Source organism: Mixophyes fleayi, chromosome 6, assembly GCF_038048845.1.
Source record: "Mixophyes fleayi isolate aMixFle1 chromosome 6, aMixFle1.hap1, whole genome shotgun sequence".
Lineage (NCBI taxonomy): Eukaryota > Metazoa > Chordata > Amphibia > Anura > Limnodynastidae > Mixophyes > Mixophyes fleayi.
Window position 1 is genome coordinate 10,536,518 of NC_134407.1, and position 72,089 is coordinate 10,608,606.

Sequence of the window (72,089 nt, forward strand, 5' to 3'; positions counted from 1 at the left end):
ACGTAAATGGACTTATGTGGAAACATGAATCAGGCTCGATAAAAGGGAAAGTTCTAGAACACTTGGCTTCAGCATTCCACAGCTTGATGATAAGAATGTGTAGAATCAAAACAGTTTACACTGTAACAAATGCCGCTGTTATCCAGATGTGGCAGCAAATGGACAGGAATTAGCAAATCAGCTTTATTACCTAATACGCCGTATCAGTGATTACAGTCGCTCTTATCATTTGAGATTGTCACATGTCATGGAATTAGGTCAGCAGGAACAACGTAGCAGAAAAGGTAACATATATTTTTCGAATTGCTCAATATTTCAGATAGACGAGACCCCATAAATTCTGTTTAAGCCAAATCAGGTGCAAATTTGTGAATCTCATGGTTTGCGGTTTCTACCTCAACGTTTGCCATTTGCTCCAATTCGGTGTTCAGAATGGCTTAATTATAATTTACCGTACCCAGTTTTTGCAATTCAAGGGATTTTGCATGGCTAAAAAATTTCTTTCCATACCTTTATCTTAGTAACCTCACTCTGCAAAACATGATGGTGGTAATCAGGGTACAGCTACTACTTTCAATGAGCCACCTTCTGCATCATCTAGATGCAAATTCATATGGGAAGTGCAATAAAATGTGAAAATAATCCACTTTATTCCAAAGTCCACTATTTATGTTAAAAAGTAAAGGCCTGATTCATTAAGGAAAGTAAGGCAAAAAAAGGAGTAAGTTTTCTCCTGGACAAACCATGGTACAATGCAAAGGGTGAAAATTAGTTTATTATTTTACACATAAGTTAAATACTGGCTTTTTTTTTATGTTGCACACAAATACGTGCTAGCTTTATTTTTACAGTGAAATTTAAAGTTGATCTAGGACCTGGACTACCACAACTATAAATCTGTCTTCACATTTTAAATTTATCTCCCCCTCCAATGCAACAGGGTTTTGCCCAGGTGCAAAGTTACTCATTTTTTTGCTTTACTTTCCTTAATGAATCAGGCCCTAAATGTTTAGTTTGCAATCATGTGTGAGGGCAAAATGTTACTTCTTTTGCTGCAAAGAACTGGGTGCATTAGGGGGCAAATTAAGGGCCAGGAATAAGTCCACTAAGCATTTGCATATCAAAAGGATATTTAGATGATATTTAGATGAGGTTCAGGAAGTGTAGATTGTGTAATTAAGGCGTGTTTCCAGTTTAACGGGTGGATTCTGTCTATACCCTCAAAACAACCTGACGCTTTTAGATGGCAAAAGCTGGCATCACACCAGGGCCGTCTCTTCCATAGGGCACGATGGGCAGGTGCCCGGGGGCCCTGCAGCCCAGGGGGCCCGTCAGAGGCAGCTAAAAAACCAAAAAGTTCCTAAAAAAAAAAGAAGAAAATACTTACCTTGCTCTCAGCTGGCGATCCAGCTCCCTCCCTGGTCTCCTCCTCCGTGCGGCGCTCGCAGTGCATGTTGGGCGTGACGTCATCACGCCCGCCCGACATCCATTGCGGAGCGCAGCACGGAGGAGGAGACCAGGGAGGGAGCCGGATCGCCAGCTGAGAGCAAGGTAAGTATTTTCTTCTTTTTTTTTTCAGGAACTTTTTTCTCTCGCTGCCTCTGATGGGCCCCCTGGGCTGCAGGGCCCATATATATAATCTTTTTTTTTTTTTTATATATATATATAGGGGTCCGGTGCACTGCTTTGCCCGGGGGCCCCAAATGCTGTTAAGAGGGCCCTGCATCACACTATACGTTCAATAGGTTGACAAATAACATTGTAATGAAAATATTTTCCTTCCTTATTTATTTAAGATATAAAAGACTTCATCAAGCAGTATACTACAAGTGATTTAAAATTAATCAAATAGTGAAACTTATAGTAGGCAGGATTTACCCATCTTAACTAGAGATGCTCACTGACCCCCGTGACCTGGTTTTGGATATGGATTAGCTTCGTGATTTGGGTTTGGCAAAACCGCCCTGGTGTGTTTTGGTTTTGGTTTTAGATTTTTTAGAAAAAAATCTTAAAATATGCCAAAAGCACATCATTTTTCTCTTTTTTTCGTTCCTACATTATTATTAACCTCAATAATACTAATTTCAAGTATTTTGCAGTCAATTTTGACCACCTCACAGATCACAATATTATTTTCGTACACTCTCGGACAAATACTGCAGCGACCTGGCTGGATGGTAAGCGACAGAGCAATGACACAAACACACGGCAGTTCCTAGCACATCTAGGACACAGTGGCACACAGCGGTGGTAGAAAAGAAAAATGTGGATCCGACCTACCTCCCACCCACCGTTATGTTGGGTCTTAAAAAGGAATCCAAAACTCGTGAGATCCGAGATCCGACGATGTAACTATGACGTTTTGGTTTGTTTTCGATTCTGAAAAAGAGCGAAAGTACCGAGCCGACTTGGATCACCTAAGTTCGGGTGTGCTCGGTTCTCGAGTAACTGAGCCTGAGCATCTCTATTCTTAACCCACATGTTAATCAAAGTTCATCTACAGGGTGTAGGCACGAGGGTGAGCTGTCTCCTTTGTTACTCGCACAATTGTATTTACACTTAATTACATGCACTGACCATCCTCAGATTTTCCACTTAGTTAATATCAGTGAGAATGCAGCCAGGGCAGACCACAAGGTATGAAGTTATACATTTTTACCTTCTTACAACCTTCTTTTACATCTGGGCAACCTGTTTGGCAACTGCTGGGCGGGTCAGAGAATGATCTGTACAGCCATACACAATATATTTCACTTTGAAAGTTCCCTTTGGCCAAACTAAACAGAAATGTGTTGAATTTTGTCCAGTGGCATATTAAAAAGCATTTTTTCAGTCCTGGAGACACTGACGTAATACACACATTCAGACATACATAAATTATAATGTAATTCCCAGCATGCACACCATCACACTGCCTTCGGGACTTGCCTTCTTCCCATAGCGCAGCCTGGCGCCACCTCTTCCCCAGGTAAATGACGCACACGCACCTGGCTGTCCACATAATGTGAAAGAAAACCTGATACATCGGACCAGGCCTCCTTCTTCCGTTGATCCATGGCACAGATCTGCTGCTCTTGTGCCCATTGTAGGTGGACAGGGGTCAGCATGGGCACTGTCTGCAGCTACACAACCTATGGTATGTGCATGCATACCTTAAAGCAAACTGCGTTCTTTACTTATACTGATAAGCATTATGAACTCCTTTATCATGTTTAATTCTACAACTTACCCACTGCAAAATTTGAAAGATAAGCATTGAACTATCATTCATAAATATTAAAAAAGCTCCACACGAATAGCAGTTCCAATAAACTGCTGTTCCTGTGTAGTACAAAACTCACTTTACACTTGTCTCTTCTGCAATGTGATGCTGAGTGTGATCATGTCTCCTCCTTTCAATCCCTGTGCGCATGCGCTGACCGAAAACCTTGGGCATGAGCACAGAAATCCTGGATTGCAAGAAGGTGAGTCATGTGACAGGGAGGGATCACATGATCTCTCCACACATGCGCTGTCCAGCTCTGCTCTTCGGAGCAGAGCTTAACATAGCTGACAAGTATAAAAAAACGTTAATGTACACCGGCCTGAGATGGCGTACATTAACGTGAATAAGTTTTGAAAATTAGCCACTTAGTAAATTGCCTTAGGGAGCAGTCCCCATACACTGTTATAGGGACTGCAGTGCAAAACTCAGATGAATGCAATGCACCCTCATGTATTCTATATTGTCCTATAGGTGTAAGCTTGTGAGCAGCACCCTCTTTCCTCTCTGTTTATAGTCATTTTATTACTATGCGTGTTCCCAATTGTTAAGCACTACGAAATATAAGTTAATACAAATTAGGTGAAAGTAGCTGGTCCTCCTAGGATGATAATGGCCAGGGGGAGCCTAAAATACGTCACAAGTGACATAATGTCACCTATCGAGTGGTTTTAATGCTCCCTCATTGCCCACACATGGAGCTTACAGCTTCAGACCTATGAAGGCGTTGGCTACACCTCCTCAATGTCAGTGATATAGTGGGAGTGTGGTGCTTGGCTGCTGTGCCTCAGTCATGTGCCAGTCTCCCGCTCTGACAGCAGAGGAACCTCCGGCCTACTATGGTATGAAGCAGCAGGTACGGGTCACTTACCAGGGGGCAGCCCCTACAATCATACTGTACAACTGTTTGTGGTGCTTGTGTACTCAAATCCACCTTAATTTGATGGCAGACGCACGTTCATCTACCCACAACTTGTATAAGTCAGGTCCTGTCAAGTTAATCTATGTCCCATTGTCCCCTCCCCCTCTTCAAATAAACCTTATCATAGTATGTAATGTACACTGCTCTTTCAACGTTGACTCTTTCAATATATGGAGCTTAGGAAAAAACTTTGTGTGTTTTATTCAAATGTCACAAACATATGAAACTGAATTGATTTTCTGCTGCATTTGTTTCTCATATGGCAGAAACAACCCCATTTGTACTATGTGCGTAAATGAACACAGTGTTTCAGCACATCTCAAAGTTTCTACAAAATTCAATATTTTAGAGCCAGTGAATCAGTTTCCAAATGTCACCCTGAAATAATATTTCAGAATTCTTATATTTTAGAATGTAGCTTTCAAACTAAATTTTCTTCTAAAATGTCATAATTTACTAAATATTCTGCAAATAAAAAAGAACATTCTTGCACCATATTCACAATTTTGTGTCAGAATGACAGAAGCCTGTGCTGTAGGAGTACCCTGCTCCTTCCACTATATAACTCTGTGGCTTCCTGCTGCCTCAATTCCCTTCCTCCCATCATGTCACTGCCCCTGTCACATGCAGCCCTTTCCTGACTAACACATCACTCATCTCCTGATATACTCTGTGCTGCTGGGGACCCTGCTCCTTCCACTATATAACTCTCAGTCTGTGGCTTCCTGCTGCCTCAATTGCCTTCCTCCCATCACGTCACTGCCCCTGCCACATGCAGTCCTGTCCTCACTAACACATCACTCATCTCCTGATGTAATCTGTGCTGCTGGGGGACCCTGCTCCTTCCACTATATAACTCTCAGTCTGTGGCTTCCTGCTGCCTCCATTCCCCTCCTCCCATCATGTCACTGCCCCTGCCACATGCAGCCCTGTCCTCACTAACACAATTACACAACAGATCACTGCTTCCTACAAGATTACCACACTCATCTCTTGAAATACCCTTTTGACTCTGAATGACTACAGGTTGATCGGTACAAACATGAGATGAGAAATAATAACAAAAAGTTGCTAAAGACATAAAACCATAACAGCAAACTGAACACCTGAACATTACAAACAATGTTTTATAGCCTAAAAATATACTTTTAAATAACTTTTTTGTTGATACCAAACTAATAAAAGGTTTGGGAACAACCTATTCATCCGTGTATGTATTGAGTAGAGATGCTCACTGACCCCCCTGAACTGGTTTTGGTTTTGGTCTTGGATGTGGATTAGCTTCGTGTTTTGGTTTTGGCAAAACTGCCCTTGTGTGTTTTGGTTTTGGTTTTGGTTTTTTATTTTTTTAGAAAAAATACTAAAATATGCTAAAATCTCATAATCTTGCTCTTTTTTTTGTTCCTACATTATTATTAACCTCAATAACAATGATTTTAAGTCATTTGCAGTCAATTTTGGCCACCTCACAGATCACAATATTATTTTCATACACTTTCGGACAAATACTGCAGCGACCTGGCTGGATGGTAAGCGACAGAGCAATGACACAAACACACGGCAGTTCCTAGCACATCTAGGACACATTGGCACACAGCAGTGGCAGAAAAGAAAAATGTGGATCCGCACTCCCTCCCACCCCCAGTGATGTTGGATCTTAAAAAGGTATCCAAAAATCGCGAGATCCCAGATCTGACGACGTAACGATGACGTTTTGGCTCGTTTTGATTCCGAGAAAGCGCGAAAGTACCGAGCCAACTCGGTACTCAGATCCCCTAAGTTCAAGTTCAAGTGTGTTTGGTTGTCAAGTAACCGAGCCTGAGCATCTCTAATCTTAACCCACAATTCAATCAAAGGTCATCTACAGGTTGTAGGCACGAGGGTGAGCAGTCTCCTTTGTTACTCGCACAGTTGTATTTACACTTAATTATATGCACTGACCATCCTCAGATTTTCCAGATTTTCCAGATTTTCGAGATCCGAGATCCGACGACGTAATGATGACGTTTTGCCTCGTTTTCAATTCCGAGGGCGTGCGAAAGTAGTGAGCCGGCGCGGCTCGGTACTCGGATCCCCTAAGTACGGGGTGTGTTCGGCTCTCAAGGAACCGAGCCTGAGCATCTCTAGTATTGACGTGATTCCTGGTGGTAAATACAGAGCACTGTAATGGACAAAATGTAGACAATATACATGGAAAAACTGATAGTAAAGTTTGGGTCCACGGGAGATAAACTCAGTAAATTCCTGTAATTGCTCAGTGCTGCAGGTTGTGTAGACGCTATATAAAGGACACAACACTTAAGAAATATCTTAACTTAGTTCCTTAGTTCCACCAACACTTGTGTTAACATTTTGCTGCTGGGCAGGTACCAGTAAACCAGTCATGCTTTGTGCAGTGTCAGCGGACTTTGGTGTATTTCATTCACAAACATGACCTCTTAATTCAACATGGTTATTGTATTTGCTCTGTGTTAGTCTCCAAATTATTATTATTATTAATAATAAATATTAAATATTAATTATTATTAATAGTAGTAATAATAATAATAATAATAATAATAATAATAATAATAATACCCACTATATACAAAACAGAACAATTTATGCAGTACAGTTTTCCAAAGAAAAAAGAAAAAAGGACAACTGCGCATAGGGAACAGGCTTAGAGGCTTAGTCATCTATATATGCCCATCCGCTATATTTCTCCAACTGTAGTGGAAGGTCAATAGCCTCTGGTTGGCAGGGCACATTGAGACTTGTAGTTGCACAACAGTTGACGAGGGATAGGTTGGCTGCATCTGATACGAGATGACAGACAGGGCAGGGCTGGGATGCTCATGTAATGTCCCATGTCAGGTATGGCTGAGATTACAGTGTAACTTGTCACAGGAACGGACACTCTTATCAGTAGACGGAGGGAGTGACACAGTGTCATCTGAGTGTTATATAGACTGCAGCCAGTTCCTGGATGGGTGGAAATAGGTGTCAGAGAAGACAGGTTAAAGGCTGCTAGTTAGAGAAACTGAAAGAGACAGTCCAGCAAGAATTCAAGTGAGTCAGAGACAGTGAGCGAAGGCAGCAGGGAAATTCCAGGTAATCATTCTGTTCTTTAGGGAATCTTTACAAGAACTGAATCACAACAGACAAAGGAGTAGTTCAGAACAGGATCCTAACAGAACAGGACTATAATCTGACAAGGACCTCGTAGGAGCCATGCTGGATAATACAGAGAAATGAAACACTTGGGAATATGAAGCTTTCCTTAGACAATAAACGGAACCTGGCACCGGGACAGGCGGGAGAGTAAGACGACTGCCAAATTCCACATTCATAAACACAAGGCGGGAACAGCAAAAGACGAAAATCATTACTCTACAGTTTGGTAAGTGATTTGTGATTTCTACTAGAGGAGTGGGATTAACTCACTGCATACAGCAGAGCTGGTACAGACATGCACAGTTAGATTGTAAGCTCTGTGGGAAAGGAACATCAATACTGATGCTTTTACCTCTTATTGCATTTTGTTCAGAATTTAAAGGAACTGTGTACACTGCGGAGACATATAACTAAACGTAAGCATACAATAAACCATTTATAGAACATTTAGGGCCTAATTCATTGCGGAAAGTAAAGCAAAAATAAATGAGTAACTTTAAAACGTGAGGGCAGATTTATAATTGGGGTAGGGCATGTCCTAGATCAGCTTTAAATTTCAGTGTACAAATAAAGCTATCAAGCATTTGTGTGCTACATGACAGAACAGCCAGTATTTAATTTATGTGCAAAATAAAAAAAAAAATAATTTGCACCCCTTGCATTGTAACATGGTTTTGTCCAGGAGAAAACTTAAACAATTTTTTGCCTTACTGTCCTTAATGAAACAGGCCCGTAGACTTTGAGGGCTCCTTCACACAAGTGCTGAAGCGTTTGTTAGAAATGTAGACAAAACCTACTTTGTCCTTGCTTTTAATCTAGCATTAGAGTTTCGCAAATTCTTCCTGCCGCTTAGTGTACTAATGAGCATTGCCAGAGAACCGTATCATGTTGTACCAAGATTGAATGGAATGTTATGAGCAACATTGAAATTGCTGTAGAGTAAAGTGATTTGTCATAATGTGTGTGTGTGTGTGTGTGTGTGTGTGTGTGTGTGTGTATGTATGTGTATGTGTGTGTATGTATGTATGTATGTATGTATGTATGTATGTGTGTGTGTATGTATGTATGTATGTATGTATGTATGTATGTATGTATGTATGTGTATGTGTGTGTGTGTATGTGTGTGTATGTAAGTATGTGTATGTGTGTGTATGTGTGTGTATGTAAGTATGTGTATGTGTGTGTGTGTGTGTGTAGGTCCATTTGTTTACATTATATTTTGTATTTCAGCATTAAAGCGCTTATACCAGGCATTAAGAATGTACTTTAAGCACATAACATAAACGTCTGTGTGTACGAGCTAAAGAAGAGCTTGTTCGGCAAATCCATTGAAGTGTTTTATTTTATTGAACGTTCTGTAAATGCTTATATAAGAAAATAAACTGAAGTTAAGTTTAATTACAGCTCATATGCTTTGGTATAGATTAACGTATGTATAATTATAGTTTTAATTGACACCAAGTATATCTCATATTTGGCTTCACTTAGACTTAGGAGCAAAACAAAAAAGGAGCAAATCTGATCCTGGACAAAACCATGTTGGTGGGGAAGGGGGATACTGGATATCTCTGCATGTAGCAGCTTTATTTTTACACTGTAGTTTAGAGTTGAGCTAGGACACGGCCCCTCACTACTCTTTTTGACTCCTCTGCAGGGGATGTGGTTTTCCTAATTAAATACCCAGAACTATATGGGTAATTGCAGTAGAAATTAGTTGAAACTATCTGAAAATATATTTGAAAGCCCAAAGTGCCCCAGTTACCAGGGGGTACTCACCAACAATAATTTTGTGAAGTGTAAGCATTAAAGGTCATTTCTGGTGAAGTGACTCCAACTTTCTTCTACGGCTATTGGATTTCATTGGCACTACAGGAGTGAAGGGAATTTACGGCATACTTGCCTACTTTTGGCAAGTTGTATCCGGGAGAGGGCGTGTCTAGAGAGCGGGGGGGGGGCGGCCAAATGCGTCATTTGGGCCCCACCCCCCATGACAAATATGCCGTTTTGTAGCAGGGTGCGGGTCCAAAATGACGTGATTCACTGCGAATCGCGTCATTTCAGCCCCGCAATTGCGGGATGTGGGAGACTTGCCAGCTCTCCCAGGAGTCCGTGAGACCGACCCGAATTTCGGGAGTCTCCCGGACATTCCGGGAGAGTTGGCAAGTATGATTTACGGTATGCAGTCACTTAAGCTGCCTTACAGTTGATGCCCTCCACTCTCTTTTCCACCCAAATTTTTACCAACCCGTGACGTTAATTCCAGTAACGAGAGAGAGATATATACAAGGTCAACTTTCATTAGTGTAATGGAGTGATCAGGAAAAGTATCATCATCATCATCAACATCTATTCATGTAGCGGCAGCAAATTCTGTAGCTCTTTACTATTCAAATAGTATTTATCATGTTCTCATCGCTCGTTATGTCAGTGATGACTGTAATTAAGTGACAGAAGGACCATCACATTCTATACATTGTAAACACAGTTATCCTGGTGTAAACAAGTGTCAGCATTTATACAGGTATTTGAGACAACTTAGCTACCTACTTTCCTGATTTAGTAGGGACTTTCCTGATTCTGGGGGACCGACCCATCGTCCCAACAGTCAGGGCAGTTGTCCTGACTACTGTTAATGTGGAGGTGTGTCACACTCACTGCTGTGAGGCCACAGGTGTGTGGGACAGTGCAAGGGTGTTTTCGGGAGAGGGAAGTGGGTTGGGACGTGACCTAGAAGGTCACTGTGGAACCATGCCAGTTGTGACGCAGTCACGCCCTTGCTGCATGCTTCAGTCCTGGGGCCTGATTCATTAAGGATCTTAACTTCTTATTTCAGTCTCCTGGACAAAACCATGTTACAATGCAAGGGGTGCAAATTAGTATTCTGTTTTGCACATAAGTTAAATACTGACTGTTTTTTCATGTAGCACACAAATATCAACTTTAAATTTCAGTGTACAAATAAGCTATCAAGTATTTGTGTAAGATTGGCGCATCCTTACTGTACATTGACTTCCCAGTCACCCAGTCATCTCCTCGTTCCGCTCATGAAATCGTAGGCTGTGGTAAGGGTGGCTTGCGCTAGAAGCTGAATTGAACATAGCTGCGTTCTGTGGCGTATCCTCCGGTCCTGGCCCTTTACGTCGCTTGATGAATCCGGCCCATTGTGCGTAATGTAGCACTTAAAACAAACAAACAAACAAACACTTTTAGTCCATAATGCATAATGGAGATGTACAACACAAAATTACATTCCAAACGATGCATGAATTAAAAATAATATATATATATATATATATATATATATATATATATATATCCATTGTAGTCCATGCAAGTCCCCTTGAATCCGTGGGACGACTGGACAGTCCACTCAAATCGGGACTATCCTGCCTATTGCGGTGATAGAAAATCACCTAACGCCGTAATGTATCTTCATAATCTCACTGAGGAAGCTGAGCAGTACTTGGTTATACTAGCCCAGAGTGAAGATTGTTAAATAGATTTGGGAATTAAATAGCAATTGGGAAGCTGTTGCAGGCAAAGCCGGGCGATCTTTCCGTCGGGTATTACCCCTTGACATATAGGGCTTTTCTCCCTTTAATAACTAGACCCCTGTGTCATGTTATGTAGCTCAGTCTGGTTAATTCATTGCCACAATCTCAACAAAACCTTCTGTAAATAAATAACGAAACAGTTACATAAAGTGGTCCCAGACCGAGATAGTTATAGGAGGCTACACCTAGATAGTTCTAGTTGTGCTCACGGAATCTTACACAAACAACTTTGGACAACATTCCCCAACCATTGACATGACAGAGGAGGCCTAAAGGTATTTAAGGACAAGCATTGACCAATCTGATGAGCTGGCAGAAACTTGTGATTTGGTAAAACCAATAGACTGAAAAACAACAGCTTCCAATAAACCGTTCAGATTACTTTATTGTATGGAATAAGTCCTCCTATAACCTTTATTAGCTATACGTATAGTGTATTTTTCTGGCTTCTGTGTTTTAGCCATGTGTTTATACCATCTAGGCAGATCTGTTTATTATACCCCTGGATCTGACAAGTCTACCCCACTGAACAATGTACTTATAAGAGTCTGATAGCTACATGCAAGTGTCTGAGCATGATCTGAAAGCAGAAAACCCTTTAAGCCCATTTTCAACCTCTAATTATTTTCATTTTAGTTAATTTCCTCCTTCCTTTTGTAACATCCCCAATCCCATCCCATTCCTTCTTGTTTCCTACCCTGCTTGTGCACATTATCCTGTGTTATTCTTCAGGTCATTTTTCCTATTTATCCTGTTATCCACCTACTTGCCCACTCTCCCGGAATGTCCTTGAGGCTACGGAATTCTAGGTATTTGTCCCAGAGTCGCAGGAGAGCAGGAATATCTCATAAAGAAGTAGGCGGGAATGGGAGGCTCGATGAAGCGATTTGCCGCAAATTACCTCATTTTTGCCCCACCCCCACAGTGAAATCATCATCATCATCATCATCATCGTCATTTGTTTATATAGTGCCAGCAAATTGTATAGCACTTTACAATTGGAAACAAACATTAATGAGACAATACTGGGTAATACATACAGACAGAGAGGTAAGAGAACCCTGCTCTCAAGCTTACAATCTATGGGACAATGGGAGTTTGAAACACAAGGGCATGTGCTACATCATATTGCACACTGGACCAGAATGCAAAAGGAAAAGTATTGAGTGGGCTGTGTGTGTACCAATGTTGGTCAGAGGGTTGTTGTCTTGTGTTAGCTGTGTAGAGGGTGGTAATAGGGGAGATTAAGATGTGGTTGAGGAATATTATAAGCTTGTCTGAAGAGGTGGGTTTTCAGAGAATGCTTGAAGGTTTGGAGACTAGAGGAAAGTCTTACTTACTGTGAAATAACATGATTGTGTCATTTCACTGCAGCGGTGGGTCAAAATGATCCAATTCAAAGTGCCCCCACTGCCAATTCTCCTCTCCTCTGAGATCTCCATTGATCATTACAAAATGCAATTTGTATTATTGTAAATTGCATTTTTCAACTGTTCTATGTCATCTTTATTGTATCTTTGTTGTTCATGATACTTAATGCTACTTGTGTTAGTTTTACCTTTGTTCTTCTGCCGCTCTGTACAAAGCTGCCAAATGTTTGTGGTGGTCTACAAATAAACAGTAATAATGATAATAAAAGTGGATTTTTCTTACAAAATATTTACTTAACCACTTAACAGTAATGACAACACTATAAACCTGTTGTCCGTCATATTCTGGTCCATATGAATAAATACATATAAAATAGTACAACTGCTTTTCCTGTTCTGCTCTAAACAAATTTATGGAGGATCTCTGTAGAGCTGGAGCCACATGAAAGTCTTGGAGGGCTGCGTGTTGGACAGGTCTCTGATATTGACCCACACTTGTACTTGATACAATGGAACACCTTAGCACCCTATAGTGTGAAATACCATGAACGTGCTGTTCTGCAGACAGCAGCTAATAATAAGGCTCAGTAGCTCCCCTTTTGGCCAGATGGAATTATGCAATAACTGTGTTTTAATTTATTAACAGCACAGAACATTTTTCTAATCTTACAAGATTCCATTTTTTCTTGATTTTGGCTTTAACATATACTTAAAAAGTTTCTAATATTAGATGTTTCCTGTTAGTAGCAAACTAAAGTTGTAGTATTATTATGCCAAAAACATACTGTAGGCCAGATAAATTAATTTGATCCTAATTAGCCATTAGCCTTATGGTTTTATAAAAGTGGATGTACATCATAGTATGATCTTCAATTTATTGTTCTTTTCTTCAGTTGCTCCTACGGATTCTGCCATGGCATACCATGATATAAGGAAGGGAGTACACCGCACCGTGATGACCCTTGGCATGGCCTTTCTACTTATCGGTGTGGTTATGCTGACCGTATCCAGCCAAGTCTTCATCCTAGGGGTTTGCTTCCTGGGCATTGGCGCTCTGGGTGTCCTCAGCTTCCTTATGGTGACCGTATCAGCGTGTGTTAAAAAATCAATGAGGTCGGAGGACGAGGAAAACCAAACGCAGACAAATGCCAGAAACACAGCACGTCAACCTGAAGTGTAAGTGCTTAACGCCTTTTCTATCTCTCTTTAAATCTCATGTCTCCTGCACCATAGAGAGGGTCTTGCTTATAAAACTCAGAACTATTGAAACTTATACCTGAATCAACAAAACAGTACTGTGCATAACATTTAACAATACAAAACAAACAAAAAGCACCGAAGAAACGACAATGAATAATTTGAAGCAGAGATATTTATCAATTTTGAACTAACATAGAAGTGAGTGGAACTGTTCTGCTTAAGATTTGCCACATTCATGGCAGCAAAATTTCACACGTTTCTCCATAAGAATCTCACCACAATGAATTGATCGCAGTCATCAAAGCTTAATTCATAGAATATAATTTCTGCAAAATGCGAATTTGCAAATAGTAGGGAATAGCAAAGCCAAATTAGGACTCAAACTTGTATTTTTGGAACTTCGCAGTTTTGCAAAATGGTCTGTACTTTGTTCATCACTGGAACAAAGGGTTGGTCTTTGATCATTGCAATTTTAGGTATTGAGGTCATCAAACAGATCACTGATCAGACAAACAAGCTAACATCTCTTATAGAATCAAATCAATCAAGAAAATTTCCATGTGCTAAAACGCCAGTTTTAATGCAGCCTATTAAGAGAAAGTGTGCAAAAATAGCTCATATGACACCTTTGCTAATTAGTATATTTTGGGTGTGTGCATCTAAAGTAATGATGGTAAGAAGGACACATATTATTATAGAGTAATTAAGGCCAACTAATCTTGTAGGTGGCTCTCACTTTGCCTCTCAAAGTATTTTGCGTTTACCAATTAAATCAATTTGTTTATTATAGCAACAGCAGTAACAGAAAACACAAAACAAAGGAGTAAAACTAATTTATTGGGCTGTGGCACACAAGTGGCTCCTCAAATCTTCACTAGATCCAGCTAGATCCAGCTGATGCTATCCAGGAGTGGTTACAGAAAGCAGAAGCAGTGTTAGAAAATAACAGGTTCTACCGGTAGTATCTGGATGTATTAGGTCATGCTGATCTTTCACAACACCGTCCAACACATTAAATGGCCAAAAAGGGACACTTATTATTAAAACGAGCAGGTGCTCTCCATCTTTTAATGATGCCCATATATATATATATTCTAATATATAAATGCTTAGTGGCGTCTGTCTGTCTGTGTGTGTGTGTGTGGAAAAAAAAAACCAAGTTGCAGCGCCACCTGCTGGGCAGAGTTATACACTGACCTACTAAATTCTTAGTGTGTGTGGGAAAAAAAATTCAAAAAGGGCTGAAATTTGGTAGGGCTCAAACTCATTTCCGTGAGGTAATTTTACCTCATGAACACACATGTGTAGTTAGTGTGTGTGTGTGTGTGTGTGTGTGTGTGTGTGGAAAAAACTATTTTCTCAGAAAGGGCTCATCCAATTGACCTGAAATTTGGTATACTGACATTATTTGACAAAAAAATTAGAATAGTCAAGTCAGTTAACTTCCATCATCCCCCCTTCCCCCCCGTGGGAGGGGTAGTAAAGGCTAAATTTACGAGTTGAGGGGTCAAACTCATTTTCGTGAGGTAATTTTACCTCATGAAAACACATTAAAAAGGGCGCTTGCGTCGGGAAGTAACGATCTTCCCCTGAGGAGGCCTGGGCTAGGCCCAAATGCATGACAAGAACCTTTTTAAGACCTTAAGTATCTTGATTTGACTAGAATGCATGAGTATCATGCACGGGTTAACTTGTATATATATATATATATATATATATATATATATATATATATATATATATATATATATAAATATAAGACAACCAAATAGGGATTCAAATCAGCACCATTGGTCCCTCATCAATGAGAAACAAACTAAATATAAATAATAGTAAAAAATATTATTATGTATCAAACAGTCTACTAAGGTATATACCTAACACCTTCATCTGTATCCTATCTACCGATGCAGATATTCCAATCTCTATTAGTGATATCAGTCACATGAAAAAAAAAAATCTAGTGCAATATGTCTGATATAAAAAGCACTTTGATATAATAAAAAAAATAGATAATTTAAAATACTGACTGACTGAATAATGAATGACAGATATCTACAAGCGGTGCCAATCCTTGGGGTGAATGGGGATGCTTGATATTTCAACAAAAGTACCTGCTATGTGAACAAAGGGAACATATACTTTATAAATTCACATTTTCTTGAAAACATTTTCCTGTTATCACTAATAGAGATTGGACAACTGCATCGTTAGATACACATAGGATACAGATGAAGGTGTTACATATATACCTTAATAGCAGGCGCGGGCTGGCAGGTTTCAGCCTGGGGGATGCACTAAGAAGTGGGCTGGAAGCGGGAGAATGGATCTCCTGGAATTTCCGGGAGAGTGGAACAGGATGTATATATGGATTTGAGCAGGAAGGATACATTTGGTGGATTTAAAGTTCTAACTTAAACCAATGGAGGAATTCCACCCAGGCTAGACTGAAAGATCACTCTTCTTAACTGTAGCTCACCAGCGGCGAAAACCACTCTTTAAAATACACCTGTCACCTATATACAGTGGAGGCAGACATTTTGGAAATGCATTTCTTTCAATTCACTAGGAACCAGTCGTGCCACTTGGTACTTCCGGTCTCAAGTGGTCACTGGTGTCTAGAAAAATGATGGACTGTGCAGTTGATGGTTCCTTGTGAAGTCACAAAATGATAGACAGTAGAAGTTTTTCGGGTGTGTGGTGTGACAGAAGCTCTTGAGGTGTCTACATGCTTTAGCTAAGCTGATTTTGCTACAATGGATAATAATTGTAATTCTACAGATCCACACCTCTGGTGCTCTCATCCTCATAGATACGTCCTGTCTGACAACTATCTCTATCTAGTGGTTGTCAGCACATACAAGAAAGAGTTGTAGAAAAATGTATGTCAGGATCTGAAGAATATAAAGTGTTCGAGATACGTATGTTGCTGTGTTCGCCTCAAAACCATAAATCAGTTCAGTATTTCTTCTTGTCAGTGGGGGATTCTGGGTTAATGAAATCCCTCTTTAAATGACCTGTGTAAGCTTCTATTCATCAGTTTCCTTTCTTCTCCCACAGCGATGTCACACAGTTTGAAGCCCCTCGCTATGAGGATGTCATGCTTTGCGGTACAGCCACAGTGTGGACGGTGACCCTCGGCCCACCTTCAGATGTTGAGCCTCCTCCGTACCACAGCTCCCTGGCCGCAAGAAGAGGGGTTTTCGGGGAGTTTCAGCTCTCCAACCCCACCTTGCTTCGTATCAGCTCTGACATTCATGATCTCAAGAGATCTGGTTTTATCCCGGAGGAAAGATGGCCGGAGCCTTTGACACCCCCGCCAACATATAATGAGTCTATGACCCAATGGGAGGATGTGTTTGAGCCATCACACGAAGAAGGCTGATGTAAATCTGTACAGAACACTAGTATCATGAGGAAGTATCAGGGAAAAACTATTTACCCACTATCTGAATACCATGCACTAGAACATTCCATTCAGGTGTCTGTGGATGAAAGGAAACAATGTATCACAGTATATAAGAATTGCACAATATTTAAACCATTCTACAGCTCTTAGAAACAGTTTTATAGCTCTTATAGCGAAAGACTCTATGCTCCTTCTAAGCTGCATTATTCAACCAGCTTACGCCGGACATTCTGAAATGACGGAAGTGCTGGCAAAACGCGTTGATCAAACTTTAAAATGTGAGCTCGCTGGAGATTGAAAAGACCTATAAGACAATGAAGGCATAGGTAAGGCATTGAATGCCTCTTGATGAGGTTTCAGTGTCACAGTGGACTTTGTGCTAAGTATTTTTTTTTATATTTATTAATGCTATAATGTGTTATTTATATGTCAATGTCAGCTATGTTGTAGAGTTTGCTATGCAAAAAATGTAAATAGTGAAATACTGTACTGTACATTTACAAAGTTGTCTTTCTCAGTGTGTGTTCAGGTGAATGTCAGAAAAAAAATACGTACAGGTGAATTCCTGAGTATTTTGCATTTGAGGTAATTTTCAGATGCTACCTCTGTGCTCCGCCAATATTCCCATAGCGCCCCCCTGACTTCCCCCTCTTGCTTCGGTGTCGGAGTGTTGCTTGGCTATGCAGAATGCTCTGCAATCACGGCTACAATCTGCAGGCAGAAACAGGCTAAGGCAGTACTGGTGTCATATGTTACACGTTCTGCTACATCTTTTAACATGCCACCTGAGGCAAGGAACCCGCCTAGCACAGCATTGATGCAGCCTTGAGTGCAATTAGCAAAAATCTGTTGAAAACTATGGTCACCAATCAGACATTAACTTTGACCAGTCTAGTGCAAATTATACAAACAAAAGCTATATGTAACTAGATTGCTTTTTTAAGGTTACAGGATATATGTTCTTATTTTGCTTAGTCATACCACTGAATGCCATTCCACCCGACGGTTTCAAACTCCACGTTTTGCTGCATTTCTGCATATAGAGCTGTAACAAATTGAAAGGTGAATTAAATGTAGAACATTTATGCACATATTTCAACAGACAGTTGGCAACTATTCAATTATTTGTATTATTCCAGCATTCTTTTACATAAGCTTTACGGTCATGGTCTACGTGGGCTTTAATTCAGTGCTGTTAACGTGTACCCATTGCGTGAACGCCACACGCAGTATTTATTCTGTGGGCTCAACCAATATATATGAAATGTCAATCTATCATTTCACTAGGAACCAGGGGCATTACTGAGGCTGGAGGATAGTTAAAGGGGGCCAGTAATTTGCTAGGCTAAATTCTTACAAATATTGATTCAGTGGAAAAATGTCAACTTAGTTCTAATTATATGAGAAAATATAATACGTATTCCTCGTAGTATAAAATACACAGTGCTGGTAAGACAAATTACTATTACAGTAATTTTCAAGTGATTTGAAACAATTTTACTGATATGCTTCTCAGACCATTCATAAACGGCAATTAGGGGGTTAATGTATCAAGCTGAGAGTTTTCCAGCGGGTTTGAAAAGTGGAGATGTTGCCTATAGCAACCAATCAAATTCTAGCTATTATTTTGTAGAATGTACTAAATAAATAATAGCTAGAATCTGATTGGTTTTTCAAACCCGCGGAAAACTCTCAGCTTGATACATTTGCCCCTAGTTGTTAAATTACCTAGTATTTTTTATTTTCATAATTCTAAGAATAAAAACATATATTCATTAACATAGAAAAACTAGTACTAGTAATACAGGCCTGTGTAGTGGTTTTCCATCACATTACATTATGCTCTATTTATTAATTATGCCTGTAAGACTCATCAGCAACGTTGCAGCAACTGTACTCTCAGCCTTGAGAACAGGTTGGACCGGGTAAAGGGTTAGATCATTAGATCATTTCAGAGCTTTGAAGTAGGGCAGAGAAGAAACACACCCTGGCAGAGGGAACACAAGACTGCCTGTGTGAATGGGCACTGACCCGAAGAGGTGTGGAGCAAAATGGCAAACAAAAGGAATGAAACTCAATGGGGTTAATTATAAAAACTGGCGCATAAGAAAATAAAACAAAAATACTGTACCCCATAGTAGCCAATTATTCTGCTTTTTTTTACAGTGCCGTTTAGAAAATGAAATGTTGGATTGGTTACTGTGATAGCACAGCCCTTTCCTTTGCACCAGTCTTTACAAAATGTCATCAGATATTTTGTCTTGAAAAACAGTGAGGGCAGAACTCAAAGATCCCCCTTCACCTTGCATGGATCAAAGTCTTTGCACAGTACCTACTGCATATTAGGTTGCCCATCTATTGCCAAACCGAAAACTTGACCAATGTCTGTAGTTTAACTTAGATTCTTGACCAACCAGAAGTCTTCATTTAAATACCAGAACCGCCCACAGGTTTTTAATGGCAGCCACGGGTGTCCACTTGTTTGTATACCTACCACAAATACCCTTGTGATTGAACAGTATACCAGTCACATATCCTTATAGGGTGCCCACATGAAGGAACGCTAGCCCTAGGTACCCATATGATTGAATAGTGTATCAGTCAGAGGTTTCCCCATGTAAATAAGTTGATGTGCCTGGTAGGGTGTAGGCTCAGCAGTTGCTGTCTTGGAGGGGTGATAGAATGCAGAGCAGGGGCTGTTTTTCTCGCAATTCGCAAACAACTAGTGACATCAATAGGCTCAGGCACTTTAGGGATGCTCAGTGATGTCACTAGTGATCTGATAGGCTTAGTGGTTAGCACTTCTGCCTCTGAGCACTGGGGTCATGAGTTCAATTCCCAACCATGGCCTTATTTGTATGTTCTTCCCGTGTTTGCGTGGGTTTCCTCCGGGTACTCCGGTTTCCCTCCATACTCCAAAAAACATACTGGTAGGTTAATTGGCTGTTAACAAATTGACCCAAGTCTATTTGTGTGTGTGTGTGTTAGGGAATTTAGATAGTAAGCTCCAATGGGGCAGGGACTGATGTGGGTGAGTTCTCTGTACAGCGCTGTGGAATTAGTGGCGCTATATAAATAAATGGTGATGATGATGATTCTCATGTATATTGGTTCAGTCTTAGGGCTAGATTTACTAAGCTGCGGGTTCGAAAAAGTGGGGATGTTGCCTATAGCAACCAATCAGATTCTAGCTATCATTTTGTAGAAGGTACTAAATAAATAAAAGCTAGAATCTGATTGGTTGCTATAGGCAACATCTCCACTTTTTCAAACCCACAGCTTAGTAAATCTAGCCCTTAGTCACCAAAGCTTGGGGGAGGGCAACAAAATACAGAGGCTTATTTATTAATTGGCAAAAAACCTTATTGCTGGCGAGAGCTGGACTTTACTTACATGCGACAGGGTTATTGCCAGAGAACACACTGCTATCGCCAGTGGTAACCCCCAACAACATTTAACTATATATATATATAAAATTATTATTATTATTATTATTATTTTTAAGCATAGCGGATGTACTTGAACTGCTGCAATACCTGTTTTGTTATGGCTATCTCAAGACAGAGATGGCTGATTAAACAACAGGGCGGCCGCTACCGTGTTTAGCCAATATTATTAAGCTGCATTACCTGGAGTTGGTAAATCACTGTGCACTCATTTTGAACCACTGTCTCTGTGATTATGTTACAATTTTGTATCAATTGCAATTGTAATGGGCAAGAACAAACATAGATTGTAAGCTTCTGAGCAGGATCTTCTTACCTCTCTGTCTGTCTGTATTACCCAGGATCACTTTATTACTGTTTGCTCCCAATTGTAAAGAGCTATGGAATTTGTATAAATTATATAAATATATAAATTTAAATAAATAAATGTTGATGATGATGATGATTGAGAGCAAGATGGGTGAATTATTTGAAAATAAATACACATAGATGAGATGATAGGAAGTGGATGGGACTGGACCACATTGTAACCAATCAGAGCACTGGAATGTTCACAGCAGCACAAGGCTTTTCAGCTCAGCCAACTCCTGTGTGTCTATGTGTAGGTCAGGATAAAGTGGGAGGGGTAAGGCCAACATGCAGCCAATCAGAGCATCCAAATGCTCCAAAAACACCACCTGACCTCCACCACCTGTAGTGGAGGATTTTGTTGCACATATGTAGAGTTCAGTTGCTCAGTGCTTCTCAGTGCTGAGATGGCTGATTGATCTTCTGCTGGGATTGGTGTCTTCTGGTTTATAAGACTGTCTGCACCATTGACTCATTGTCTCTTATAGACTTTGCACACTTAGGCATAGTGCTCTGTACCAGTTTGAAGTCTGCACATGTTTGACCCTACTTGTTTTGACTATTCTATGTCTGCATCCCGCCCTGACCTTGGTTTGTGACCTCAATGAGCCTGTTAGCTGCCTGCCCTGACTTTTCGGTTGATTCTCACTATTCTTGCTATTTATATTACTGGTTCCTTTGTTTGCTGACCTGATATTTTCCTAGTCTCTACTATTCTGTCTGTATGCACCGGCTCTGAATATAAACCTATATTATTGCACATAATACCTGGAGGCAACTGAGTACCATTTAGGACATAGTGTACAATGGGAAATAGGGACTGTTATAGGTGAAGACCTGATTCTATAGGTCTATGTGGGAAGCTGGGGGCATTCATTACACACTTAAACACAGCGGTGTACGTAAGTATGTTTCATACATGTCTGACAACAACCTGGCGCATGTGAGTGTGTCTTTATTTTCAGATGCATTTTATGTCTGTGTTTTTAATGTAAAATTCGTCCAAATCTAAATGAGGCCCTCAATGACTATTTTCCCAAAATTCAGACCCCTGATACAGGCACACTGACCAGATATGTGGAACTATGTTCCTACAACATTTGTATTCCTTACTCGGCACCCCTATGTGGTAAGGGGAGGATCTTTATGCCCTGAACAAATTTTTAGGCCACATCAGTGTTGTGTTTCCAAGCAAATCATGTTACATTTTATTCATTCTTTGACACTTATGACAGCCACGTTGTGTCAGGAGTCACAAGTTTGACTGCAGTGAAAATACCACAGCAATCTGATGTAAACAAGCCCTCAAGGGTATCTATAACAGAGCAGTGTTTTATAGATCTCTAGAGTGATTTACAACAATGTTCAGTAGATCTGTTGAGTGATTTAGGGCAATGTTCTGTAGATCTATCGAATGATTTACAACAATGTCCCGCAGATCTCTAAAGTGATTTAAGGCAATGTTCTGTAGATCTCTAAAGCAATTTAGGGCAATTATCTGTAGATCTCTAGAGTGATTTAGGGCAATGTTCTGTAGATCTCTAGACTGATTTAGATATTTTGAGCTTTCTGTAGATAAAGATAAAGTTATCTAATACATTCAGAATGTATCAATTACAGAACTGGAGGCCACACACAATTTGATTTTGACTTAAATCAAATGACAATTTATAATAAAATGGTGACAATAGGCTTTAATCTGTATTTATTAAAAATGAGTTCAGTAAAGATCCTTAGTAGATGGGCCCCTCCATTAACCTTTATTGTCTCTAAAATATTTGTAACCTTTTGCTAACTTCTAGCTCATGACAGAGAGCATTAAGACATACATAAAAACCTTCAGTTTTATTTTGACAGCAAATATCCTGTTTGTTATGTATTAGCTGTGTTTCCCTGTCAGTACTACACTTCGTATAAAAAGATTATGTGTATTGTATGTAAATACCTTGTGAAAAGTGTCACTATCTACAATTATACAACAGTGAATCACAGTGTTGGGGGAAGAGCATTCAGTTTAAGCCGTTACTTCCGTGTTATGAACTCTATGCTAAATATTCTTTGAAGATGCAGATCAGTACTAAAGGGAGAAGTCTCTTTACAGATGCACATTACAGGAAGGTGTGTCCTACAATTGTGCAACACATTGTGACTCACATATTCAGAGGTCACTCTGTGACTCAGCATCTCTCGGACTAATGATTACCAGGGCTTTGTATTATGGAATGTAAAGCAGATGACAGGAAGCTGAATACAAACATGTACATGTTGCAATAAAATAACTTCACGTATTCTTGATAACTTAAGATAACTCTTGAAAAATTCTTCATCTTTGTATTTTCTTCCTCAAAGTTTGGAACAATATAAAATAAAATCTGTTGTACCAAATAATTTCAATATTAGAGACTAACCCAGTGGATTCCAAACTTTTTCAGTTCAAGGCACCCCATAGGGTCTCCATAATTTTTTCAAGGCACCCCTAAGCCAAAATAATTACCAAGTAGTCCTCCGTCTTGCTTATCACTGGACCTGGCCAAGGCACCCCTGCGAGATCGCCGAGGCACCCCAAGGAGCCTAGGCGCACAGTTTGGGAACCACAGGACTAACCCATTCAATTTGCATTGTATATAACACATTTTATTTGTGTATACCATCATCACTGTATAAAATCACTCTGGCATGTGTTAAAAAGACAGGAATGTCGGTACGTGCAGTTTCATTCTTCTCCTACAAGGTACAAAGCCAGCAGAGCGTTCAGTCTCCTGAAACGAGAAAAACCTGCTTAATCTGTCTCTTCTGCCTCGTTTACAAAGATACTCACTGGTACTTAGAGAGGAGGAGGGTGGTAGAGAGTGAGAAAGAGGAGAATTGATAAAGAGGTGAAGCACACTTACCAATTTTTAAAGATCCTGGAGGGGAGGTCAAGTTTCAAGAGCAGGGGTGTGTGATGTACCAAATCATGCAATTTTGGCCCCTGTGATGTCATGACGTGGCTGCGGCATTTTGACGTTGGGGGGCAGGGCCAAAATTAAGCAAACTGCGGCATTGAAGTCGCCATCTCACCCACGTCACAAGAAAGTGGGTGGGATCCACGAGAAAGACTAGCTTTCCTAGGAGACCTACATGAAATTCGGGAGACTCAGGACATTCTGGGAGGGTATGTATGCATGACGTGATGGTCGTATAAATTGAGTGTCCCTGGTACAGAGGATGAGCATGGTATATATATATATATAGTATTGAGCTTAAAGATGAATTGGAGGTTGCTGCGTTCACTGACATATAGACCGGTTCTGCGCGTTTATTCTACACAAAATTCGGCACATATCGGCATTTACGTTCCTTGATGTATCAGGCCCATAATGTAAAGTACTTCAAGTCACCAGAGCTAAATACATAACTTTATTTGTTGGTGCAATGTATACCAAATATATATATATATATATATATATATATATATATATATATATATATATAGGGCCTAAGTCATTAAAGAAAAAAAAAAGGAGTAAAGGGGTGCAAATAAGTTTACTATATAAAAATTCTGGCTGCTTTTTCATGTAGCACTCAAATACTTGAGAGCTTTATTTGTTCACTGAAATGTAAAGTTAATCTAGGACATGCCCTACCCAACTATAAATCTGTCCCCACATTTTAAATTTACCTCCCCCTGCAATGCAACATGGTTTTTACCAGGTGCAAAGTTACTCCTTTTTTATTCTTTGCCCTCCTTAATGACTCAGGCTCACAGTGTCTGGTGGAGCAGTAATAAATACACTGTTTTCAAAATAATGGCATGGGGATAGGCAGGTAAGCTTGATATGGGGAAATGGTTGGAAGAGTTAAGTGTTTAAAATAAAAAAAATGAGGCAAGGTTGTGTGTATGAAGTGTACCCTCCACTCACTCCTCTGTGGTTTGTTAAAGATCTGCATATCTAACACCAGGGCTAGATTTACTAAGCTGCGGGTTTGAAAAAGTGGGGATGTTGCCTATAGCAACCAATCAGATTCTAGCTTTCATTTATTTAGTACTTTCTACAAAATGACAGCTAGAATCTGATTGGTTGCTATAGGCAACATCCCCACTCATTCAAACCCGCAGCTTAGTAAATCTAGCCCCAAGTCTTCATAGTCTGGGTATGTTTGGACTTGGATGTAATGACCACCGGGAACGACTTGCGGACCCCCAGAAACCACACACACTTCACACAACTCTGACACATGATAAGATTGTTCTTTTATATAAAAATATTTCCTTTGACAATATATTTTTTAAATAGATGTACAATTATGCAATAAATAGTAAATAAAATCACAATCACAATAAAACACATTTATGAGGTTGAGTATTAGACTCAATACAGATATATTATATATAAAATTGGTTATTATTGTATCCATGTTATTTTGATATTATGCTAACTATTTCTAATAAACTACAAAAACCCCTATATAAACTAATCCTAACTCACTATAAAATATCACTATGTCCAACAGCTATATAATGATCATATCACACTAAATTACTTTGTAATCACTTGAAAGTAATACTAAATTGCACTCATTACTTAAAATAAATGTTAACTAATTAATATTATAACACACTTAAAACTTCATAGTTCCCAGTATAGATTCTTGCAATATCCCTCACTTCCAGGCCCGGCTGTCGTTGGTGCACTAATAGTAATGTTGGCAGCTATTTCTCACTTAGTTATATGTACATTTTATTTTCTCCAGATATGTATTTGACTTCCATACACTACTGATGCAGATGATATAGCAAATTGATACATAATTCAGTCTCTGAAATAAGTATTTGTAATGACTCAGATAATATATTGAATGGACCTATATCACAGTCTCTGAAATAAATAATTAGACTGATGTAGATGATATCTTGAATGAATTTATACCACAGTCTTTGCATTAAATATTTATATTGATGCAGGTGTTACATCTATAGCTCCCTTTCACTTTAGGTTTATGTAATATAAGGATATGTTTCTCAGATTTACTCACAAGAACCAGGGTTTGATTAAACTAATACCGTTTTTCTCACTGTTTCTTTAACTAGAGGGTTGTTTTTTTTCACAATTCTGTTTCTCCTGACAGACACTTTGGGCTAGATTTACTAGAGTTGTTGCGCTGACCCCAATGTTTTGGTTTTGGATCTGGATTTAATTAAAAATTGTTAAAAATAGGTGAAATAATGTAATTTGGAGCTGTTTTTGCTCCTATATAGCTGTTTTGCTCCTATATAGCTGTTTTTGCTCCTATATAGCTGTTTTGCTTATATATAGCTGTTTTTGCTCCTATATAGCTGTTTTGCTCCTATATAGCTGTTTTTGCTCCTATATAGCTGTTTTGCTCCTATATAGCTGTTTTGCTCCTATATAGCTGTTTTTGCTCCTATATAGCTGTTTTGCTCCTATATAGCTGTTTTTGCTCCTATATAGCTGTTTTTGCTCCTATATAGCTGTTTTGCTCCTATATAGCTGTTTTTGCTCCTATATAGCTGTTTTGCTCCTATATAGCTGTTTTTGCTCCTATATAGCTGTTTTGCTCCTATATAGCTGTTTTGCTCCTATATAGCTGTTTTTGCTCCTATATAGCTGTTTTGCTCCTATATAGCATTAACATTCTTTACCAGTCATTTCCAGACTATTTTCTAATGATACCTTCACAACTGTCTCAATTGTCACCAATTTTGTCCAAAGCATGCAGCAGGGGCAGGCAAGGCTGGGAGGCAGGGCAGTATCTGCCCCCCAGGCCGGTCCCATAGTGGGCTACCTTGGGCTGCGTCACTGGGCTATCTGCATTTTTTTCCTTTGAAATATTCCTAATAGGCTGCTGAGTCGATTCTTGCCCCCCGGGGCTAAAATTTCCCAGCTCTCCCCTGGTCTGCAGCCAGCTGTCTTAATGAAGGATTTTGTAATTTTGTCATCATTGCATTTGCTTTCTCCTATTCAATTCCAAAAATAATTAATCAGTCTGTATTCTTTCTAACGCCATCACTTAAATCATCTGCCATCATATCTTCATCTCTAGATGAATTCTTTGCCAGGGCCAAAATCTGTCCTCTTAATTTCTCAGCATGTGGACTTTTAATTGCATTGTCAAGACATGTGTTTTGGGCAAACAAATCTACATCAATACGAGTATTATACATACTTACATGTGTAGGAAGGGCAACTATTGGCCTATCTGAACTGTCTGTTTTACATATTTCTTACACCGCATTAACAGAACATAATAAATATAGTATTTATAGATATATTATTTATATATATATATATATATATATATATATATATATATATATATTGCGAGGTTTGCTAAAAAAAAGTTCCTGGAAACGGCATTTTGCCTCGTTTTGAAATCAGAAATTGGTGCACGAACATGACTCCGTTTCACTCGGATCCCCATCGTTGATTCATCAAATCCGAACCTCTCATCTATAATTAAAATATATCTGTCTTCTCAAAGATCTGTCTCAATTAGTTTTCTCCTCCTCACATAGGTCTGTCTCCTCTGTCCCTGACCCTGGTGTTCAGTAAAACCATGATTCCTCCTCTCTCGACTGTAACTGACACACTCCATTTTCAGTTCTGGTGCAATTGAGAAATATCTTTACGGCTGCCAGGGATTTTGGGATATGTACTGTCAGCCAGGGCAGGCTTCTATATTTATTTTAATTCTCCCCGTTGCCTGGTGGCAGATGTTACATAATTGTCCACGGGATCTCACACAGGATACTCTGCCTCAATCCTCTTACTGTACACAGTGCAGGGTGGCTCCACAGTACACTCTGCAAAGCAGAGATTTAGGTTTTACAGTCCCATGGCTGGGACTAAATGGAGGTTCGAGTCCTAAGAATTCACCCACTCCTTTATCATACCACAAAAGAAAATCTTGTCTCTTTTGCTAAGAATTCCCTCACTCAACCCAGCGGCTTCCCTCGGCTTGCACAAACTTCTCCTAGTTAATGCCGCCATCTTGCTCAGACTAGGCATTTTGGCTGAAATCCAGGAGCACCACATAAACTGAGGTGCATGGCAGCACCAAAGCTGACTTTCAATGTGCAGTGGATGTTTTGTGCATTGTAAATCACCCCTACAATCTTTTATCAACTAAACAAAATTTCAACAAGGGCAAGAGGATCAATATTGAGCTCACACCAACATGGCCGACTTTATGCTTTCCTGAGCTCACAGTTTTGTAACAATATTTCTACGCAGTGCAAGCTCAGAATTCTAGTAACACACTATTACAGGGTCAAAGGCTCCTCAGGTAATGGCAGAAGGCTCCCTGTGACACACCTGGTAAGTAAATGATTCCGTTTCCTTGTTCTATTCTCTGAATTTCCCTCTCTTTCTTATCTCCTCTTCATTTGCAGTCAACGGAAATGTATACGTTTATATTGGGTTCTTATTCTTTTCCTAAACTGTCATCTGTTTCCTCTAACACCGCTTTCCAAATTTCTCTATTTAATCTATTCTGTGTTTTATGTTCTCTGTTTATACTCTGTTAATGTGTTGGTTACTCGTCATTATGTAAAGTGAGGCACATTAAGCCGAACGGACTTAAACTTGTCCACATGTTCAGAAATCAAGCACTTACCTATTAAGTGTTAAGTTGTTATATCTCTCCAGCCAATAGAATCCTGTGGGAGTAGTTGGGATGTGTACCCAGATATTCCGATGCAAAGGATGCTGGATCCTCTTCTATCGCAGAATTCCCCTCCCACCGTCCCTTGTGTTTTTAATATGTTAACATTCCTTTTTCTGGTTACAGAGCAGGCACAGTTAGGCGTAAGAGTTCTTGCAGTCGGCAACTAGGGCATACGGTGTTATCACTGATCGGCCTAATGTCACTACTCCCTTTGAAGCACCCTGGTTCTTGTTTACCCTGCGTGGGTACCCTTTGTCCTGTATTGTACGGCACTTCATCGTGAACCCAGAAGGGGTGTGGTCACAATTTTGCCAGATTTAGCACCGGCCAATCGTAAGGGACTAGTACCAGTGGTAGGCCTATGGCCGTACACTGTTTGGTTCAGCTATTAGTTGTTAGCTGGCGGCATGTGCTCTCGTCGCTACCAGGTTTATAAATAATTATTAATAAACTGTGACTTATTTAACCAAAATTGAAGTTGTGGTGTTTTTATTGAATAGATGGTAAGAAATTGTGATTATGCCTGTTGAGAGGTTTTGTGCTTGGAAGAAATGAATCTGTGGTATGAAGTTTATATAATTTTGGATTGTGTAGTAATGTATTATTCATAGATATCTGTGCATTGTGTAATTCTGTTAAATGTGCACTCTGTTCATCCCCTATGTAAGACTCTGCGGACCATTTGTGGAGATTTATAAATAGAAACTAACAATAACAGTGATAACAATAATCTCTCACCTCACACAGTGTCGCACTGCAGCAATTTCTCTAGTACCCACTTGCAAAAAATGGCCACCACTCCATCATGAATTCCCAGGGCCTGATTCATCAAGGTACGCAAACGCATACGCATGTGCTAAACGGGACTTGAGCTACGTAAAACACCACATACGCAGCGCAAACAGAGCAGATACGGCACTCAAAGTCAACTCAATCTCAAACTCCAACGCAAATATAATGGTTTGCGTCACTCAAAGTATGAAACACAGATGCGTATGCGTTTGCGTACCTTGATGAATCAGGCCCCCAGTGTGCCCCTAAACAAAATGACTAACACACCCCTCCTAAATGGCCACCAAGATACACAGCTGTTGACACAGATAATGAGCAGAATTTACCTCTAGCACCTTCTCACTGTTCTGTTTTTGGTGGGACAGTCCTAAATATAAGGCTTTGTTCTGTCCGTTGCATAACTGAGCAGAGCAGCAGTGAACGGCTGCAGCGCACCAGGTGCTGCAGTGTTAGGAGAGGGGGTGTGGCCATGTTACTATGGGGGCATGGCCAAATCATGATGGCGGCGTGGACATATGACCCACTACATGGACACACTTCACAACCCACAGCAGAGTGACTCCAGATCTCTGAACTCTTAGGACTTTCACTCTTTCATCCGTAACGAAAACCTCCATTTTATTATTTTAGCTTATCTTTATGATGTATCCTCCCCCCTGCACAAATTGCTTGATGTAACATCTCTTAAATGTTGTGCCCTTCTCAGTCATTCATTTGTAAACTTGCCTGATGAAGGGGGCTCTGTGCTCTGAAAGCTAGCAAATATAAAAATGTATTTTGGTTAGCCAATAAAGGTATCACTCCTATAATACTTTTGTCTGTTTTGACACGAAAGTATTCATTCACATTGATTTTTCTGGCTGACATGTTACTGCAATAAAAAAAAAAATTCAATTTGCTCCGCATTCTATAATCTGCCATAAAGATAAAGTAATGTCTATTTACTGCAAACATGCCATGCAGAGGCACTTATCTGGTCTGCTGAGGGAGTGCAGCTCCAAATAAGATTGATACAGTACTAGTGAGAGTAATGCTGGGTACACACTACAGGGTTTTCAACCGTTTATTGTGCCAATTGCTCAATAAATGACTGATCGGCCCGATATCGCATTAGTGTGTACGCTCCAACGATGAATGATTATTGTTCCAAAGCCCATTGTGTCGTTTCATTTGAATTTTAAACTGGACTAAAAATGTCAGTCATTGATGGAACAATGTCAGTCTAATGCTGCAGTGTGTAAGCACTCAGGACCGGCATTGTCCATAGATCTCTATGGCGTGTGCAGAGTCACCATCTTTTCAGCCGATTGTTATGACAGATAAAGAGCACAGATCTGATGGTAAATCGTGCAAAATTTCAATATTGTGTACACAGGAATCTGCAGGCTGATCGGAACTTTTTTTCTTTCAGTCGTTGGTAAAATCGTTACGGATATGGCATTGGGAGAATTTTTTTGTAGTGTGTACCCAGCCTAAGTTGTGAAGCCAGCAACGAGGTCAAGAAGGATGAGAAGATTTAACAGAGTGGTCATTTGAGAGAAAAGTGAGACCAGGGAGGAGAAGAAAGAAGGAGGATCAATGATGTACAATTTGCGCCTGCTGAGAGTAACTTATGGGGAGGGGGAAAGTTGGAGGGATGGAGAGATGCTAAAAGAGAGGAGATGGTGGCAAGAGAAAGGGAAAATGAATTGTTGAAGTTAGAGCCACTGAATCGGTAGGAAAAGGCCAGATCAAGCGAGTGTCCCTGCTGTGGGGGGAGAGAGGAGGTCCATTGAGAGAGACTGAGGGAGAAGAGGGAGAGAAGTTTGGAAGCAGTGGGTCGGAGGGATTGTTAATAGGGATGTTAAAGGAGGAGGAGAGGGGAGCGGGAGGAAGATGGGGTAATAGCAAGATAGGACAAGGGGAGCAGGAAGGAGAAGGGAGATAACAGAAGGGAGAGAGTAGCAAAGAATGATAAGCCTGAGATTGTGTAGTTAAAGTATGACTGATAAAGAAGGGCAGTGAGAGGTTAGAAGTGAGGTGAGGTATTGGCAATAAATGATAAGGTGAATAGAGGGAGATAAGAGAGAGGTTGCAGGAAATAAATGGGATGAAAAATAGTTAATATGATCAGCAAGGAAGTGGAGTGGAGTTAAGACAGTAGTAATGAGGCCTAGGTGAGTAAAGCACAGGAAGGTGTGACAGTCACAAAGCAGTAATAGCAGAGCCATAATGAGGTGCAGCCAGGTAAAGATAGAGCAGAAAGCTGAGGGGCATAGTGAAGAAGTAGGCAGATGAGTACTGGCCAGAGTTGCAGTCCAGGATATGTAAGAACCAAGTTACAATACAGGTGAGCAGTTCCTGGGGACTGGAGTGCTGAGGACCTAAATAAGTTTAGGCATGATATGAAGGTGCACTCAAGGTGGCTGTGGATGATCACTGGGCAATGGGGAACTGGAGATCCAATAGGAGAATCCATGCAAATGGAAGCAGCATGTGTTGATTCAAGGTAAGAACACAAAGGGCAGCAAAATGTAAGACACATTATAGTTGAATAGTAGCTATAAGAAGCATGGCTACAATAGCTCAGCAGGGAGTGTCCAGGCCACGCAGAGGTGGAAGATAGCAGGAAAGCACAAGGGAGCGTTGGATGTTGTCCTGCTGTAGTTACTCTTCCAGATAGAATGTTTCTCTCCTGTTCATCTCTTGTTTAACTCTTGCTATGCTATATAAATCTACATACACACTTGGAACAAACCACACTTGCAAAAAAACCTAACACTGGTTAACAACCAGCCAATAAAATTTTATTAAGTAGTGTCACTGAGTCATGTGAGCAGTTTCTGGATTTAACCCCACTAATCTCACACTACAAACAGAGCAATACAATTTTGAAAGAAACAAATACTGATGTGGAGGCGTGTCAATGCGGTTGGCGCCAACATGATCCCACCACCTCTGCTAATTCCACAATTCAGTTTATCGCAGTGCAGGTGGAGGTGCAATGGCTTCACTGGGGAAGTGGATGGATTACTCTGGGAGAGTTCCCCGAAATTCGAGAGGGTAGGCAAGTATGATTTACATCTCCAATTGGAAGCAAGTTGTTTTCTGGTATCAGCCATTTCAAACTTAGAGAGGCTCCAATAAACTTCAAGACAGGAAGTCAGGTGTGCATAGGGACACAATCCCCCAAGACTATTGGTTTATTTAAAATATTCCTAGTTATGATACTTTCTAATCAGAATTCAATGTATAAAAAAATGGTGAAATCTTGTGGCTTTTATTAAGACTGCAAAAATCACAGCGGAAACGCTTACACTTCATTATAGGTCCTTGTCATGAACACGCTCCCAGCTGCCGTGACTTTGGCATGTTTGCTATTGGACGTCACACGATTCCATCCCGCAGTCTCTCTTTACCTATCACACAGGTTATAGACCTACTGAATCGCCCCAAAACAGCACTCACACCTCACACACTTCAGGTCTGCCACCACCTATTGAATACGGGCAATAGGACCCCAATATTCTGTCCCAGACTGGCACACAAGGCTTCTAGCTATCCACAGACTAGCAAGATCCACACCAGCAAGCAAAGGGTTAACTCTTCACACCTCCAGACTGTTTCACAAATGTAAATGCAAGCACACACAGCTTGATAATCAAATGTATCAACAAATCACACACTGGCATTCAAAGGGTTAACTTGGCCGAGCTATATTCTTCTTAACAGGCTACTGGATTTGTTAGAGTATCAAGGACGCAACATATTAAATTATAGATTTAATATACAAAAGTACAGGGCATACGGATATAATAAAAAATAATGAATAAACGATTAATAGATTGACATAACAAGCAAAGCGGTTTCAAATAAAAGGGGTTACATTCAGAGAATCACTTATGTGAATTCCCTTCACTGGCCAAGAGAAATTGGCTTGGAAGATGGACATCTTATCAATGTGAATTGATTTCCCAAAAAGTCTGTTTGCTGTAACTGGTTTCAGCTTTTTAAAGACACTTCCACACCTCTTCCTACCCTCGGGGGATTGTGGCCTGTGACACTTTTTCAATCACCCTTTGCATGTTTTCTGATTTACTACTCAATTCTACTATGCGACCTAACTTTTCTGTGGAGTGTCACACAGACCCAATTTTATAATTAATAAATCCCTTATGAATTTGTCCATCTTTTGATAACAAACGTGATGAAATTTTGACAATGTGACATACCTTTTCCAAAGATATGTGATTTTAGCTTTTCCCGGGTACCACCTGTAACTGTCATTCACAACCCTGGTGTGATTTATGCTCCTCAGTATGGAGTTGAAGCCGGATTTCCAAAAATATTAACTATGAAGGCATTTTCCTTTGAAGCTCATATTTCTAAATACCTGTATAGGCCTTCCAAATGCTGCCTTGGGCTGCAAGGATGTCCAGCTGTGACCGACCCCACAAAGTCTATTCAGGTGTCCAAAAACTAACTTGTGTCAGGAAATACGCATACAACAGACTGTCTTCACATTTTACACTGTAGCTAAACTTATCAATGGATTCATTTGGTATAACATAGTTACACTGCAGTTATGATTTATCCCTTATCAGGGGCGGATCTAGAGAATTCTTCTACCCGGGGCGATTTAGGGGGGCGATTTAGGCCACGCCCCCTTTTTACATCTGAGGCTGCCGGCGGTTGCATACTATTTGCAGGTCCGTTCAGCAGTGACAGGTAGTGACAGTGTGCTGCCCGGATGCTCTGATTGTGTTTAAAACACAATCAGAGCAGCCGGGCAGCACACTGTCCCTGCCTGTCACTGCTGAACGGACCTGCACATAGTGTGCAGCCGCCGGCAGCAAGCCCCTGCTAGGGGGGGGAGATCGCCCCAATCGCCGCCGCCCCGATCGCCCCCCCCTGGATCCGCCACTGTCCCTTATAGATAACTGTAAGTTTTCTATGTTCACGACAGTCCTCATAACTTAAAGGTGATCGACCAAGTATGAAGCTAATAGAGGCAGAAATTGCACATGTACACATAGTATTATTGTTTAAAATGCATTTATAGGCTGTGCAGTTCCAGGCTATTGTAAATAACTCATAATAAATATGCACCTGAAAAATCAATGTCCAGGTATTTGGACGACTTGAGAAAAATAAGTTTAAAAGTTTAAAAGAAAAAAAGCAGTAAAACCAGGTTTATCTTATTCCATGGGAAGTGCTGCTGTGGGCAAATACCAACTAAGAGCTTCCATTCTTGTAAGAGAGGGCAGAAATTGGGCTAGTGAGTAAACATCAATACCATATCGCCATCTAGTGGCCCTGCTTAAAAATGGGCTTTTTCTACAATGGAATAAAAGTAGACACGGAATGATTCATCAACCTGCGGTTTGGCTGGTGAACACTCAAACCATATCCGATGTGCGGCGGTTTGCACAAAAAACACATGTGACTTAGGCAAAGCCATCATAAGAAAAGACAGATTTTTTTAGACATGTTTCTGACAGGCAAACTAGCTGACTTATTAATTATGGGGGCAATAATTATTTATTTCTTAAGGAGCCCATATTAATTCATTAATTTACTACAGGGGCAAAATTAATGTATTATTTCATTACGGGGGCAATATTAATTTATCATTTTATTGTGGGTGCAATACTATTTGATTTATAATGGGGCAATAATTTACTTATGACAGGACAATGCTCGCTATTTCATGATGGGGTCACCAGTAGTAGGACTACAAGTGTAAGCATGCGCCACTGAATAACAACCAACTTTTCAGCATACACCAATTTTTTGGGTTCTTAATAGAGTAATGGACCCCAAATTTTTTAATTCCTGACCCCCTCTGCCTTATAGATGCTACTAGTCTCTTTATATTTATCAGAATTGCATAACATGTCAGTAGACAATATTGCCTGAGCCTCTCTTGTCTGCCTGGAATAAGGAACAAAAAGGGGATATAATGATAAAACAAAGAGCTTGAGAGTCCTGGGCCTGAGTTTGTAACCAGTCCATAAATCAGTGCCTGGTACCCGTTATTACTAAGTAGTGTGCAAGCCACTTACTTTTGGTGGTTCTCTTGGCCAAACGTTAGCTGGTCTTCCCTGTTTTGGTGCACTAGTAATCCCAGAAAGGTTTCCATACCTCCAACTGTCCCAATTTAGGTGGGACAGTCCAGCTTTAAGGTGTCTGTACAGCTGTCCTGATCTGGTTGGTAGATTGCAGGGCTAAATCAGATTGCAAAGCTTTAAATTGTGATCTGTGCTTCAAGGTCGACGAATGACCCATCATCATTATCAACACCATTTATTTATATAGAACCACTAATTCCACAGTGCTGTACAGAGAACTCACTCACATCAGTCCCTGCTCTATTGTTTACAGTCTAAATACTTAACACACACAGAGAAACTAGGGTCAATTTGATAGCAGCCAATTAACCTATTACTATGTTTTTGGAGTGTGGGGGGAAACCAGAGCACCCGGAAGAATTCCACGCAAACATAGGGAGAACATACAAACTCCACATATATAAGGCCATGGTTGGGAATTGAACTAATGACCCCAGTGCTGTGAGGCAGTGGTGCTAACCACTGAGCCACCGTGCTGCCTGATAAAACCCACAGAACTCCCCATGTGTAGCCATTGTTACATGCATCTTTCTGCCAAAGCAGATCAATCTTTGCCCAGTAGGACACTATTTTGGGACACATATGTGTGTGTAATAGTCTTACATGTAAGGCAACTACAGGAGCAGCTGTATAAACCATTAACAGAGCAACACACCAGATCATGGCTGAAGCATTTTCAGAACCTTCTGCTTAAGTCGCTTTCCATTTGGAGTTTAGCATAAATAAATTCTGCCAAAGAAATCATCTGAGCAACCCTAGAGCTGTGTTCATTCTATATAGCGGCAGATTGTCATCTCAGTCAGTTTCCTGTGACTTACACCATATCCTGCCCGGTAGCTGCTTCCAGTCTACAAATCTTATGTGAAATGGCAACAGTTCTTCTCTCGCTCTTCACCCTGGGATATTTCCTCTGTAAGGAAAACACTTACATATCTTTGTGGTGAGCCTGTGTGTTTGTGTATCATTGTATCACTTGTTTTTTTGTAACTGTGTTTGCTGGACACACTGAGAGATGGAAACCGAGCAGTGCGAGGAATGAGGGATTGGACAAGATCCAAATTATTGTAGCTCTAATTTCCGTTAAGAAGAGTAGATTTTTCAGAGAGTAACTGTCTAGATTAAATGTGTAGAATAATCTTATGAAAGTTACATAAGTACATAATGTAAATGGACTGACTGTTAATCAGGAATTCTACGGTTTTGGAGTAGTGCAAATTTACAGGTCATTTACTTTATACCCCTGATTGAAGCACTAGTAAGTTCCTGATTCTAGTCCAGATTTTTAGGATAGAAAAGCCTTGTCCACTTGCAGGAGAGTCTCATGTCCGATAATCTATTCTTTACATTTTCTAATTACTGTATGTGTGTACAATTTGTTTTTCTTTTACTAATTATTGCCCTTATCATTATTTCCCACTGTGGTAGTACTGCAAGTCCCAGTAGGATTTTCAGGCTTAGCCAATAGTAATTGCACTTATCATTCTGGTCCAGAGAGAGATTCACCATTGTTTAGAGCAGAGATCGGTAACCTGCACCTCTCCAGGTGCTGTGGAACTACAAGTCCCACAATACATGCCTATCCTCTATAGCAGATTTAGAGCTATTTTGCAGCTGGATACATTCAATGTTCTGTTTCATAACCCTTTCACTGCTGGTCTGGCAGTGGGTTTTGGCAATAGTCACTCACAATCTGTCCCTGTCACTAGGTGTATGTCTGGCTGGAGATGTTGTCCAAACTCCACCATGGAAGACGGCAGCTCTAGGAGAGAATGTGACGCTGACCTGCGCACACAGTGACCCTGTGAAGTACTGGTACCGCCAGGTGAAGCCAGGGCAGCCGCTGGTACTCATTGGATCCAGATACAGGGAAAATGTTCCTGAAATGGAAAGTGCATTTAATGGAGGAAGAATAAAGATAGACAGCAGGAGAGACACGGAAAGCATTCTGCAGATGTCTCATCTCCACATCCAGGACAGTGCGGTGTATTACTGTGCCAGCAGCATCCACAGTGAGACAACGGCAGGGAGAGAGTGTGCAGAACTGAGGCAATGTGACACCTCAGTAATACACAGAGGAGAGTGACAGCTATATACAGCGAGACATCGGCAGGGCGAGAGTGTGCAGAACTGAGGCAAAGTGACACCTGAGTCACTCAGGATTACACAGAGGAGAGTGACAGCTATATACAGAGGAGAGTGACAGCTATATACAGAGGAGAGTGACAGCTATATACAGAGAAAGGTGACAGTTATACAGTAGCATATAGTGAAAAGTGACATTTATGTAGAGAAAATTGACAGTTATTCAGTAACACACAAAGAAAAGTGACAGTTCTATAGAAAAAAGTGACAGTTATTCAGTAATACACAGAGAAAGTGACAGTCATAAAGTAACATATAACGGAAAGTGACAGTTCTATAGAGAAAAGTGACAGTTATACAGTAACACAAAGAGAAAAGTGACAGTTATACAGTAACACACAGAGAAAGTGACATCTGTACAGTAACACACTGAGAAAAGTGACAGTTCTATAGAGAATAGTGACAGTTATTCAGTAACACACAGAGAATGTAACAGTTATAAAGTAACATATATCAAAAAGTGACAGCTGTATAGAGAAAAGTGACAGTTATACAGTAACACACAGAGAAAAGTGACTGTTATACAGTTACATATAACGTAAAATGACAGTTATATAGCGATAAGTGACAGTTCTACAGAGGAAAATGTCAGTTTTACAGTAACACAAAGAAAGGTGGCGGTAATATAGTAATCTGTATTAGTAAGTGGCCTAAGGACAGGGCACAGTGTTTGACAGCACAAAAAGAAACAAAAAAACCCCACTTTTTTTTAACAAACCAATTGTATCCATTTGAATGATATTGTATAACAGTGTCTGAATCTCCTTGGCGTTCCAGTGGTGCGGTGGTGGCAGCTACAAATAGCTCCAACTTCAAGTAGCTTAACTCCTAGGGCTAGATTTACTAAGCTGCGGGTTTGAAAAAGTGGGGATGTTGCCTATAGCAACCAATCAGATTCTAGCTTTCATTTATTTAGTACCTTCTACAAAATGAAAGCTAGAATCTGATTGGTTGCTATAGGCAACATCCCCACTTTTTCAAACCCGCAGCTTAGTAAATCTAGCCCCTAATGTCCGTCGTGGATCAGTCTATAAACCAGGAGCATCCCAGAACTAATACTGTCTGTAGTAGCAGAACGTGTAAGAACGGGCGCTATAGATCCAAGTAACATTTGTCAATCTATATGAAAACATCAGCTCTTGATGTTATTAATGGTAAATAAGTGGATGTCTGATCAGTTTGTGGTTCCAAAGCGCAAAAGGTTTATTTCACAAATAAAAGTAAGTTCAAAAGTACCACCAATATAGTGTACAAGCGCATCTACTTCCCAAATGCCATCCATGATATCCATGAGGCATTCTTGTGCACTATGGCTGCTGCTGGGGGGGGGGGGGGAACTTATATGTATAAGGGGAGCAGAAGAGTAAATATAGTTTTAAACAACAGTTGTCTGTGAAGTAACATTTGCAAGAGGAACCAAGTATGACAGCCAGCATCTTATAGAACAGCTACTGGATGATGGTCAATCAAAAGACTACATGACCATAACAGCCCACTGGGTAGGTGTATCGCCATCAGCAGCAGCAGTGCAGTAGCTTCATCCTCCACCTCCTCATCCCTTCAGCACAGTGGAGCTAGGGGAGCTAAGCCATTCACAGCACCCTGTGTTTTATCTTTAAATAGATCAGATATCACTGTTACTGCCCCTCACACAATTGCTTTAAGATTGAAACACTTTATAATTTTAAAGGATTTTAAAAGGACAAATATATATATATATAATCTATCTATCATCATCATCATCAATTTATATAGCGCCACTGATTCCGCAGCGCTGTACAGAGAACTCACTCACATAAGTCCCTGCCCCATTGGAGCTTACAGTCTAAATTCCCTATCATACACACACATACACACACACACACACACACACACACACAGAGACTAGGGTCAATTTTGATAGCAGCCACTTAACCTACTAGTATGTTTTTGGAGTGTGGGAGGAAACTGGAGCACCCGAAGGTCAAGTGGCCGGGACCATTGAAGACAAGAGACATTAGCTCTGTTGATAGAGTCATATCTAGCTGGGAGAATCATAACTAATCATAACTTGCATCCATTTCTTTCTCCTGCCGCAATGTTTCCTTTTTATACCCCAACTCTGCCACAGACTAGAATGAAATGACACTGTCCTCATTCAGCTCTATGTATCTTCTACATATTTTGCAAAATGTGGATTGTGGAATCTACAAATACAATGTGGAAGGGTATTTCTCAGAACTCGGGAGCAACAACAGAACACAAAGAGTTTACCACTGCAAAATGTTCCACTATGAAACTCACAAAATGTGGCCATAATCTCCCTCATCTCTAGATTCACCTGTGTAGAAACATTGATGATTTACAGGTGCTGGAAACTGACATTACTCCCACTTATCACATTATTAAAGTCATTTTTATCGCTTACCAAATAAACATTATCCAATGCGATTATCGTGGTTCCAAAGCACAAAGATATTTAATTGCAAAATGTAGCAGGATTTACAGCAAGCAGGGGGAAACAGCTTGATTATATCCAGTTTCAGTATAGAAAAAACTACTGATGATGTCACTATGTACACAAGCATCATGTCTAGGGGTCTTTATTGGCTCAGGGTTAATGATGTTCCAGATGTCTGCTGGTCATAGGTTAATTCAAAGGATTACTTTGATAAGGTGTGACCAGCTGAGCACATGTGAGGCCTAAGGGAAAACTGACCTAAAAAGAGATTGTACCAACCTATCAGTTTTCCAAACACAATGTCATTTTGATCATTAATCTTTTAACTTCCATAACTATTGATCGCAGGAAGCGATCGCAAAGCCGAAAATAGTGGATTCGAGATGGTAATGTGCAGATCAAAATGACAATAAACATGATACATTTCCTATATCCTGAGCCTCAGATACTTTTAATATATTATCATTTATGTATAAACATATATTTATGTATATACATATATCTCTAATACATTTTACTAATAAAAAAAATGTGGATTGGAACCTAAATAAATGTGTATTATTTACAAGTGTAAGTGCAAATGTAAATGTGTGTGTTATTAATTTGTGCGATTGCATCATATTAATCACAATCGCACGGTAAAACAATATTAATCAATTCGGTTTACTTCATCCAATTATTTGACTTCCACAACATATATCTCAAATACTATGAAAAACTACCAGTAACAGCTTCTTATGTGACGTGGAGCTATGGGATGGATTTGTGCGGTTCCCATTTGCTGTGACTTTCAGCGTCACTTCCTGTATTGTTATCAGCCACAATGCAGCTCAGATGTGTCACTAGTAACTGCAGCCCTTGGAGATGACACAGGTTCTGCAGCTCCTTATTCCCCTGTGGTGTCTGCATTGTGAGTCCCACAGATCATTTGTGTGTAGAGTTGTCTATTTGTGGGATCATCAGCCATTGTTCTTGCTGCATCGTCTTATGTATATCTCTTACTAAATGCAAACATCAGTATCATATGTTCTCTACAGCAAGCTAAGCATTTGTTATATTTCATTGTATCAATATGTTTTTCCATGTACAACTGAGGAACAATGTCATAAATTATAATACAATACATGAAACGGTATATTTATATAACTACCATACAGTTACAGAGCTAACAATGACTCACATGATACACACTTATGTATATTACATTGTAGATATGTGAAAGATATAATGATGATATACAAAGTGTCCTCTTTCCCAGCAGTCTGCCTGGCTGCAGATGTTATCCAGAACCCTAAATTCCAGCCGGCTCATCCTATGAAGAACGTGTCTCTGACCTGTGAGCACCAGGACACCAGCTATTCTAGAAAATATTGGTATCGACAGGAGAAGGGGAAAGAGCTTGTTCTTATTGGATACACAATCAATACAGGAGAAGCAGAAATGGAGAAGGGGTTCGAGGACGGAAGGATAAACATCTACCCTGAAAGCATCACGAGAAGCATCCTGAATATCTCTAAAGTCTCCATCCAGGACAGTGCAGTGTATTATTGTGCCAGCAGCATCACAGTGATACAAAGATACAGAGTGTGTGTGCAGAACCAGACACTGAGACCCCTCCTGATATGTGACAGTTAGAGGTCACAGATATGAGAGAGGTGTCAGTTAGAGCACACAGCTGTGTGAGACATCTACATACCTGGTATGGGAGCTCATCACACTTTGTGGTTTAGTTATTGTAAATTAAGGCAAAGATTAAAGGGACAATTAGACTCTTATCAGTTGGATAACTATTTGTTTGGTTTGTCTGAATAAAGGTTTAGTGGCTGCCTGGAAGGTCCAAGGTCACCAGGACTCACACCCAAATATCTTCACCAGGAGGCAGGGCCGGATTAAGGGAATGGAGGCCCCTGGGATAAGGGGGCCTCCATTCCCCTGTGAGGGCCCCCCCCACCGTGCTCAGCAGCATTGATCGCGCCGGGGGCGCCCCCGACCGATCAATACTGCTGCTGAGTACTTTCAAGGGCCCCCTGGATGCTCGAGGCCCCTGGGCTGTAGCCCAGTTAGTCCAATGGTTAATCCGGCCCTGCCAGGAGGCAACACAAAGTCCTTGAAATTGTGTAGTTTTTTTTTCTTGGGAAAAAAATTATTAGTGATTCCCGGAATACTGGAAATGACGGCAGTTAGTAGCTGATTACAGAAAGTGTCACTATTACTGGCCGACCAGATCAAATGATCAATCAGAGACACATTAACACAATGTTCCTAGTAGCGTAAGACAATGTAAGTAATAATTGTAATTACAGCGCGTAATACTAAAGATTCAAATATACATTTATTATAGTTCAGAGGGTGACAGCCACACGAAGAGTCACAGGTCCCCTTGTGCACTCTGGTTATTACATTTTGGTTAAACATTATGTAACTAGTTGACATCTAGGGAATGAAAAATGTATAAAACACATATAAAAACCTTTTTGAGAAATTGCATATTAGAGTGAAACTACCTAAATTAATGTCTTGTAGACATCTATAATGCCACTTACACAAGATACACACCTGTTCTCATAACCCACTGCAGGTAACGACCACTAGGGGGCGCTCCACAAGCACTAGACTCCATCTCTGTGTAAGAAGCACAGACGAATCCTGCACGATCTGGTGGCCTCTGTAGTCTTTAACCTTTAGAGATTATTAATGTTCATCCAGCATATGTTATCAATTTTTGAGTTCCAATTCTTATTTTATCTAAAGGTGAAGTACCATGTGTGTATATATATATATATATATATATATATATTTGTAAGCAGTGTGAGCCATGTTATTGACCAGCACTTAATTATAGCGCTTTGGTACCATAATGCAAGATCTGTTCATACTGCATTGCTTGACTTGTGTGATTTCATTATTGATTATAATTAGTTGTCAGGCACCAATCTGTAATCTTCTTTGTTTAAGAGCCACAGGAAATTCAAATTTTGTTTGTTTTGCTATTGGAATTTTCTTTTAGTGTGTCCTGCAAAAGTTCCACTATCATGTTTGTCCCACCCCTGTTTCTCCCTGGTTATCCCCCAATCCCACCACAGAGTAAATGATATGACACCATCGTCACCCCCAACTCTGTTTATTGACCGTACATTGTGGAATGTGGAATTTACAAACACAGCGTGGAATGGTATTTCCCGGAGTACCACAGCAACAGCAGAACACAAGTTTTTATCACCAGGACTTTGCACCTCTACAAAACATCTTGTTCCATAACGGAACTCAACTCGTACTAAGTTTTGCCACAATCTCGCTCATCTCTAGGTTCACTTGTGTAGAAACATTGATGATTTACAGGTGCTGGAAACTGACATTGCTTCCACCTATCAGAGAAAACTAAAAACAAAATGAACAACTATCTGTAACAGCAGCTTCTTATGTGACGTGGAGCTATGGGATGGATTTGTGCGGTTCCCATTTGCTGTGACTTTCAGTGTCACTTCCTGTATTGTTATCAGCCACAATGCAGCTCAGATGTGTCACAAGTAACTGCAGCCCTTGGAGATGACACAGGTTCTGCAGCTGCTTATTCCCCTGTGGTGTCTGCATTGTGAGTCCCACAGATCATTTGTGTGTGTAGAGTTGTCTATTTGTGCGATCAGCCATTGTTCTTGTGGCATCGTCTAATGTATTTCTCTTACTAAATGAAATCAGCCGTATCATATATCAAATCATTGTATCCACATATTTTTCCAAGTACAATTGAGGAAAAAAATAACAAATAATAATACAATACATAGAACAACATATTTATATCATTACCATAAGGTTACAAGGCTAACAATGACTCACATGATACACACATGTAGATAAGTGAAAGATATAATGATGATATACAAAGTGTCCTCTCTCCCAGCAGTCTGCCTGGCTGCAGATGTTATCCAGAACCCTAAATTGCAGTCGGTTCATCCTATGAAGGACGTGTCTCTGACCTGTGAGCACCATGACACCAGCTACTACAGAAAATTGTGGTACCGACAGGAGAAGGGGAAAGAGCTTGTTCTTATTGGATACACAGACTATCAGGAAAAAGCAACAATGGAGAAGGGGTTCGAGGACGAAAGGATAAACATCCACCCTGAAAGTGTCACGAGAAGCATCCTGAACATCTCTAAAGTCTCCATCCAGGACAGTGCAGTGTATTATTGTGCCAGCAGCATCACAGTGATAGAAAGATACAGAGTGTGTGTGCAGAACCAGACACTGAGACCCCTCCTGATATGTGACAGTTAGAGGTCACAGATATGAGAGAGGCGTCAGTTAGAGCACACAGCTGTGCGAGACATCTTCATACCTGGTGTGGGAGCTCATCACATGTTGTGGTTTAGTTATTGCAAATTCAGACACGAATTAAAGACACCATGAATAAACAAAAGTCTCTCAGGTAGATACTAGTGAAAGCACATGTATAATAATATAGCTAAAATCAGAGACTTCTAACAGCTGGATAACTAATAGTTGTAGGAGTAATCATAGTGGTTTCATAATGCAACCTCCTACAGATCAGTGGTGGATCGCCCCCCCTAGTAGACACTTGCTGCCGACGGCTGCACATTATGTGCAGGTCCATCCAGCCGTGACAGGCAGGGACAGTGTGCTGCCCGGCTGCTCTGATTGTGTTTTAAAACACAATCAGAGCAGCCGGGCAGCACACTGTCCCTGCCCGTCACGGCTGGACGGACCTGCACATAGTATGCAGCCGTCGGCAGCCTAAGATGTTAGAAAGGGGCGGGGCCTAAATCGCCCTCCCCTAAATCGCCCCGGGTACAGTACTTTTCTAGATCCGCCCCTGCTACAGATAATAGATCGTTCAGCCCCCAGAGGGGTTTGGGTGTTAGAAGTGGGATTAGAGGATTGAGATCGAGTCAAGAGGTTTGACCCGCTGGGTCTTGCAGTGCATCAAGGAAAAATGAAAATCACACAAGAGGACACATCACTGCTTCCTACATGATCAGCACTCTCATCTCCTGCTGCTGAGAAAATTCTGACAACCTGACTACAAATTGCTCTAAACCTGCCCACTTCTATGCTGAGTATATTCCGGATGATTGAATAGAATAAGGTGCTCAGACCCTTGTCAAATGTACCTTAAATAAAAAAGGATCGATCAGTGAATTTATCATATTCGCTCTCTTCTAACGCTCGTTCTATGATGTGTATTCCATAAAGTAAAACACTTTGCACATACTTGCCAACTCCCGAATTCCGTGTAGGTCTCCCTGACTCCCAAGAGAGCTGGTAATTCTCCCGCATCCTGCCCACTTCCTAGGGAAGTGGGCACAATAAAATGATGATTTCATCTCGGGGGCGGGTCCAAAGTGACGTGATTGACTGTGACTCGTGACTCGCGACTCGCTCCCATCTGCCCTCCCACCACACAGCCCTTCCAGGATCTCCCGTAGATAGAAAATAAAAGTTGACAAGTGTGACCTTGCAGTTTAGTGATATTGCACAAGTAGAAGTGCTTAATATCATCCTTTATTTTAATGCTTTTTATACAATCTTAATGCTGTAAAGTAAGCAAAACAAACTGAACATACAATGAAAACAGAACAGAACCATACATTGAAACATAACATGATACTCAGCAGAGTTAACAATATAAGATAACATATAAGTCATTAAGAAAAGTAAAGGAAACAAAAGGAGTAAATTTGCTCCTGGACAAACCATGTTACAATGCAAGGGGTGCAAATGAGTTTATTATTTTCCACGTAAGTAGAATACTGGCTGCTTTTTCAGGTATAACACAAATACATGATCGTTTTATTTATACACTGAAATTTAAAGTTGATCTAGGACATGTCTTATCCCAACTATAAATTTGTCCCCACTTTTTAAATTTACCTCCCCCTCCAATGCAACATGGTTTTGCCAAGGTGCAAATCAGGCCCTCTATGTTTATAATCTAAGCTGTTATATCAACAAATATCCATTAGGTGTCAGTCTTGTCTCTTTATCATATAATTTTCTCTTAAGTCACATGAAAAGTCACAGTGTAAACTTTCTCTCATTTATTTTTCTTAAAAAATAACCACTTTTAACTCTTAAACTTCTGTTGTCTTATTTCTATGATTTGCAACCCTGTCTCTCTTGCCAACCCTGCATTGTTGTTCGCATGTTTTTGGCAAAAGTATAAAATTAGATTTCTACTTCTACTTACATATTACTGGTGACTGTATATTATTTTATGGAACAGGATGGAATAGGCTGAGAACAATCTCTATAATAATATTATACGTGATAGTGATCAGCACAGTTGGAGATGTTTCTTGGCGTTGGGATTTACTAGAAACTCTCAAGGTCCATGATCAGCAATTCTGCTACAAGCAGTAAATCATTACACTAGAGTTGGACAATATAGTACAATAGTAAGAAAGATGAAATAAATATTATGATATAAAGTTGTATTTTCTTATTAAGGGAAGTTTGTGGAAGAGAAGTATCAGTAATGTTGATAGACCCCAGTGTAGGAGACACTGGGTGACATAATGTTTCTAGGCCAAATGTCCCTTTTACTTTTTTTCTTTTAGGTCAGAATATTCAATCATATCTACCTCTAGTCTACAGTTTTGAAATGAGGGGGGACAGAACAATCTGCAGCCACACAGAGAGATCACAGCACTGATCATGTGGGAAGCAGTGACCTGTCCACTTATGTAATTATATTAGTGAGGACAGGGCTGTATGTGACAGTGGCAGTGACATGATGTGAGGAGGGGAATGGAGGCAGCAGGAAGCCACTGACTGAAAGTTATATAGTGGAAGGAGCAGGGTCCCCCAGCAGCACATAGTATATCAGGAGAGGAGTGATGTGTTAGTGAGGAGAGAGCTGCATGTGACAGGGGCAGTGACATGATGTGAGGAGGGGAATGGAGGCAGCAGGAAGCCACAGATGGAGAGTTATATAGTGGAAGGAGCAGGGTCCTCCAGCAGCGCAGATTATATCAGAAGATTACTGATGTGTTAGTGAGGACAGGGCTGAATGTGACAGGGGCAGTGACATGATGTAAGGAGGGGATTGGGACTTGCAGGATGTACTTAGATAGTGGAAAGAGCAGGGTCCTCCAACAGCACAGAGTAATTCTATGACGCTCCTGTCATACTGACTTGGTAAGACTGTGGCGTCATCTGCATCTCTATATGAAATAAATATCTTACATCTGACTTGTTAAAAATGTGTCTGTTGATATTATTATCCCTGCAAATGTCTTTTTTATTATGGAATAAATGGTATTTCTTCTAGCTCTCAGCATTTTGTCTTCTTCTGTAGCCTGCACAAGTTAATACTTAATAGAAATAAATACAGTACCATTATAATAATTTTGAGGCTTGACAGATGTCACCCAGCGATGATGTCACTTCCTGACATTTACCCAGACAGCTCAGCTGCTCTCTGCATTATTTTTCTGGAAACTGTAGGAGATGGGAGTCATCCTGTGCTTGTTTGTAGCATTATTGCAGCTGAATTGTGAGCACATCTGTGTATTTTATTTTATGTACAGTGTTTACATGGTACAGATGCCTTATACATCAAGGGCAGCAAGTGGGGCAGGTTTCAAGATTGAGACCTCAGAACAAATTATTTATTCATTAGTTAGAAAGGTCAATGTCTAATATAAATGGTGCTGGGTATCTTCATACATATATAGCTGTAAAACATGACTTTGAATTGATTTTCATATATTTCTGTAAACTGACTCCAGAAAATCACCATAGATTAATTAATTAATTTGTTGTAATTGGGTTACCTCTGCTGAAGAACGGATACAGAGGTTCAGACCTGTCTATGGTCAACACCAAGAGCCATTGGGCAATTACATTACAAGAGCCTCTGAAAATGACCTGTGATCTTTTCCCCAACAGCCTGTCCAGCCGCAGATGTCATCCAGACACCTGTCCTCCATCTGGCTCATATTGGGCAGAACGTGTCCCTGAGATGCTCTCACAGTGACAGCGCCTACCTCACCAAATACTGGTACCGTCAGAAGGACAAATCATTCACCCTCATTGGATACTCATATAGTGCACAGGAACCTGTAATGGAGACTGGGTTCCCCAAGGAGAAGGTGACGATGGAAGCTGATACAGCTCAGAGAAGCATCCTGAACATTTACAGTGTGTCCATCCAGGAGAGCGCAGTCTATCTCTGTGCCAGCAGCATCCACACCGAGACAAAGGGATCATGAGACTGTGCAGAATCTGGGCAGTGACGCTCCTCCTTCTGATAGCAGTTATAAGGAAGAGGTGTCAGCTGTGTGTGGTATAACTGATGGTTATAGAACCTGCGTTTACAAATTTGTTATTTTTACTTTCCCCCCCCCAAAAAAAAGCATCTACTTATTTGTATCTTCCTATGTTTGCTGGCAAAAATAGTAAAACTTTCTACAATGTCTATAAAGTGTCCCATCCTGCTCACTTTTCACCTTCTATATGTTCTTAAGAAGACTTAGACAACTTGTGGTTCGCCAACTGTTGTGACATTACAGGTCATAGTGTGCAGTGTCAGCCTCTGTAATTCCTACAAAATGTTATACCCAGTTATCACATTCTGTATAATCTATATCATGCTTATGTCCCCTCTCCAGTTGTGTTGGAACTACAAGTCCCAGCTGTTGGTAGGCCACAGGATGCCTTCTATAAAGTCCATAAAGACTTCTTTTGGAATTCTTGGTCATAAATACCAAGGCCACAGACATTCAAAAATAAAAAATACACGTGTTGATAGAGAAATGTGCTCATCATACATCACACGCATAGTTGCTAATTGGGCTCGGTGATGTTCTAGTAAGGACCTGTGTTCTGGGCACTGTTTGAGCTAAGTGAGCAAGATTCTAAAATTGTTCTTGTTGTTCTGTAGATTGAGCAGGTTGTATTTTAGGGTGACGTCCTCATTACATTAATCCATTGTCTGTACTTTCTCGATTGAATAGCTGAGAGGAAACATTGGTCCTGAGCCCAATTTAGTAGAAATCTCAGCATTACAATCCCTACTAATGTAGTCTGGCCAGGAGAGGCCTAAAAAGCCGCTATCTCATCCGCCTGGTGTTCTATGAAGACGAGCAACCAACTGGTGAACAAAGGAGAGTCTATTCTTCCTCACACAGTGATCAATCTAATGGTGAATCGTCCACAAACTTTACCTCAATCCAAGCGTTAGTCTAAGTCCTAAGTAAAGCCTAATTTCCTTACCATTGACCTTAAGAGTTCTTATCCTCCTCCTCAAATGCTAAAAATCTAAGAAACGCTCTCATACACCATGATTTGAAAACAATAAAAGCCCAAATAAATTCCTAATTTCTTCCACTGATCTTCTTGAAAATTGAACCATTCTATGCTCAGGATATAGTGTAGTTGGATGTTTCCTCTTCTGTTTTGCAAAGGGTTATGGGTGACCAGCAATGTAACCATTGGCTTGAGCCTGCTTAATAGCCAAGGTGTTAAAGATTAAGGGGTATATTTACTAAACGGCAGGATTGAGAAAGTGGAGATGTTGCCTATAGCAACCAATCAGATTCTAGCTGTCATTTTGCAGAATGTACTAAATAAATGATAGCTAGAATCTGATTGGTTGCTATAGGCAACATCTCCACTTTTTCAAACCTGAAGTTTAGTAAATATACCCCTAAGTGTATGATACAATACCTCTTATTCTACATACAGTATTGACTAATCTCACTATCTGTGTTTATCGTCTGGGGTTTATAAAGGAATATTAAATGAATATGCAAAAACTTAAAATGTTTGAATTGTGAACTAACTTAATCAGCTTAATTTGCATTGATAATAGAAACAATCAACTCTAAGTTCAGCAAACTGTCTTATTCTTCCTGTGCTGCACTTGTTTGTCAAATGTTTGTCATACAGGATGTGTGGTTCCAGTTATCTGCCACACGCTTCCTGTACACGTGTCACCCATGTACAGGCATGAGACGTGTCAGTATTGATATGTAATCCTAGGAGATGACACGTATATTACATCTCCTCGTTCCTCTGTGTTGGCTGCAGTGTGAGTGTGACAGCGAGACTCTGGAATAAATCATTTCTGTGTTCAATATTTCCTACATTGTGACTTAATGTCACATGATATTAATATTTATATTAATATTTAGGATTTAGCTGAGTTACCAATTGTTTTTCAAAAGATTAGACTGAGTATCTAAAGATTCATCCCATCCTAAGTCTTACAAAAATAATATTAGTCTGACCGAATCTCAAACGTTATCCAGGATTTCCTGCGATCTTACTTCCTCTACCTCTGAAAGGTGATTTAATGACATGAATATGAAGCTGGTGATGTATCTGTGTTTGCTGACAGTGTGTCTGGCTGCAGAAGTTATCCAGGACCCAAAGTTCAAGCTGGTTCGTCCTCTGGATAACGTGTTAATGAGCTGTACCCATGAAGATTCCAAGTACGACTATAAATATTGGTACCGTCAGGAGAGGGGGAAAGCTCTGCTTCTCATTGGTTATGCATACAAATCAGATGAAGCAGTTATGGAGATCACCGATAAGAAAATATCTATGAAGCCTGAGGGTGATCAGAAAAACATTTTAAGTATTTCTAGCGTCTCATCTGCAGACAGTGCTGTATATTACTGTGCCAGCAGCATCCACAGTGAGACAATGATAGAGTAAGACTGTGCAGAACTGGGAGATATAGGCTCCGCCCACAAGTCATAGCTGTAACAGACACAGTGGAGCCGGGACTGTCTGTAAGAAGGAGGTTACTATACTGACATCAGTGACGTTTGTAAGGAATGTTTCCTCCAGCATTTCACTTGTTAATAGTTTACTCACAGAATATACCAATGATATTCAAATTATTGTACTTTTATTTATAAAAATACAGAGGCTGGGAGCTTGTATTAAGCATCTGCAAATCTGTCACTAACATTATAATATCTGACTTTACTACCAACCTGCAAGAATTTGGTTGAAAATTTCCTACTGAGACCTGGTAGCATTTATCAATTTAGGTTTCACAACTCCATTTATTTTAACTGAAACATCAAACTTTATTGCTAAATATAATAATCAGACATCGAAAAGACAAAAAAATATATATATATATTTTTATTTTTGTAATTCTCCTGATGCAGCGAGTTTTGCGGCAGTACAGACCATTTCGCGAAGGCGTGAAGCTCCAGCGTTATAATCTTCAGTTTTGCTTGCGCTTCAGCATTCTGCGATATGTAATTTTGTATTTTGTTTTAGAACATCAACCATTAAGCATTCTAAGAAATATACTAATTACTGTTGTATCCGCACAAGTAGGATTTGTTTTGGCATAAAACTTTCTCAGAGATAAAATGTTTCCCTGAGGCTGTGACACTTAATTGATTCAAGTTGTATAAGAAGATTGATATAGTTACATCTTTATGAATCTTGATTTAATAAATTTAAAGGTTTTTTCAGGCTTATTTGTTGTTATTATTAAAAAAGATTCTATGACATAGGAGGGTGTAGAAGAGAATTATTACGGCTGCACTATTCTAAGAAATGTGCTTTGCTATATTTATGGAGTACAGAGCTCCTGGAAAAACAACCTGTTCCTCTTTCCCCCTCCACACATACTCCAGCTTGTGCTGAAGTGTTGTGGGTAATTATTCCTGTTGTATCTTATGTCATTTAGCACCTGCAGTACCACTTGTACACCACCACTTCTCACTCATTGCAGAGTACAATCCAGTAGGGGGCGCACAAGAAGCATTAGATTCTATCGCTGTGCATTAAATATAGTAGAAGTGTTCCAGCACCAACATCATTGTTAATTAGTAGGGTTCCTGTATCGTTTGTCTCTGCACTTACATCTGCCTAATTGTACCTCAACCCCACCACAGGGTAGAATGAAGTTACACTGTCAGCCAGCTCTATTTCTTGTCTATACATTTTGCAAGCTGTGGAATGTGCAATTTACAAACACAGTGTAGAACGGTATGTCCTGGAGAACCGAAAAACAAAAGCAGAACACAAACATTTTACACCTTTGTAGAACGACCTGTTCCTGCTCTGGCTTCTTATGTGACGTGGAGCTATGGGATGGATTTGTGCGGTTCCCATTTGCTGTGACTTTCAGTGTCACTTCCTGTATTGTTATCAGCCACAATGCAGCTCAGATGTGTCACTAGTAACTGCAGCCCTTGGAGATGACACAGGTTCTGCAGCTCCTTATTCCCCTGTGGTGTCTGCATTGTGAGTCCCACAGATCATTTGTGTGTAGAGTTGTCTATTTGTGGGATCAGTCATTGTTCTTGCTGCATCGTCTAATGTATATCTCTGACTAATGTGTACTGTATATTCTATACATCTATGCAGGAAGCTAAGAGTTTTTTAGATCTCTATGTTTCTCAATATACAATTCAGGAAAAATCCTCTGTTATAGCACAGTTAATAATACAATGTATATAGCAGTTTAGTTATATAACTACCATACAGTTACAGAGCGAACAATGAATCAGATGATACACACATGTACATTAAACCTTAGATATGTGAATGATATAATGATGATATACAAAGTGTCCTCTTTCCCAGCAGTCTGCCTGGCTGCAGATGTTATCCAGAACCCTAAATTCCAGCCGGCTCATCCTATGAAGGACGTGTCTCTGACCTGTGAGCACCATGACACCAGCTACAACACCAAATTGTGGTACCGACAGGAGAAGGGGAAAGAGCTTGTGCTTATTGGATACACAATCAATACAGGAGACGCAATAATGGAGAAGGAGTTTGAGAATGATGGAAGGATAAACATCCACCCTGAAAGCATCACGAAAAGCATCCTGAACATCTCTAAAGTCTCCATCCAGGACAGTGCAGTGTATTATTGTGCCAGCAGTAAACACAGTGATACAATGATACAGAGTGTGTGTGCAGAACCAGACACTGAGACCCCTCCTGATATGTGACAGTTAGAGGTCACAGATATGAGAGAGGCGTCAGTTAGAGCACACAGCTGTGTGAGACATCTTCATACCTAGTATGGGAGCTCATCACACTTTGTGGTTTAGTTATTGTAAATTGAGTCACAGATTAAAGGGACAAGGAATTCCCAATGTCTGGGGCATACATTCATTGTAAGTCTGAAAAAAGGCTATTTCTAATATAAAATCTAAATGCAGAGATGTATTTTGTACATTGGTATAATTGCTTACATTTGCCAAACAATGTGAACCTAACAGTTTGATAACTAATTCTAACAATGTGAATAACCATAGTGGACCTGACAGAGTGGAACGCAAGTGTAAGCATAACTTGCTATTGAAACAGTTGCACGCAAGTGTATAACTATGTGCGCTGTATTCAGGGATGAAGATGCGTCAAAGCCTGAATGAGTAGCAGATACGAATGTTGACAACAGACGCACCACTCAGACACTTACACACAATGTGCAAACATGTCCAACCTTTTTATTTTATATGTTGTGATCACAACTGCTATGAGCATCAATTAGAATTGAATAATCTAGCTAATACAGTAGGAACAACTTCCCAACAGACATACAAAAAAATGATATATATATATTTTTGTTTTAACATGGAATAAAAAAAGAAAGAAAAGCAATACTACTTCCAACGAAGGCGCACTAAAGACGCAAATATTTAGTCCAATACTGGGAAATTATTCCATATCATTGAGGGGATTTTTGACGATGGATAATACATAAACATAACTCATAAAACCAAAATACTTTATTGATATGCATTAAAAATGAATTTAATAATTAAAAAGCAAAATATTAAAATGTTGGCATCTGGGACAGGTAAATGAGATAGGAGTACACATGAGGGTGTAGTGGTGGTAGAATCACCTATATTTATGTATCTCCCTATCCATGATAATCACAGTGAGGATCACTAATTAACCATCAAACATGATCAAAAACTGCACAGGTCATCTGAGTAAATAAATCTTTATATTGTGTTAGTAACACAAATATCTAATGATGTATATAATTAATACAGATGAAGTTCCTGAATGTAAGTTCTGTTTCTATGTCCTTAAATGATGGTAAATATCTGTTCAATATTGTAAAGATCAACGGAGTATTCGTGATACCGGTTTATTTCTGAAATCAGCTTATTTGTTATTATTATTATTTTTTATTTGTAAGAAATTATACGAAGATCGTGTGGATGGTAAGTATGTTAGCTTATAATGGTGTTTCTCATAGTGAGCAGAGAGAAATATATGCGTGACCGCGCATACACATGTCCGGGGACACGATCGCGATCAAGGTAAATGTATCAGTTTCACATATCCTCAATGAACAGTAGAAAAAAGTATATATCTATATCTGTATATTTTCAGGTGTGATCTGGGTTTAGTAATTATCAGCTCCACATATACTAAATATTCCTTCTATTCTCACTTGAAATATTATTTTCCGGCTAGCTGGTCACCCTTTGTAAACTGTGTTATACAAGTTAACCCGTGCATGATACTCATGCATTCTAGTCAAATCAAGCTACTTAAGGTGTTAAAAAGGTTCTTGTCATGCATTTGTGCCATAGCCCAGGCCTCCTCAGGGGAAGAGCGTTACTTCCCGACGTAAGCGCCCTTTTTAATGTGGTTTTGTCCACATGTCACCACCTCATCATTCTTCTCCATCACCTCATCCTTCATTTTCATCGCCACATCTATCCAGATGTCTATCCAGACACAGGGATCTCTCTCAGCGGTCCTGAGTATCACACTCCTCAATCTCTGTCACCCCCGGCAACCACCAACCACTCCCCACTGTCACCCCCGGCAACCACCAACCACTCCCAACTGTCACTTCTCCTTCAAGAAATATATATATATTTTTTTTTAAATCTTTATAAACACTTTTAACAATTAACAAATTAAATTAACAAATTAAAAACATCTTAGTATACCAAATTTCAGCCCTTTCTGAATTTTTTTTCCCACACACACTAAGAATTTAGTAGGTCAGTGTATAACTCCACCCAGCAGGTGGCGCTGCAGCTTGGTTTTATTTTTTACACACACACACACACACACACACACACACACACACACAGACTAACACACGCCACTAAGCATTTATATTATAGATAGGGTTATTATTCACTGACCAGCTGTGGTAAAATGGATGCTTAGGAAAAATATGTAAAGAATATGTAGAATAAAGAAATCAGGTTCGTGGGGACATATTGTAGACAATGGCACCAAATTCGCAACATCTTGCAGAATAACTATCATTTTCTACAATCAGATAATGACCTGAAATAAATCCTAGGGGACCATATTTCAATGAGCTGCAGAAGAGCAAGAAATCTAAGACATATGCTAGTTCACAGCCATCTAACACCAAAATTGAGAAATCCCTTTAAGAAACAAGGATCATATAAATGTGGATACTGTAAGTGCTGCACCTATATGAAGAAAACTACTGACTTTGTGGATAGATATGGATACAAACATGAAATTAAAGATTACATTACATGTTACACCACTCAATTCATCTACTGTCTCACATGCCCATGTGATAAAAGATATGTGGGCATGACAACTAGACCCCTAAAAAAGAGAATTTTAGAACATATAGGCAACATTAAAAGGGCAAAGATAGATAAAGAAAACCTTAAAACTTTGACCTCTGTTGCAAGACATTTTTTGAAAACACATGACGCCAACCCTATGGGGACAAATGTCTTTGGCATCATGAGAATAAACTTAGGGAACCGAGGAGGCAACCTTATTCAAGAAATGCTGAAAAACTAAAGCAAATACATTTTTCTGTTAAATACTATACACCCTTCTGGCCTAAATGAAAATATTAATTTTTACAGCCTTTTTATAATCTAATAAATTCACCTTTTGGAAGAATTTTCTTCCAGATTTGGGTTATTCAAAACAAAAATTATCTGTAATGGTTAAGGATCTTTCACAAGATCTCTGGTAGATATTTTATGTAATATGTTCATATATCTTTAAATTGGTTTATATTTTATTTGAATAATCACATTTCACTGCTCAATCAGCTCCCTTTATGGCTCATGATCCAATAATATGTGGATCTCGTATTCACTTCACGTTCACTTTTGGGTCAAACATTTTCTGTCCCTCTTAATATTTATACGACACATTCCCTTGTTTTCACCCTCACTTTTTTATTCATAATCTGCCATCACCTTTTTATTTCACATATTTTTTCACTTTTTTGTCCAATGGAGTTATCTTATTTTCTCCCTTATATCACTTATTACAACTCTGTACATCAATTAAAAATGCACTAGCACACATAAACACATACAGATATCTTTGATCTGCACTGTTTTATTTACAATTATTATTTACCATTTAATTTTATTTACCATTGGAATTTCCCAGAGATTTATAATATTGGATAAACACTATTTGCACATCACAACACTATATATATCATAATTTCCAATTTATATTGGAAAACCCTTATATATACCCTTCTCATATTTTTTCACGGGTGATCTAGGTATATTTTTATTTTTATTTATTTTTATATTATTATTAATTTATTTTTATATTTTTATATATATATTTATATATTTTTATATTATTTTTTTTATTTTTATATTATTATTTTATTTATTATTATTTTAAATTTTATTTTTATATTTATTTTTATTTTTATTTATTATTTTTATTATTATTTCTATTTATTATTATTATTATTATTATTATTATTTTTATTTATATTTATTATTTTTATTTTTATTTATTATTTTTAATTTTATTTATTAATTTTAATTTTATTTATTATTTTTAATTTTACTTTTTATTTTTATTTTTCATATTTACTATTTTTTATTTTATTTTATTTATATTTATTATTATTTTCATTTATATTTATTTTTATTCTTATTTATTTTTATCCTCAGTCCCCGATCAACACACATTTATTAACATTAAAATTCAAGAAAATAATGTGTATTATCTTGAAGGACCAATAATAACAATCTCCAAATTCCCTTTTATAACATATAAATAAATGATCTTCACAGAGGATGAAATCAAAATTAATATGGTGAACCTATTCTGGTATGTCATTAGATGTATTTTATAGTGAGTTAAACAATAACTTCTAGGTACAGATGACAATCTCGGGATAGCATTATGTAGATATCTATAGATAATCAACAACATACATATTCTAAATGTACCTTACATATTATGTATACTTTATATATTCTCTTTATCTAGATATTTATAAGTTTGGACTCTCTCCCAAACAAATTTTAAATAATTAATTATCAAAAAACAGTCTTTTATATATTTGTTCCTGTGACCTTATAGTAAACACATTAAAAACTCTTAATTGATAGGTTGAAAAATGTATCAATCAAATTATATCGAGCTCATTGGTGGATATTAGTTTAAATACCCAACCCGAATTACATATGGGTTGCCTCCTAGTAGAAGCTAATAGTGAAACGTATGTCAGGTGTATGTGTAGTTTTTAGAAGGAGTCTGTGTTTCAGGGAGTTCTAAGTGTAGCTGGCTATTACAGCCCTTTTTGATCAATAATATGAATTCTGTTTAGGAGGATTAGCTCTTTCTACATGGCATTAATCCTAGACTATCACAGATATAAGTAATTAACATCATATAACAATAGGAGCTGATAAACTCAGTCTTTGTATTCGTGAATGTTTCCAGTAATTAGAGCAGAGCTGCAGTTCACCAGCACAGCTCTTTTACAGGAGCTGAACCTCAGATTAGATTATCACAAATGCAGCTTTTTGTTATGGTACTAATATGTTAGATACAATCCTCATTCTGTTTTTAACAACAATATTGAAACTGCTATTTATCTGTTGGGTGAATGTCACATGTATATGCTCTATATACTTTAACTATGAAATGATGTGAAAAGAACATTAGCAATTTACATGGCATTAACCCTAGCTTGCCACAGATGCAATTAATTGAAACAATATAACAACAGAAGTTGAAAAATACCTTTGTATGTTAATGCTCTTAGTAATCAGACTTGAGCTATGCGCATCAACACAGCCCTCTCATGTGAGCAGAATCCTAGATTGTTATAAATGTAGCTATTTGAAATACTAGAACACAACTTTATTTTGTTCTCAATAATAATACTAAAGCTGCTATTTATAGAACTAAGCAGTTCTCTGAGGTGAATGCTAAATGTATATGCTCAATACTCTTTAATCATAGCCCCTCAATGAAATAATGTGAATATACACAAAGTAATTTGAGACATATATATTTTTCGTAAGCATCCGTTTTGCCATAGCAGGTCAGTGAATAATAACCCTATATAACACAGTTTACAAAGGGTGACCAGCTAGCTGGAAAATAATATGCGGCCACTTTTCAAGTGAGAATAGAAGGAATATTTAGTATATGTGGGGTTGATAATTACTAAACCCGGATCACACCTGAAAATATACAGATATAGATATATACTTTTTTCTACTGTTCATTGAGGATATGTGAAACTGATATATTTACCTTGATCGCGATCGTGTCCCCGGACATGTGTATGCGCGGTCACGCATACATTTCTCTCTGCTCACTATGAGAAACGTCATTATAAGCTAACATACTTACCATCCACACGATCTTCGTATAATTTCTTACAAATAAAAAAAAATAATAATAACAAATAAGCTGATTTCAGAAATAAACCGGTATCACGAATACTTCGTTGATCTTTACAATATTGAACAGATATTTACCATCATTTAAGGACATAGAAACAGAACTTACATTCAGGAACTTCATCTGTATTAATTATATACATCATTAGATATCTGTGTTACTAACACAATATAAAGATTTATTTATTCAGATGAGCTGTGCAGTTTTGATCATGTTTGATGGTTAATTAGGGATTCTCACTGTGATTATCGTGGATAGGGAGATACATAAATATAGGTGATTCTACCACCACTACACTCTCATGTGTATACTCCCATCTCATTTACCTGTCCCAGGCTCCAACATTTTAATATTTCACTTTTTAATTATTAAATTCATTTTTAATGCATATCAATAAAGAATTTTGGTTTTATGAGTTATGTTTATGTATTATTCATCTTCAAAAATCCCCTTAATGATATGGAATAATTTCCCAGTATTGGACTAAATATTTGCGTCTTTAGTGCGCCTTCATTGGAAGTAGTGCTGCTTTTCTTTCTTTTTTATTCTATTGTGATATATTACTACTAGAAGTAGCACCAATAGCAACGACCTCAATTTTTATACTACCCTTGTGTGTAAAATATTATAAGAGAAAAAGAAAAATTTTCTTCTGCGGGGGATATTCTCTAATGATTACTTTGTTCTAACATGGTCTGCAAATCCTAATGTATGTCCAAGCAACTACTAAAGTCTCTAAGCGTCTGCAAATTATTCTCAAATCATTAATTATAAGCAGTTCTCTAGTTTGAGTGTTTGTCATTATCATCCGCTACTTACACGTGCCCTAACCACTGGAAATAAAACTGCTTTTTCAGCCTTGCCTGTGCCTATACCCTAGTCTGATTCCTTACACAATTGCACGAACATGAGCTTACTGTACATTACCTATGTTAGAACAGCCACAGTTTTGTACTTTCACTTTCTGAGCACGTGCATTGCTAAAAAAAAATGCAAGGATATGCTACGCAAACTGGCATACATCTCACTCTGAATCAGGTCCAGAATTTTCATGTGAACAATTGAAGTAACCAGATTGGCTAGAAAGCATACAGAAGGTTCAGGCTCGCATACTGCAAACCACAATAGGTGCACACACAAATCTGCACTAGCAGGCAGAGCACATTCCCTCAAAGTTTGTAGTTTATTTTTCGTTTGATTTTTCAAGCTTGACCAATCCCGTAAAAAAAACTTAAGTGGAGAGAAAATAAGAATGATTTTGACAATCCTGTGAGGATCATGTATGTGGAGAGAGTAATGACCCTCACTGATAAAAATAGAGATGCAAGTACAGAGGCCCAAGTAAAAGTAGTTTAACATCTGTCCTAACCAAGCTCTGTTGACTTTATTCAAGCGTGAGCTGCAGAGACACTGAGTGCACTTATTGAAAATATCAAGGCTATTCCACAAGGATTGCAATAGGACTCCACTTGAACTCTACTAAAAATTGTCCAATGCGATCAATGTGGTTCCAAAGCACAGATTTAGTTGGTAAATATAACAAAGGATAACCGATACATACGCTTGCGCACTGGATCTAGTGACAGTCATCAATCCTGAAGTCTGTGTAGAGAGGGAGACTGTTACTGTCCAGTGGCCTACTTTTATACATTCTTCATTGGTTCAGGGTTCAAGATAGTCCAGTACAATGCAGGTCATAGATCAGTTCAAACAATGCTTCTCCAAAGGTGGGGGCAACTCACTCCAAACAGCTGTGTACGTGTCTTGCTTCAGGGAACCACTAAAAATCCAGTTTAAGCCAACCAATTACCATATTAGGACAGACTACTTATGAGTATTAATCTTATACTAATCATAACTTGCGATTGCTAAGTGCGATCGCCAGGCCCGGCGCTCCCATTAGGCAAGGTTAAGCACTTGCCTAGGGCGTCGGGCTCTGGAGGGCACCCTCCAGAATGAAAATTACTTTAAAACTGTGCGGCGACCGCTGACCATACCTGTCACGGCCGCCGCACAGCATTCAGATGCACGGGGGAGGGGGGAAGAGGCTATTGCTCACCACCGCCGCCTCTCTGCTCTGTCTCCTCCCCTCCACTCACTAGTGTCAGTGAGTGGAGGAGACGGAGCAGAGAGGCGGCGGTGGTGAGGTAAGGAAAGACGGGGTGAGGAGGGAGGAGGGCGTCGATTGTTGCGGGGGGGCTGGGGCGCCGATTTTGTAAAAATGCCTAGGGCGCCATGGAGGCTAGCACCGGCCCTGGCAATCGCTTATCTGATGATACCTGATTCCTGCTGGTGAAATGTGGCTTAGTATAAGACTAAACACAATACATTTTTTATGGCCTGAACCCTAAATATCTTTAATGTAGGTTTAGCATTGTGTAATAAATCTCTAAGTCTTTTATATTAATAATAAAAGAATGTGAGTTGGAAACTTCATTAAAAGTTAACTATTTAGAAATAAATGTGTGAATGTAAGTGTATTTACTGTGTTTTCCTATGCATCGCATAGGAATCCATTGCATACTGATCGCAATCGCACAGGAAACTATAATAACTGATATTTATTACCGTAATTGAAGCGACTCAATCCAATTATTTCACTTCAACACCAGGGACCCTAAGCATAATAATAATGCCAGAGTGAGAGTGATAATCCCTAAGGGGTTTAGTATCAGCACTTGTATAACATCTGTTGATTTTTATTGCAAATATTAAGCTTGTGCTGGAAGTGTTCAATAGAACAGTGGACTGTTAAAGATAAATATATTTGAGTAAAGTTAATTAAGTATACATTTAATAGTAGATTGTACAATGAATATAGTTATCTTCATTTTGAAAATGTTTAATGTATGTGCTTTATTTAGAAGACACTAGGGGGCACTAGATGTTAACAGATATGTATATAATGATTCAATAAGTAAAGTGCTATGTGGTATAAGGATAACTAGTTTTATCCAGCTTTCTAACTAGGGGGGAATTCAATTAGACGCGAAGAGTCTCGCGGGCATTCTGGAGACACTTAGCGGCGGATAATTTTAGAGAAAAATCCATTCATTTTTCCTCGCGCCCAATAGAGGTGCGAGGAGAAATGAATGGATATTTTTTACCATAGTAACGGCAGCCATGATGTTCTGAGGAACATTGTGGCAAACTGAATTCCCCCTAAGAGACAAAAGAATTCCAACTCTAGAAGAATCTCCCAGAATGCCAAGCAGTAAACCACACCCACAAGACCAGCCCAGATGAGACGCTAAACGAATAAGAAACAGATTTAAGAATGATTGATTGATTTGACATTATTTTAAATCACTTCTTTCTCTGTATTCTGCTAAAACTGTGTTCATAGGAAACTTTTTAGCCAGCATTCACCCTGAAGCTTGTGTAACATGTGTTACCTGCATATGCTTTCATTTTTGTAAATAAAACCATTCATAATATTCTAATATTTTTGGCTCTGTTGGTATGAACATTCAATTATTGCTTTAATAGGACTAATACGAATAATGGTCTAGTGCCCATTTTTACTATTGTAAAGTGAATTGTATAACATGAATGAACTCAGAGCACCCATTACTGTAAGGGGTTAAACAGGGTTTCGGGAGTCCACCTTGTACTCACCTATAATATAGGTTACCGATGTAGCAAAATCACATCCCAAAGCAATTCGCCTACATCCGTACACAACTTAAACTCTGTCTCTGCCTATTGTATGAAGTCAATAGGGCCCTGAAACTTTGCTACACAAATGTACATGTCACACAATAGCATTCAAAGGTTTAAAACAGCCAAGCAATGCTTATCTTCTTAAAAGGATTATTAATTCTGTAAATTAGCAAGGACAAACTTATTACATCTTCAGGTTTAATATAAAAATGTATAGTGCTTTAAAAATAACAAAACATGTGAAAAATGGAATACAGAATTAATACAAACCAGTTATGAAAGTAAAGAGGGATAAAAATAAAAATATAGAAGACTCACATGTGATCATATAGTCTGTTGCCTGCAAAATGGCAAGAAATTGGTCATCCCTTCACTTTGATTGATTCCCCCATATCTCTGACCCCAAGGATAGCTTGTTATAGGGTTTTTATAACCAAACCTTCCGTCCTCAGCTCCCTCTATTCTGATGTCACTGAGGTGAGGCTATTCCCTTGCTAACAAAACTCCTTCCTTGTCCTCAACATATTTCATTTAGGAATGTTTTCTGTTTTGCAGCCATATTGTCTGACTAGCTGAAAGCCCTAATCATCATCATCCATCATCATCATCCATCATCATCATCATCATCATCATCATCTTATACTCCACATACCACCTGGTCACCCCTCTATGCTAATTGACAAGGATAACACCTTATAATAGAAATATCCTCAAGTTTTCACAAAAAAACATAATTTAAATATTTACCCTAGATTTAAAGCAGTTGGGGGAATTATGTATCAGATTAAAACCCACCGACTTGGTGACAATCATCTTACTTAACTGTGAGAAAGTTTGCCTTGACAAAGCTACTCTAAGCGAAACGCGCTTCGACTCTGTCCGTGCTGTCAGCTTCCCAGATCAATTTAGGGTTTAGTCTCTTCATGCTGCCAAATTCTGTTAGGTAGTTCAGATAGGATTGTTGGGCTAATTGTACTCAATATCCTCCGGGGGCTATATTTAGATGCCTTCATTTACAAAATAATTAGAGCGTGGACATGATTTCACAAGTGTCAGCGCTACCCACGATATAAGTGGTTATTTGTTTCAGCTGCTGTTTCTCTATACATATTAGAGATCTGCTCCAAGTTTTCCCTCTTTCTCTACAATCTTTGGAGGATAGATTTTGCAGTTGTTACAACACAATATATGTCCACCAGCAGCTATTGTTGTATATAGCAGGGTTTCCCAAACCCAGTCCTCAGGGCTCCCCAACAGTGCAGGTTTTCTGGATCACATGTGACATAATTAGGACCACCTGTGGATCTGTTACAATGTGTCAGTCACTAATGAATACACCTGTGCTCCAGCAAGGAGATATGGAAAACCTGCACTGTTAGGGAGCCCTGAGAACTGGGTTTGGGAAACCCTGGTATATAGCATTCTCTATTAGAAGCTAATACAAAACATATCATAACATACTGTTGTTCTTCATATAGACCTTTTACTAACACAGAATTTATAGATGCTAACATAACTAAATAAATATAGACCATTATAGTCTCTAATAAAGAGACTAGTTTAAGAGATTATTGATGGTATGTGCATCTTTGTTACAAGAGAGCATGATTGTACTGAAGCAGTATTTATAATATAAACTGCTGAATAACCCCATTCAATATCAAACTGCCTTATCTATATTAGGTGTTATACGATAAAAGGATTATAGCTGACAGTCGCGACTACAGCAGAACTCTTTCTGTTGTTTTTATCAGCTTATTTTTTTGGTTTTCATTTCCACTTACTATTTTAATATTTCGCTCATTTGTCATGTTCATTAATAAAGTTGTATTTTAACTGCGTATTTCAGACATTAAGCAATATATGTTCCCCGTTCACACATATTTGCCTTTCCTTTTTTCTAATATACTACATTTGTGTGGGTGCACCTTCTTTTTGGATGGTTTGGTGAAATAAAAAATTATCGTTATAAATCAGACCTTCCTCCATAAAGAGTTTGGGGAATCTAAATATTACCTGGTGTGGTATACATATCTTTTTTCTTTTGTGGTATAATAAAAGTTTTCCTTTCATCAGGACATGTACATTGCAGGCATCTTCATGTAGCAGCCGGACAAGTAAAGATGTTAATTAAATCAGATTAACTCCTGCCCTGTCTTCCTTTAATTATTTTACATGTTAGTAACTAATTTACAGTTTGCGGAAATATCAAAATTTGTATACATTCGTATTTTTATTTTATTTCTTGATTGGGCCTCAAACATGATACTGTATATGACAAGTCCTCCATTCAACCTGGTTATCAAACTTGTCTGTGAAAATTACTAATTCCACATTGTAACTGACAAGGCTCAAGTATGTACAGAGACTAGGCCTGACTAGAGGATTACTGAGCGGGAGGTAGGTGAACTGCCATTGAAAACCCTCACAAGAGAGCAGGGAGGGGGCCTTATCTGATCATACATGGGGGCTTCAGGGGGAGGGGGTCATGAGTGCTCCTGATAATCCTTCGGTAGATCCTCCACTGGCTACAATAAGGTAAAGGATAATTTTCAAAGGTTTTGAAAAACTACCCATGTAAAATTTAAAAAAAGTAGTTATTGCAATGAAAATATCCCTGAAACAAGTATCCCTTAACAAACGAAATCAGAGAGGTCAGTAAACATTGTATATTTAAATAAAAGGAGCAAATTAACTGATAAGGAGGAATGCTGTTTTATTATTATTAGTAACAGTAGTAGTAGTATTATAATGTAACAGTTTGGAATTGCGTATTTGTATTTCTCAATGAAGCACCATAATAAGAAATCATGGTACATTAAGACACTACTTTAGAATACGGCTGCAAAGTGACATTTTAAAGTTTTAACTTGCAGTGTACCTAATCCCCAGTTGAGCTTTTCATAAATGCTGTTGTGGTTGCAACAAATGGTCAATCCTTAAACATTAATGTCTTTATTCATCTCCAATACCACTTGTGGTACAGCATAAGCACATGTTCTCACCACACACTGTTGCGCACAAACCACTAGGGGGCGCACCACAAGCACTAGATTCCATCTCCAACTATAGATCTATATATAATTCCACATATTTCTTACCTAAAAATAAGTGATACTTATGTGAGCTATGTGATTGACTAACACTTTTAATAATCATAGAATAAGAAAGGGCAGTGTCAGTCATTACATGATGCACAGCTATGGATTCATGGAGAGCTGAGCAAAATTTTCAAAACTGTTCCACAGAATATTTGTCTCATTCTACTTTAGGCTACAGAATTCTGGGGTGGTTTGCTAGTAGGATTTGCCCTATAGTGTCCCCGCAAAATTACCCCTATCAATTGTGTACCACCCGAACTTCTCTCTTATTTTTCACCTCCCCAACCACAGAGTAAAATTACATCATTATAGTCCCAGCTCTACTTATTGACTATACATTTTGCAAAATGTGGAATTTACTTTGCCTGTTTCAACATTTAACTCAATTTGTACTAAATACAACCACAATCTCGCTCATCTCTATATTCACCTGTATAGAAACATTGATGATTACAGGTTCTGGAAACTGACATTGCTCCCACTTATCACAGAAAACTCAGAAACAATGCAAAACTATCTGCAATTGTTTCTTATGTGACGTGGAGCTATGGGACGGATTTGTGCGGTTCCCATTTGCTGTGACTTTCAGCGTCACTTCCTGTATTGTTATCAGCCACAAGGCAGCTCAGATGTGTCACTAGTAACTGCAGCCATTGGAGATGACACAGGTTCTGCAGCTCCTTATTCCCCTGTGGTGTCTGCATTGTGAGTCCCACAGATCATTTATGTGTAGAGTTGTCTATTTGTGCGATCAGCCATTGTTCTTGCTGCATCGTCTTATGTATATCTGTTACTAAATTAAAACATCTGTTATATAACATAGTAATAAAATACATGGAGCAGTATATTTATATAACTACCATACAGTTGCAAAGCAAACAATGAATCATATGAAATGTGAAAGATATAATGATGATATACAAAGTGTCCTCTTTCCCAGCAGTCTGCCTGGCTGCAGATGTTATCCAGAACCCTAAATTCCAGTCGGCGCATCCTATGAAGGACGTGTCTCTGACCTGTGAGCACCATGACACCAACTACAACAGAAAATTGTGGTATCGACAGGAAAAGGGGAAAGAGCTTGTTCTTATTGGAAACACATACAGCACAGACAAAGCAGAAATGGAGAAGGGGTTCGAGGACGGAAGGATAAACATCCACCCTGAAAGCATCACGAGAAGCATCCTGAACCTCTCTAAAGTCTCCATCCAGGACAGTGCAGTGTATTATTGTGCCAGCAGCATCACAGTGATACAAAGATACAGAGTGTGTGTGCAGAACCAGACACTGAGACCCCTCCTGATATGTGACAGTTAGAGGTCACAGATATGAGAGAGGTGTCAGTTAGAGCACACAGCTGTGTGAGACATCTTCATACCTGGTGTGGGAGCTCATCACACTTTGCAATTTAGTTTTTGTGAAATTCAGTCACAGATTAAAGGGGCAACATAGCAGTGGGAGTAATCATAGTTTTTCTTAAGTCTGAATAATTGGAGTGGTCACATTGGTTTGTATGAATAAAAGTTTGGTGGCTGCCAGGAAGGTCCAAGCTCACGTAGTTCAGACCACAGGCGTCCCAGGAGTCACATCCAAAAATCTACATCATGAGACAACACCAAGTCCCTCAAAGTGTGTATTTATTTTCTTTTGAAAAAAATTTGTTTGCGATTCTTGGAATACTGGAAATGACGGCAGTTAGTAGCTGATTACATGAAGTGTCACTATTTACGGCCGACCAGATCAAATGATCAATCAGAAATTATTATACTACCACTTGTACAGTATAAGCACCAGCTCTCATAACCCACTGCAGGCACAAACCACTAGGGGGCGCACCAGAAGCACTGCAATCTATCCCTGTGTTCATATATATTCATGTGCCAGCTAATTTCTAGGTATATAAAACTGCAAAGATGTGTTTGTGAATTAATTCCTAATAATAGCTTGATATGGCTCAGAGAAGCTTTGTACAAACAGGGGTTAAAACCCTAAACTGAATGTGAATTAATGTGTCTCTTTGATTATGTTAAACTCCTTATCTCCCCAGAAGGTGTTTGTAGATAAGAGAGCTCAGACCCATGATTACAGAGGAGCACCTTGTATCAATTTATGGCAGGTTGCAAAAGTTGAAGCCTTTGGAAATATCTCTTTCAGGACAGTGATATACAACACACAACTGCTGAGACAGGCAGCTAGCTTATATGTTAATGACAAGCTGGTGAACTAGGAAAACAGGTAAATATTCTATCATATTTTCTCCAATATTATACTTACAGGAGGCATTTGTAGTATGCAGATGAAGGAAAACCTATAAAATGCTTAATGGCTGATACCTTTCCTTACATTATTCTCTTATCGTTTTAACCATAACCATAATAAAGACACGACAACTTAAATGTGAGGAAAGTAACACGGGATTTATTGCCAGGTATGGTGGTGGAGAAAGGAGCAGACCGAGTCGACATCCGCCAGGCCAACCAGGATGCCCCAAGCCTTCCAGGGGGCATCCGCAAACGGGGGACAACCACACACCCCAAGGCGCACACATCTACCTAAACGGGGCTACCGCCCCGGGCACTACAGAACCCTCCCCTTTTCTAGGCTAACGGAAGCAACCACAAGTCAACCCGGTCGGGAAGTACTTGGACCGAGACTAATAGCCTATTCCATTTGAAAACAGGTGGGTTAAGCGTGCCCGATACCATCATGTGCCCTTACCACTGGCCGTCGACTGTACTGCGATTTCCGGCCACTGTTATTCCACGATAACCACCACCGCCAACTGTACCGGTCCCCGATCACCGCAGATGACCATCTTTGTTGATGCATAGGGAGGGAGGGTGGGTAACGTCCAGCAGTGTAAGAGATGGATTCTTCTCCGCCTATCCCATATATAACCTCCGTAACTCCTCCCCATGACTCATCCGGACGTCCTGATCAGACCAGCCCCTTTAACCCCCCAGAGTCCAATACAGTTCAACACAGCCTTAGCTTTTATTATCCCTCGGGCTTATCTCCAGCCCTCTGTTCTTATGACCAGTTGTGTGGAGGTAAAATCATATTTGTAGGCCACTCTGGTGCGAAGTTAGGACAGGATAAATAAAACCTGACTGAAAAGGTGTTTTCAACAGGAGACATAAAACCCTAATTTGCATTCACACAAACTCTCTAGTTCTCACATCAGATGAAGGAGGACTGTGGACCCTGCAGCAGTTTTAAAAACTGTAGTGTAACTCTAAGAATTGGTCACTTTTGGGGAGTCATCTGATATTGCAGAGCATCCCATTTTCCACTTCTCCCAGCACCAGAAACTTGATCATACGTGAGTTTATCAATTCTATGTTTATCATTTTTATTTTTACAAGAAACCATTGCATTATACATTTGTATGTCATTTGGTTTATTGTTTTATCTTAAGCATTGTGGATTTTTTTCCATATTTAATTACACTTAATAAGTTAAGATCTCTGTGTTCTTATGAATTCATGGGACAGCTTGGTCAAAACACTATATAGTTGAAACAGGGGAGAACATTGTGGGCTATGGTAACTCTGACCAAAGTAAATTGTGATAGACTAGTTTTAAGGGAGAACTGAAGGCTTCCTGAATAAAGTGTAAGCTCTACATAAAAAACCTTGGTGGGGGCATAAATGGTAAGACAAAGCTAATGTATGGACAGGTGGTTGTTTTTGATTAACCCTTTGTCACACACATGTCACGCAGGCTCAGGCGAGTGCTGGGTGGCAATAGCTCCCTTCGTGTGACATAGTCAACCTCAGGTGATTCACAGGCGGACAACTTCCTCCTTAAAATAAAGTACTTTTATTTTTCCATCACGATAAACAGATCATATGCATTCCTTCAGGATGACACCAGGCAAAATATCACTGGCTGGAAATAACCCTCCTGTCTAGACACCAGCCACTCATTGGTAACGGTCGCCACGTACAAATGCACAACCAAGGTTTTTATACACAAGACACCTCCCAAAGCCTTTACTTGATGGAAAGGTGACACTCCCCCTTTGCCTGTAAAAGGAGTTTCCTGTAGATGATCTGTAACCTCTCTTGATTGCAGACACCTTGTCAGCCTTCTGCTGTTGCTGTGGAAGACAACTGAAAGTGTAAAAGCTGTAAGTTAAATTACATTTCTTACTTCTACTTTGTAACACGTCTCAGACCTGTACGTAACTGAACCTAGGTGCAGAGATAACCCTGTATATAAAGGCAGTGTCGGACTGGGACATGAAGGGCCCACCGGGGAACTGCAATGCTAGGGGCCCACCAGAGGGGGTGTGGCCAGCCATCATAGAGGCGAGACCAGACACTAGAGGGGGAGTGGTCAGCCCATGAAGGACAGCTAGCACTATAGTGTAGTATATAAAGAATGCAGTGTTTATATAAAGAGTACACAGTCTTGACCTGTCCCTTAGATTGGGCAGAACAGTCACCAAAAATCGGGATCGTCCCACTAGACCAGGCTTGGCTAACCTGTGGCACTCCAGGTGTTGTGAAACTACAAGCCCCAGCATGCTTTGCCAATATATAACATCTTATTGCTGGAAAGGTATGCTGCGACTTGTAGTTTCACAACACCTAAAGTGCCACAGGTTAGCCAAGCCTGCACTAGACATTTGACAGACTGTCCTACCTGTTCTTGTCACTTTTACCACCTGTGGCTGCTGGTTTCTTTAGTTGTGGCTTGTCTGGATCCTGGAATGTTGGGGGCCCTATCTGGAAACCATAATGGGTACATTTATAAAATTCCAACCAGTCCCAGCGTTAAATCAAGAGGACCCACAATTAATACTTAGGCCTTCCTCCAGCCCCAACATTAAACTAAAAGTATTCCCATTTAATAAACCTATTTCCATCCCTCCAGACAGCCCTGCAATAAATTAATCGCATTGACATGTAATAAATATACCTATTTCACGCAAACGCCACTGACATTAAATAATTTATATTCACATTTAGTAAATAGACCTCATGCTCCTCAATCTCAGCCCCACATTTAATTAAAAGCCCCCAAACCACCCCATCTTAAATTAATAGTCCCCTCTACAAAATTAAATTGCCTCAACCTACAAACAAAATAGCACCCATTATTTAGCCACCACACACACATTACATTGCCACAAGACCACTGTGCCATCACACACACATTACTGTGCCCCTTAATCACCATGCTATGCCTCTTTAAGATCACACTGCACCCTCCATGCTGCTTTTGCCCCCCCTTCTCCTGGCCCCCCTTCATCACCCTGTGCCATGCTGCTTTGGCCCCCCTTCATACTCTACCATGCTACTTTGGCCCCCCCCTTTACACTCTGCCATGCTGACTGTGCTCCCCCTTCACACTCTGTCATGCTGTCTTTGCCCCTTTTCACTCTCTGCCATGCTGTCTGTGCTCCCCCTTGACTCTCTGCCACGCTGTAAATACTCCCCGTTCACTCTGCCATGCTCCCCCCTTGCTTCCGTTCCTTCACTTATCTTTTCTATCGGCTTATTTCTTCTCTTCTTCTCTTCTGTCCTCTTGCTGACTCCTCTCTGCGGCACTCCTCACTGAACGTTGGGCGTGATGACGTCACGCCCGACATTCAGTGTGAACGGAGCAGAGAGGTGGGGCGCCACGGTCAAGTGAGCATTTTTTTTTTTTTTAAGTTTTCCGCTTCCCCCACCAACGAAGAGGGGAGCGATCAGTGTCGGGGCCTACCGGGGGCCCCTACCAATTTGACCCTGTGTAAAGGCACCATAATGCAAATACTGTTCATACTGCATTGCTTTACTTTTTCAAGTCAAGCAATTTCAGTATTGATTATATTTAGTTGACAGACACTATACTGTAATCTTCAGGTTTTAAGAGCCACGGGATATTCAGCTTATTCCCCATTTGTCTAGGGAATTGAGTTTGTTTTGCTGGTAGAGTTTGCATTTTAGTGTTCCCTGCAAAATTCATCCTATAACTTTTGTCCCGCCCCTGTTTATCCCTGGTTATATGCCAACCCCACACAGGAGTATAATTAAAAGACACCATCGTCACCCCCCAACTCTATTTATTGACCACATATTTTGTAAAATATGGAATATGGAATTTCCAAATACAGTGTGGAATGGTATTTCCAGGAACAGCAAGGAAACAGCAGAACACAAAGATTTATCACCGGAACTTGAAACCTCTACAAAACAGCCTGTCCATAACGGAAATCAACTTGTATGAAACATTGCCACAATCTCGCCCATCTCTAGATTCACCTGTGTAGAAACATTGATGATTACAGGTGCTGGAAACTGACATTGTTCCTACTTTCCACAGAAAACTTAAAAGCAATGAAAAACTACCAGTAACAGCTTTTTATGTGACGTGGAGCTATGGGATGGATTTGTGCGGTTCCCATTTGCTGTGACTTTCAGTGTCACTTCCTGTATTGTTATCAGCCACAATGCAGCTCAGATGTGTCACAAGTAACTGCAGCCCTTGGAGATGACACAGGTTCTGCAGCTCCTTATTCCCCTGTGGTGTCTGCATTGTGAGTCCCACAGATCATTTGTGTGTAGAGTTGTCTATTTGTGCGATCAGCCATTGTTCTTGCTGCATCATCTAATCTATATCTGTTACTACATGAAAACATCTTTACATTATATTCTGTACTTCTATACAGGAAGCTAAGAGTTTTTTTTATATCTCTGTGAAACAGTTGAGGAAAAATCCCCGGTTATATCACAAATAGTAACAAAATAAAGGAACAGTATATTTATATAACTACCATACTATTACAAAGCAAACAATGAATCATATGAAATGTAACAGATATAATGATGATATACAAAGTGTCCTCTTTCCCAG

At 39.5% G+C, this 72,089-nt stretch overlaps 1 long non-coding RNA gene across 3 annotated transcripts; it reads left to right on the forward strand.

Moving 5' to 3' along the window:
- Window positions 1-35,881: 35,881 nt before the first annotated feature.
- Window positions 35,882-42,599, forward strand: LOC142160768 (uncharacterized). Of its 3 annotated transcripts, none has more exons than XR_012693303.1 (3): window positions 35,882-36,177; window positions 36,944-40,729; window positions 41,078-42,599. It is a non-coding gene; the product is annotated as an uncharacterized LOC142160768 (long non-coding RNA). The 3 variants fall into 3 exon arrangements; XR_012693304.1 differs by having other exon boundaries at window positions 41,081-42,599; XR_012693305.1 differs by having other exon boundaries at window positions 35,882-36,149.
- Window positions 42,600-72,089: the final 29,490 nt, after the last annotated feature.